General features: G+C 42.1%; 1 protein-coding gene across 22 annotated transcripts; it reads left to right on the top strand.

The window, feature by feature from the left end:
- Positions 1 to 20,815: 20,815 nt before the first annotated feature.
- Positions 20,816 to 45,431, top strand: LOC126356036 (uncharacterized PE-PGRS family protein PE_PGRS20-like). Of its 22 annotated transcripts, none has more exons than XM_050006703.1 (5): positions 20,816 to 20,872; positions 35,772 to 35,885; positions 42,941 to 44,101; positions 44,201 to 44,218; positions 44,327 to 45,431. In XM_050006703.1, exons 1-5 carry the CDS (start codon positions 20,866 to 20,868, stop codon positions 45,175 to 45,177), a joined length of 2,151 nt encoding a protein of 716 aa, XP_049862660.1. In that variant the 5' UTR covers positions 20,816 to 20,865; the 3' UTR covers positions 45,178 to 45,431. The 22 variants fall into 22 exon arrangements, with proteins under 22 accessions (XP_049862660.1, XP_049862669.1, XP_049862653.1 ...); XM_050006712.1 differs by having other exon boundaries at positions 42,941 to 44,254; positions 44,561 to 44,596; positions 44,642 to 45,431; XM_050006696.1 differs by having other exon boundaries at positions 42,941 to 43,786; positions 43,850 to 45,431.
- The last annotated feature ends 26,658 nt before the right edge of the window (positions 45,432 to 72,089 follow it).

Genomic DNA, 72,089 nt, shown 5'->3' with positions numbered 1-72,089 from the left:
CCTGATAACCCTACTCGCATGGTTGGGCGATACAAGCGTAGCAATTCACAAAAATATTGATGACAATGTCTCACATTGTTCTGAAAATTTCAACCAGAACCAATACAAGAACCCTAAAATTGCGTTAAGCCAGAGGTAATCAACGCATTAACCAGCATGTGGCATTTTCAAAGTGATGAAAAGTTAATCACATGACCTACTTCATAATTACCAAAGCACCGCCGGCCGCTGGTGGCCGAGCGGGTCTGGCGCTACAGTCTGGAACCGCGCGACCGCTACGGTCGCAGGTTCGAATCCTGCCTCGGGGATGGATGTGTGTGTTGTCCTTAGGTTAGTTAGGTTTAAGTAGTTCTAAGTTCTAGGGGACTTATGACCTCAGCAGTTGAGTCCCATAGTGCTCAGAGCCATTTTTTGAACCATAGCACCAACAAAAATCTGAAGTTGATTACAGTCCGTTTCAGTTGACGAACAACTCAGAAGACTACGAAATGATACACGTGCTATGGAATAGGAACATGTGAACATTCTGTCCAGTGTCGCACCAGTGATAGTAGGTTCAACAATTAATTAAGTCCGTAAGGGTCCTAAGGTGTGGACCGTTTTACTGTTGTATGATTACCAAATAAGTGTTGTTATCTGATTCTGTTCGGCATTGCGTTAGCTCTAACTGGTTGCAGCTAAATATTCCAAAATTTCCTCCTATTTTCGAGAGACAATTTTATTGTGTGTGTGTGTGTGTGTGTGTGTGTGTGTGTGTGTGTATTTCTAAGGGACCAAACTGCTGAGGTCATAGGTACCTAGACTTACACACTGCTTAAACTGACTTACGCTAGCAACAACACACACACACACACACACACACACACACACACACACACACGCAAACACACACACACACACATGCCCGAGGGAGGACTAGAATCTTCGGCGGGACGGGTACGCAGTCTGTGACATGGCGCCTCAAACCGTGCGACCACTCCGAACGCTACAGTTTTATTCTCTGTGACTGTTCAACGCAATTGGTATGTCAAGAGGAGGGAATGTTTGAATATGAAACCCATTTGCAAATAGGAAACGTAGTTTCGTCTGGAGAAAATGACTTGCAGGTGCTGAAAAGTTTATAGATAGTAGTGACGAGGACAGAACCACTGTGATAAGATGGAGTGGTAAATTATTTCCTCGTTACAACATTTCCGACAGGTGACAAAGATTGTTTCTTATGCAGTAGCTGTAATGTACAACCAGTCATTTAGTTGTCAGTCAGATCAAAACGTAACATTATGCAATCCCTGCCAGGTAGGAGACACAAGCACCTATGCAAGTTATGCAGAGCTTTTCGAAAGCGGCGCTGTTTTATCTTTTTTGTGTCAGATTCTTGTATGTTTGCAGTACCTGAGAACATGAGTTATCTACAAGAAGAATCAAAGTACAGTACTTGTATCCGCTTGTCTTATCGCCTGATCGGAATCATCCTTTTCACATCATGTCCATACAAAGGTCTTGATTAATAAAAGATCTGTAGCTGGAAAAAACAATGACGTCAATAATTATTATTCGAGAGTTACGTTATCTTTTGAATTGCTGCTTTCAAAAGAAAATGAGAGAAAAAATAAGATTTTTCCTCGAACTGGGCAACTTTACTTTTAGGCATCTAGCGAGATAACGCATCCGTTAAGGCAGTGGCTTCTGATCTGAAACTTCATGGTTCACATAGCGGCTCGAACATCCAAACGTGGACTTTGCTTAGGTTTCCTTAAATCGCTTGAAAATCCGTAAATTCTGTTGAAGCAATAGGAAGAGGACTCTCCTGCAGAAACTTTTATGGAAACGTCGTGTTTAAAGGAAAAACTACTAATTCAATATTTTCATACTTGCAAAGGATTTCAAATCAGAAAGTCGGGTTACTACTTTTTGTGTCTTTGAAGGTACAAGCAATTCTTTGGCTTGGAAATTGGTTCGGCAACTAGATGCTTGTGTTCACCGGAAAATGAGTTTCATTGACAAAAAACCCAGAAAGGAATTACATTCCGCTAACTCATAAGCCTGAAAGATTAAAGGAGCCTTTTTTCAACTAAATGCAGGTTAGTATGAGTTGGTTTCACCACTACAAGAAAAGTCTTTTATGGATGTGGTTATTAACTCCTATTTTGTATTTTAGTACAGGGCATACTGGACATTATGAAAGAATGTTATCTTGAATTTTATGTTAATCAACTAGATACGTGTTTAAGTAAAAGATAGATACAAAGTTAATAAATATATAGTTTACAGAACTTCAGACGAGCATAAAACATACAGGGTGTTACAAAAAGGTAAGGCCAAACTTTCAGGAAACATTCCGCACACACAAAGGAAAATATCTTTCCTTTTTTGTGTGTGAGGAATGTTTCCTGAAAGTTTGGCCGTACCTTTTTGTAACACCCTGTATATCGTCAGTTCGGGATTGTATCTGTCTATGGCTTCACGATGTAAGTATCCTACTCTTCAAGAGGAAGTAACACTGCGCACCCGGTATTTAAGAGCCCCATAAAATAACACAAGATGATGGATAAACATTGCAACATTTCGAGGAGTAAGGACTAAGTAAAATTTTTGAACGATTGTATTCCACTTGTGGGGCACGAATGTACTTACAATTAGATGCGCTGGAACACATAAGACACAGCAACAGCGTACGAGATCACAATCCAAACATGTGCTCGAAAGCATCCCAGCAGTAATTTTATGTAGAAATTTTCTTAGTGTATGGTACGAGGCTCTGCTCGAATTCCTTGGTGATGCGAATAACTGCGAGCATTCTAGTTACGTAGCCGATGCCGGTGAGTTAGAGTTCTCTGAATCATGAAGGCTGGCAGACACTAAGAAGCTGGAAGAGGCATACCGGATAGTTTGCAGCAGAAATTCACTTTACAGCAGTACTATACTTTCTGAGCATATAACAACTAAACACAAATAATAGATCTCTATTCTTGGCTTTGTGAGAGACTTAACAACATCACAGATCGAAAAAACTGCTGCTATGCAAGAATGTTAAGCAAATGTTTGTAAGCAGTGTAGTATATCTGTGCAAACAGATGACATTACCGCTTATGAAACTTGTCTCTTAGGTTTGTTAACAACTGGTGCGCTTTCCATTTACAAACTGAAGGGTTGCTTTGTCTGGTACACAAGCCAGCCTGAGTGCGGTGTTCTGGTACCTTTTCACGCTCGTTAAAACGCATATCACACACCAACAGTTAAACTACAAAAGCTTACACGATCCATACACATATGGTGCACAAGACATTCTTCTGTTAGGGTAGCGACTACAGCGACAGGGAGCGTATTCGATTCGTAAATTAAAAATAAAATAAAATTTGTGCAATCACGAAAATTTGTGCAGTCACGAAAAACAATGGATACCATACGACGGCTTGAACGCTAAGACGGAGGGAGGGTGGGAGGGAGATCGAGGAGTGTTAGACAATTGGCAACATTACCACACGCAGTATATATGTTCCTGGTAAAAGCATATTGACATGACCTCTCAGTCAGTCAAAAACGAGATCGTCACTGGTTACTCACTTTCTGTATAGTCTCTCCAAAGTAGGCAGATATTTCGCACCACCTATTTACGGAAGTAAAAACCTACCCACCGTACGTAGCCATACGATATTCTTACTTCCATGCAAATAGCCAATTACTTGAGTATAGATACTTGATCTGTGTACAAGATGTGTCTGAGAAGTTCTGTGAACGATCTCAGAAAAATAGGAAACAGAATTACAAATACCTTTACTGTCCTTAAAAGTAGTCACCATTGGCTACAACACACTTCTGATATGGGTTGTAAAGATGTTGGAAATTGTCAGCAGCAAACGCTTCGTGTGCAATCGCTCGACGCACCTTCGACAGCACGTTGTTGGATATCAGTAACGTCTGCGAAGCGTTAGCTTTTCAGAGCTAATTTAAGTCGGGAAACAAAAAAAGTCTACTGGCGCCCAATCTGGAGAATAAGGATGGCGATGAACAGCATTCACTGGTTCGTGAACAATAACGCTTCCACTGTCTTTGCTTATCTTCAACTCTTATGCTGTCATTGTCAAGGATAGCTGCTGATCATTCGTTAGCATCCGTCGAACACGTTCGTTGTTGTCTGGGATGGTGCTTGTTGATCACCGATCTGAACGCAACTCAGAAACTCGTCTTCGACACCTTCCTTTCCATCTCCAAAGCGTTTGAATAACTCAGACATACACTTTTTACTCAGAGCTCCAGCACTGTACACTTCCACTAAATTTCCCAGAACCTCCTCGCCTTTTTCCCTAATTGGAAGCAGAATATAGTGTTGACATGTTACTCTATGTTGCAATGACACGAATTCTCACACTGACTCCATCTGCTTGGTCGCGACATGCACCAGTGCTTCGCTTCGCTGATTGCACGACAGGGGACGCTTGTCGACATCCTTCTCAATGTGAAAATGCGGAGGCCACATCCGAACCAGCACGGTTTTCAACGTATGGGGCCATGTACCGAACGTTTCAGAGGCAGTCTGTACTTGTCCCTGCGACAATAACTTCATCCAACCACCCTTTCAACTCCACCTCTATGGTGAGAAAGGTCTTCGCAACTATCCTCTCCCGGCGAGTTCATAAACACTTGAACCATCACATATTGTTTTCTGTTAACCAGCGTGGCTATCATTCCAACGTCTGTTCTTTCGTACCTCTTCCATCTACTATTACACCACCTTAACAATCAAAACTCCAAAAATTTTGCATCCATTGACCGTGAAAATGACTATGACAGTGTATGGTATTTTGGTCTCCTTTCAAAACACCAGATGTAAGCACTTCCAATTCTACATTTACATTTACATCTACGTGTACATCTACGTTTACGTCTACAACCATAGTCTGCAAACCACCGTGCAGTGAATGGTAGGGGCTGCTTCCTATTATATCTGAGATTCGTTGAAATATATTTTCAACATAAATCAGTTTTACATGACAGTTAAAATAGTATCACTGCTGCTATGAGATAACGATGGTGCTGGTGATTTTTGAGAAAGTATTATGTTTGTATTGAAGATGAACTGCAAGAAGCTAATAATTTTGAATGGGGGGCAAGAAGAACGAGGGAGAGAAGAAAGCTTGCGTTAGGATATGACTGTCATAGATCATTGTAGGATATAATTCGTAGGACGGGTATGTAACGCGATGGATTTCATTGTTGTGAAGTGGAAACTAATTGTGGATGGACAAGGCACGAATGTACATGGGAATTAAAATATTGTCGTAACAACGCGGCATTTCGAGATAATAACGTAGGATATAGGGTGCTTGAGTTGGAACTTCCACTTTCTATTCTGGGTAAGAAGTTGCTCTAGGAAGAGAAAATGGGGTGGGAACAGGATGTGTTGGTATAGGATGTGAGTTGGGGGAGACAGACAAATGCGGAAACAGTGGTGGAGATACCGTCGCTCCATGACTGAAGGGATTAGTAAAACTTTTGATTGGCGCAGATCTAGGTGATTACGGAAATAAGACAGGGCATATTACGTCATATAGATGAGGTGGATGACAGAACGACGTCGATTTTAATTCGTTTTGGGTGTTTTGTTGAATGGCAAAGAGGTTAGCTTCCACGACTTTGTAATTACTCCAACGGTATAGATAGTACACCAAAATATTTCAGCAAGCAGAAAGAATGGCTCTAATGAATTCACAGTCTGAGGTTGTCTAGATACAGCTCCAAATGATTGAAGTTGCAGAGATATTGCTTAGCCTTGATCGGAAATATGCATGTAAGCCGAGTCATTTACTGCTTTGGGGCGACAGCTCAATTGACCACAACAGACCTTGAAACTTCGTCCACTGAAGCTGCATCAATCGTCAAAAATCCTAAAAGCCTTAGAAATGGATTAGCTGGAATAGTCTGCAGCTTAAAATTCTTATCTTGGTGTGATTTAACGACAGAGTAAATCCTTCGAAAGCTACTTTTTAACTGTGGAGAATTCAGATCTGACCTAGAACAAACAGTTTTATTTCCTGATACAATCAGACACATAGTTTGACATTCGTGATTTCAACCTTATCAGACGGTCAACTTGTGGTAAGTATATAACGTTAAATATAAACGTGATTTTGACAGGAGATAAAAAATTGCAATCTATGCTCAATGAAGACAGGCCACGAACAAGAAAACGATGACATCGATGTCACCTTCTCCGAAGAGTTTAGCCTGTGTTTATGGGATGAAAAGGGATCATTTTAATTGAATACCTTGCAAAAGACGCAACAGTAACTTATGATTAAAGCCCAAGTCTTCTGGACCAACCAGAGCATTAAAACATAGATTGCAAAAGGAGGAAAAAAATGCTTTCATCAAAACTACTCACCTCCTCACAAAGGTACTTCGGCAATGGGAGACGTGGTGGATTAGAAGCACGAATTGATGAGATATCCACCCAGGTCGCAAGATTTGGCACTCTCTGATATCCACTTACATTCTCATCAAAAGGAATTTGCGGTAATTATAATCTGTAAGATGACGCATTTTGGCGTAGTGCGTTTCCGTACAGAGGTGCTGATAACTACAGGTGCCAGATAAAATAAATAATAGCAAAATATACCAACATGAAGTGAGTAAAACCACAGAATTACTTACGACAACGCCTTTACTCTGAAACAATTACTTTAGAAGTTATGCTTATGACGTGCGCTGGCACATATATCATTTATATATCTATTAACATAAATCAGATTGTAACAAACAAGCTGTTGTTGATTAGATCTTATTGAGGGCAATCAATTTAGCTGAGCAGCTTTTACACGGGGTACCTGAAAAAGATGCGATATCGCGATGTAGTAGAATAGTACAGTTAATTGGTTTAATGGAACTTAGAGATAAGATACAGATTGACAGAAAGCACCAAGCCATTCTGGAACAGTATAACTCAAGATCAAAAGATGCAACTAACTCACATTTACCTAGATAAATTGACGATGAATTACGATATAATTAAATAATCGAAGTAGAAAATGATATTGAATAAAACAAATCCGAACACATTATGAGAATGAGAGGAAAAATTCCTTTAAGAACAACGTCCAGTATTACGTTTGTAGTGTAATTTATAAGTTCAAGAACATTTTTTAATTGCGTGTATCTCAGGTACTAATCATCATAGAAATTACCATTTAGGATTAATTTCCTTTTTTCACTAGTGAACATGGGACGTTATGGACTATGTTAATGAACTCAGAAAAATTTAAATAACTGTCATTTTACTTGCAAGACCCCTTCTCACGTCTATAGAAGAAAAGGAAGACATGTGTGCATTTGGATAACCTTTCACAAGACTTTGTGCACAAAAGACGTCATTTTACGTCACACGTACATGTCTATGGCTGTAGGAAATGCTATTGACTCTCGTTAACTTTCGATGCTGTGTGCTTGGAAAACACCATATTGGGTTCCGTAATTTCGTATCGTAACTTGCGTGTTACGAAAGTTTGTGTCCCGCCCTATTAAAAATTTCGTTTTTTACCTTTACATTTCTAAAAGGTTCTGGGACTATCTTAATAAGCTAATAGAAGTATGTTCTGCAATATCCGATGTTATGTAGAGAGTGATCTCTCTCCCTCTCTGTCTGTCTGTCTCTGTCTGTCTGTCTGTGTCTCACTCTCTCTCTCTCTCTAACACAAAAATGTCTTCAGTTACATTACATGTTTATCCACCAATATGACGTTTTACGTAATTTTGTTGCAACACATTTTATCAATAAAGAGGGGTTTCGAGAGATCTTCAGTGGTCTGAAACAGCATTTATTAATTGGACATAAGATAAATGATATTCTGCTCTAATTCGTCTGCTGGAATGGCTACCCAGCCTTTACAATTACAGAACAACTCCTGAGATTAGTTGTCAGAGTTTCTAAAACTAAGCCTATTTTATCGAGGCACCTTTATAAACAGTGTTGAATTTATACTTTAATGGATACAATGCTAACTCGCTTCAGTTTTATTGTTTTAAATCAGCAAGGTATCTCAGATTCGATGGTGACGAAGTCATATTAGGAAAAATAGTCCAAATTGTTCAATAAGTATCGGTGTTAATTCTTGCCAACACTTTAATTTCTCCCTTACGCATAGTCCAGTTCACATGAATGCAGGACCTTACATATCCAGCTCACAGCATCCTGCAGGAAAATGAAACCGTAAACTCCACAGCTTTCTACGTGGGATGAACGTTACTTTGAGCGTCATGTTCGCCTAGCGGGTTGTGAACCTAACGATGACGAAAGTCGATAGACAGCTCTTTTCGCTTTTGATACAGCGTGTGACGTTACAATGACGTCACGTTTGTACAACGTCCTGTGAACTGTAGATTACCCGACACAGGCAATACTAGTCAGCTGGACTGTGAGCGTGGCAGCACGGTGCTGACCGCAAATGCAGTGGTTCGGTTTGGCGGAAGCGGTGATGAGATTTCGTGTGGCAGCGACAGCCACAGTAACTCGAGCGGCGGGTCGGCCGGGTTAATCAGTAGCGCAGTGCAGAAATATAGAGAAATTCAGCGTCATTGTGGAATTACAGCGGTTCATTAAATGATTCGTGCCGGTTTTGCGGTGCCCCTGCTCTGATATAACTCAAGATGAACGCATAATTACGCTGAACTCAAGACATATGATTACTATTATTTGAACTAGTCCACATTCATCGAAATTTCAGGGAATATTAGTAGAACACTGCAGACTAACACTTAAAGCAGATAGATAATTACGGCTGTACGCAAATAACCTTAAGAGCCACAGTAATCAGCGTAGTTAACTGTTCCGCTGGAATTTTCGTGATTTTGCTACTTCACCCGTTGCGTCAGCTCGTAAATTCGTGTGACTATTTCACTGTTCTTCCAAAATTGTAATTTAAGCAAGGAACCTGCTCGCTGGAGAAACAATGAACAACGTTCACTGACCCAAAAGGGGGATAGCAGCGAAACGTAAGCGCAATTCTTAGCTAAGAGAATCATTTCCAATGCAAGGCTGAGGTTGAGTTACATTCATCTCTAACGGCAAGTAAACTCTCAAATCATCTCTTGCAATTGTGTTCTGTCGTCTTCACAGTGAGTCTGTATGATTATTCGACTGTGATCAATGTACCTTTCAGCTGCTGTATTTATTTACTTGCCCGGCTTAAAAATATTGGTGCCTTAGTTTGTATGGAACGTCACATACATTCGAGTTTTATCAGTACGATCAAATAGTTATAGGATTTAAGCTCAGGTGCGACTGTGTACTGAGGCATGACAATTATCCTGACATAAACCTTCAGTGGTTAAAAAATGAACACTTCGCGTCCGGTAGCGCTATGTATGAAAACCACTGACTGTGCTGTGTGCAGTCTGTGGCTGGTTGGACTAATTGTTGGAATATTCGCTTGTGTACTGTTGGGCAGTTGGATGTGAACAGCGCGTAGCGTTGCGCAGTTGGATGTGAGCCGCCAGCAGTGGTGGATGTGGAGAGAGACATGCCATTATTTTGAGAGGTCCGCCAGAAAAAGGAAATTTGTAAAGATAGTTGTCATGAATTGATAGATATATACATGATGACTTTTGAACATTATTAAGGTAAATACATTTGCTATATTATTCGCAAGACTCTTCGATTGTGATTTTGCACCCGTAGAGTTGCAATGGACGGCTGCTGGACATCTCTGCAAGGACTGCAGTGGGTCTGCACCTTTGGTGGCCCACTAATACCATTATCTCTATAAGAAATACAGTGGGTCTACTCTTTGATAACCTACCTACCAATATTCTTCAAAACAGCTACTGAGTCTGCTGTTGGTTCGCTCTGTTGTGGCTCCTTACCTGTCTGCATGTCAAGAGTCAGCACTGTCTTTCCGTTGGAAGGACAACACTTCTTCAAGACTGCATGGAAATCCACTACTTCCGTGTGCATTTTCTTTTACAGCTCATACTTTGTTCTACTATGATGAATGATCAGGACTGTCTTCCTTTTGACCAACGGAGTATCAATAATTGTGGACATTTGATATACACTACTGGCCATTAAAATTGCTACACCAAGAAGAAATGATAAATGGGTATTCATTGGAGAAATATATTATACTAGAACTGACATGTGATTACATTTTCACGCAATTTGGGTGTATAGATCCTGAGAAATCAGTACCCAGAACAACCGCCTCTGGCTGTAATAGCGGCCTTGATACGCCTGGGAATTGAGTCAGAGCTTCGATGGCGTGTACAGGTACAGCTGCCCATGCAGCTTCAACACGATACCACAGCTCATCAAGAGTAGTGACTGGCGTATTGTGACGAGGCAGTTCCTCGGCCACCATTGACCAGACGTTTTCAATTAGTGAGAGATCTGCAGGATGTGCTGGCCAGGGCAGCAGTCGAACATTTTCTGTATCCAGAAAGACCCGTACAGGACTTGCAACATGCGGTCATGGATTATCCTGCTGAATGTAGAGTTTCGCAGGGATCGAATGAAGGGTAAAGCCACGGGTCGTAACACATCTGAAATGTAACGTCCACTGTCCAAAGTGCCGTCAATGCAAAACAACAGGTGACCGACACGTGTAACCAATGGCACCTCGTACCATCACGCCGGGTGATACGCCAGTATGGCGATGACGAATACACGATTCCAATGTGCGTTCACCGCGATGCCACCAAACACGGATGAGAGCATCATGATGCTGTAAACAGAACATAGATTCATCCGAAAAAAAAAGACTTTTTGCCATTCGTGCACCCAGATTCGTCGTTGAGTACACCATCGTAGGCACTCCTGTCTGTGATGCAGTGTCAAAAGTCATCGCAGCCATGGTCTCCGAGGTGATAGTCTGTGCTGCTGCAAACGTCGTCGAACTGTTTGTGCAGACGGTTGTCGTCTTGCAAACGTCCCCATCTGTTGACTTAGGGATCGAGACGTGGGTGCACGATCCGTTACAGCCATGCGGATAAGATGCCTGTCATCTCGACTGCCAGTGATACGAGGTTGTTGGGACCCAGCACGGGGTTCCTTATTACCCTCCTGAACCAACCGATTCCATATTCTGCTAACAGTCATTGGATCTCGACCAACGCGAGCAGCAGTGTCGCGATACGATAAACCGCAGTCGCGATAGGATACAATCCGACCTTTATCAAAGTCGGAACGTGATGGTACGCATTTCTCCTCCTTACACGAAGCATCACAACATCGTTTCACCAGGCAACGGCGGTCAACTGCTGTTTGTGTGTGAGAAATCGGTTGGAAACATTCCTCATGTCAGCACGTTATAGGTGTCGCCACCGGTGCCAACCTTGTGTGGATGCTCTGAAAAGTTAAACATTTGCGTATCACAGTATCTTCTTCCTGTCGGTTAAATTTCGCGTCTGTAGCACATCTTCGTGGTGTAGCAATTTTAATGGCCAGTAGTGTATTTGTTATCTTTAACATAAAAAATTGGCAAATATGTGTTGACCACTGCCCATAACAATTTGTAAAATTTTTTGTGGGGAGCATGGGAGCTATGTAAGTAGGCTGTTTAGGTTTTTATGTTGGTAACGCCACGTAGCGCTATGTATGAAAATCACTGACTGTGGTGCGTGCAGTCTGTGGCTGGTTGGGCTCATTGTTGGAATATTCGCTATTGTAGTGTTGGGCAGTTGGGTGTGAACAGCGCGTAGCGTTGGGCAGTTGGGAGGAGAGCCGCCAACAGTGATGGATGTGGAGAGACATGCCAGAGTTGTGAGAGGTTACTATAAGCGAACGATATAGACGTGTGTACGCCACAAAAAGGAAATTTGTAAAGATGGTTGTCATGAATTGATAAATATGTATGATGATTTTTGAACATTATTACGGTAAATACATTATTGTTTCTCTATCAAAATCTTTAATTTGATAACTATGCCTATCAGTAGTTAGTGCCTTCAGTAGTTACAGTCTTTTATTTAGCTGGCAGTATTGGCGCTCGCTGTATTGCTGTAGTTCGAGTAACGAAGATTTTTGTGAGGTAAGTGATTCATGAAAGGTATAGGTTATTGTAAGTCAGGACCATTCTTTTGCAGGGATTATTGAAAGTCAGACTGCGTTGCGCTAAAAATATTGTGTCAGTCTAGTGATGATCAGGACAAGTAAAGAGAAAACTGAGTACGCTGAGTTTTGCTCAGCTGTTTGAAAGTTCTTTCATAATTTTTCAATGGGAATGTTTCAAGCTGAACATAACGTCGTCATGGCCGGTGATGAAGTCATCTGCCTTTATTATTCAGAGTTGCCAAAGGACTTGTCCCCAACTTTGTGTCTCAATTACTGCCAGTTCCCCTTGCCTTCGCACATTCCATCAGTGCTATAGTTGAGTAGGCATAAGTTGAGCCATGACAGCTGCAGAGGATCGGGCACGACAATTTCGCTGGCTACCGAAACCAGTAACGTAAAGCTAATTTCTAAATGTTTCTACAGCAACGCTCCAGTGTTGTCACAACACTGTAGACCACCACTGCTGTCGCCTGCAGCCGTTAGCATTTCGCATCTGAACGCTGGCAACAGTGCTGCGTACCTCGCTAAAGGATGCCGTCGTCAGACTGCGCCGTTTCTGCTTCTTCATTACAGCTTGGATCGAGGTGACTATACACTACGCGGCGCTCTGCCTTCTGCAACACATCACTCTTTGCGTGCGCCAGACACAGGTTGTGACACACGGTATGAATCGGATCTGATTCTCTCCCTTCCGCGACACGTAATAACTTTAACTGAATTTGCTGTGCAGCAGAATAAGAACATATCTGCTTCAACAGACATTTTCATCTGCTCAAGTAGTAAGAGGACAATGACTAAAGTTCATTCTCATACACTGGGTTATTTTTTCAGCCCTGTACAAACTCTAGAGACTGACAGATGAGAGTATACGAAACAAACAAGGTCTAATGAACTCATGTTTGTAAATGCATGGTTTCCACGCTAGAGACCGTTTACTCAATCGTACTTTGTTACAGAGACTGCGGGCTAATACGCGTTGTACCATGCAGCTACAGTTACAGTATGCATGGTTTTTTAGTAGAGGGTGGTACTGTTCCCCATACATCATGCCTTAGCACCGTCTCCTGCGATAGTAATTGGTATTGCTGTGTCCGGTTCACAGTTCTTGCTGACTCAGCTTGCATTGGATGTGATATAGAGTCGCATGCAACGGTTCCGTATCCGAATCGAGAGCTTGCCGACATGTTGTTTACGTACCAAAAGGCAAATGTCAATGGGCAGCAAGGTTGTATCATGAGACCTATCCCCGCCGACAACACCCACAGCATTCAATGTTTACAACAATGTTTCGCCGATTGTCAGAGACAGGGTCGGTTCAAGAAGGAAAATCATGGAGAACACACCCAAAATGTTCGGACACCAGATTTGTAGCAAGATCGGACTAACACTGTTAAAGGCGACAGCCATGTCAGTACCAGACAGTTGTCCCTCCAGTACAGGGTAAATCAGACTACCTTGTGGAATATTCTCCATGACAATTGTTACTACCCTTGTCACTTACAACATGAAACAATACAACAAGAAACAGCTTCATTTTTCAAGGAACTCTTTGACAGAATAGAATGAGTGACCCATGAGAAAACTCTTCAGTTTATATTTGAAAGCGCGTGGGTTACTGCTAAGAATATTGAATTCTAGTGGTAGCTTATTGAAAATGGATGCAGCAGTATACTGCACACCTTTCTGCACAAGAGTTAAAGAAGACTCATCCAAATGCAGGTTTGATTTCTGACGAGTATTAACTGAGTGAAAGCTGCTTGTTCTTGGGAATGATCTAACATTGTTAACAAGAAATGACAGCAAGGTATATATATATATATATATATATATATATATATATATATATATATATATATATATATATATATATTACTGGCCATTAGAATTGCTATACCACGAAGATGACGTGCTACAGTCGCAAAATTTAACCAACGGGATGAAGATGCTGTGATATGCAAATGATTAGCTTTTCAGAGCATTCATACAAGGTTAGCGCCGGTGGCGATACCTACAACGTGTTGACATGAGGAAAGTTTCCAACCGATTTCTCATACACCAACAGCAGCTGACCGCCGTTGCCTGATTTAAAGTTATTGTGATGCCCTGTGTAAGGAGGAGAAATGCGTACCATCAAGTTTCTGACTTTGATAAAGGACGGATTGTAGCCTATCGCAATTGCTGTTTATCGTATTGCGACATAGCTCCTCGCGTTAGTCGAGATCCAATGACTGTTAGCAGAATAAGGAATCGGTGGGTTCCTTTTTATAAAGTGGCTTTACTACTGAGTACTTTAACCTTTCAGGAAACTAACCATTTCTAAAGGAAAAATTACAAATATGGCTAAATACAAGGCTAACATGTGCAGCACAGTACTTTGGTATTCTGCTAGACACTCCATCACAACCAGGAGAGTCCTTAGTTTTCAGTGACGTAACTATTGACTCAATCTACCAGTTGTCTGTATCACAGAGGAGTATTTCAGACACCAATCTCGGAAAGGCACTTGCCAAGAGAATTATATGATTCCCTGTAGAAACTAAATTTTTATTTAATTCACCAGCAATGCTCAGAAGATGATTGTTAAATACTGTACATGTATTTGATTTATCAGTAACAGAATATGTAACTGACTTTGTATCGTCAAACTTGTGCTGCTGACCAGACACTTCCTTCAAAACTGACCATACAGTTTTAATTTTAGCCTGTGAATTAGCTATTCTGTTTGCATACTACATACTCCTTGCCTTCCTAATAACATTTTAAGCATCTTACAGTACTGTTTGTAATGGGCTACTGTAGCTTGATTGTGACTACTTCTAACATTTTGATATAATTCCCACTTTGTTTTACATGATATCCTTATCCTACAAGTCAGCCACTTGGGCCGCCTTTTACTGCTAGTACCCCGTTTAGAACATTCTAATGGGAAGCAACTCTCAAAGAGCATGAGAAATGATTTAAGGAAAGCATTATATTTGTCATCTATGATATCAGCGCTGTAAATATCGTGCCCCTCTCGTTCCTTGACGAGGTTTAAAAAGCTCATAGTTTGTAATTATATGTGATGTTTTTTTGAATACAAATGTGTTAAAATTTGAGCATCATGGTCTGTAAGTCCATTTACCCTTTTACTAACGAAATGCCTGTCTATTAATGAACAATGAATAAAAATATTGTCTATAGCTGTGGTACTATTCCCCTGCACCCTAGTTGGAAAATACAGTGTCTGAACCAGATTGTATGAATTTAGGAGATATACCAACATCCTTTTCCTTGCACCATCATCATATACAAAATTTATATTGAAGTCAACACATATTTTTTTAAACTAATTTCTGGTACTCCCTCTAAAGTGAATGAAGATACCTCTCTAGCTTGAGTAGAAATGCTCTGAAGTCAGCGTCAGAGATCTATAAAGAACAACAATTAGAAGTTTAGTTTCACTAAATTCCACTGCCCCTGCACAACATTCAAATATCTCTTCAGTGCAGTGCCGTGATATGTCTATGGACTCAACTGGAATACTGTTTTCTACGTACATGGCCACTCCCCCACACCGCAAGGAACTCCTCGAAAAACAGGCAGCTAATTTGCATCCTGGTAAAGGAAGCCTCTGAATTGTCATATTATTTAAGTGGTCCGCCGATATACCAATAATTTCAGAGTCAACATCAATAAGCAGTTCACTAACTTTATCTCTAATACCCCTTATATTTTGATGAAATATGCTAATTACTTCTCTACTTGGAAACATGATGTCCTCTGAAGGTGAGCCCTTAGAGGGACTTCCTTTAAGTGGGTATACCTATCAGCTGACTTTAATCTAAAAAAGGTGCAGTTGTAACACCAACTAGTACAGGAATTTTTCCATGACTGATCCCATCACCACCCGCTACATTGTCACCTAAAAGCTTTGCCAGCCTCCCATTCCCAGTGAGGTGCAGGCCATGCCTAGTGAAACCCGGTCTACTGATAGACCCAACTGGCACCACTGAAATGTGACCCAAGCCCTGTGCCATCAGTGCCTTCACCAGCCCCATGTTGACTCGCCTAACAGCCGCATTAAGATGAGACCGATCATGACGCTGAAACGAAATGCACATTATTACCACCAGTTTGAATAGCTTTCTTTACCAGGTCACCACCTACATCATATTCTCCGCGCCTATCAAGACTGTCCCCTGCTCCACCCACTAACATTACCTGATGCTCCTTCGTAAAATTCCTACATAACTCCCCTATGCTGTCAGTCATCTGAGCCAACGATGCACTGGGCTTCACAATGCTGGTGACCTGGTACTCATTCCCCAAAACTTCCTGCAACTGCTGGCCCACACCTCTACCGTGCGAACTACTACATCTACAGCTACAAGAGGCTCCTCTCCACTCAACTCTGACAGTTGGTCAAACTATAGCATATAGGCAAAGTATAACTGTCTGAATACCTCCTCGTCCTAGCTGCCTACTTGCCAACTGCCAGTTCCCATTCCGCAGCAGACTTCACCCTCATCAACCTATCTATTTCCTCCTTTGCGTGTTGTAAATGCACCTGAAAGGCACAGATCTTGCGCTCCTACTCCTCTATCAACTTATTTCTACTACAGACTCTGCATCCCCAGGAGAGGGTCTCGCTAGAATTCCCACTGGCTTCCCCACTGCATTTCCCCAAATGAAAATACTTTGAACAAATCCCACACCATAGCCCACTACTCATGGTAAAATTTTACAGTTATTGAAAGAATCTATAGGTCTACGTTATCTAAGTACAGTTACACCAGTGGAATTACTTATAGAACTAACAATTCTCTCTACTAAGAAAGCAACTACTTGTTTTAATACTACTAAACCACAACTAATGCCAATACCAATAAAGCTTCATAAAATTATTAGCTAAATCGAAAAATTCAAGCGGTCAGAGGAACACTCATGAAAATGAAACAATGAATGAAAATTGTACTGAAGTAGTTCTCTAGAAACGCCGGCCGCTGTGGCCGAGCGGCTCTAGGTGCTTCAGTACGGAACCACGCTGCTGCTACGGTCGCAGGTTCGAATCCAACCTCGGCCATGGATGTGTGTGATGTCCTTAGGTTAGTTAGGTTTAAGTAGTTCTAAGTCTAGGGGACTGATAACCTCGGATGTTAAGTCCCATAGTGCTTAGAGCCATTTGAACCATTTTCTCACGAGAAACAATAAGATACGTCAGCTGAAAACTAAAGCAGACATTTACCAAGCGACTTCAACGCACAGAAAACCTTAAAAAGCACAGCGAACGAAAGTTTCTAATAGTTTATTAAATCATTATTTCGCCACAAACAGCACGAAACACTGCTGAAAACTATTAAATTTAATAACTGTATAGCAGTGCGCAAATAACTTTGTCAGTACTTAGCTTGCGGGTGACTTTGCCCCCGTTGCTGGAAGAAGTGGCATTGATGATTTGAAGTGTTACGTGGCTGCTACATGATCGTCCTCCAGCTCACTTCGCCGTTAACGTCCAGAAGCATCTCAGTTGTGTCTTCGCTGGTCGATGGATTGAACGGGGACGTCAAGTTGCGTAGTCTGCTCGTTCACCAGATCTCAACCGAGAGATTTCTGATTATGGACCCATTTCAAAAGTATCGTGTATGCAGAGCCCATTCCAGATGTGGAGCCACTGGAATAGCATATTCATGCTGCCCTTGACGTTACTCGGATGCGCATGACGGATGCGAGCGTGTGAGACACAGCATACTACCTCGCGTACACGCATGCGTTGAGGCACATGGAGACTATTTTCAACACGTACTGTAACTGCGACTGTATGGTACAGTGCGTATTACAACTTAGTCTCTGTAACAATGTATGACTGAATAAATGGTTTCTAAGATGGAAACCATGCCTTTCCGGACATAAGTTGATTAGACCTTTTTCGTTCCGTATCCTCTCATCGATCAATCCCCAGATTTGTGCACGGTGGAAAAAAATCACCCTGTACACAGTCACCTTTCACTAAGCTGATTAAACAATTGCAACTGTTTCTATTCTCACCCCTTTTTGGGACAATTTTAACTTTTGGGCGTAACTGATGTTAATGTCTAAACATTCCAAAAGAACAAGTTTTCGATTCTGATAAAGACATGAGACAGTGAGTGGGAGACTTACCGCCTTCCTCTTCTGTTGCTCACTCTCTTTGTCGTTCTTCATAGCACTTGTCCTGGTTATAATGCATACAGCTGATCAGAACAGGATGAATGAATCAGAGGGATATTGCAAAACAAGTTATAGAAACCAATGACTTTTGATTAATAACCTATAAAGAGCAGGCTATAGGTAAGCTTACCCCCTGCTGACAGAATCACTGAATTATTTTAGTACTGTAAGCATAAAAAATATTTGCCGTAAATATGTTTATAGTATCATATAATTCACAACAGTTGCTGCTTTACCACTGTAATCCACCCTAGATAGCGAGAAAACGGCGCTCTAACATATAGAAGGTAACTAACTTTCTGTCAGTGGACAGAGCAGCAAAGCACATATATGAAATTGATGCACGTGAAAAAATTGACTGGCAGTACAAAATTAGGATCTAAGATTCTTCGACAGAACTATTAGCATCGGCAAAAACAACCACTATGTCATGCTACAAGCATATTTTAAGGATTCCATCTGTGGGGTATACTTTTTATTGAGATAATTTATTATCAGGCGTAGTTATTGAAATATATTAGAATGTTCAGTAATTGTGAAATAACGCCAGTCTCTTACTGATATGAAACAGTGCCGTAGTAAACGTAACTGGCGCTGGGCCACAACACTTTATTGGCGCCTCCCTCTACCTCCCCCGCCCCCCCCCCCCCCTCATCCCTACGCTCAGGGTACGGAACTACAGTTCACTGTCGCCCCACCCTCCTCCAGAAACACATAGACTAATAAAGTATATAGAATTTACTGTAATAATAATATATTTTCCGGAAAATCTTATTTGTCTCTGCAACCATTTGGCGCCCCTCTTCAAGTGGCACCCGAGACATTATGGACCTTATTGCCACCCCCCCCCCCCCCCCTCCCCGTTTTCCCCACTATACGCCATTGATATGAAAACATCATATTTGAGACACATTTTTGGGCCCGACCACTACGTACCAAGGTAAATATGCACGGCCGACGCAGCCTTAGTTGGTTAAAATCGTAGTGGAGACAGGAAATGTCAGTTGGAGGTGTGCGATGTTGCCAATTTATCGATGCTGGTTTAGATTTCATCATAGATGCCTAAACATCGATGGCTGATAACGATCTACCGCAAAACAATGATGCTAAATGAATACCTGTTTAGCTAGACGAAAAAAGCAACACACGGATACATCAATTTCATATTTATTAATCAAGCGTGATCCAAGTATGAACTGATTCTTACAGGTCACAACAGATTCATTGTAACATTGAATTTTTCTCCATTTTCAGTGCGTTTGGTAACAACGTAAATGTTAAAATAGCAAAAAATGAAGTAGTAACAACTGCTGACATGACTCGTCAGCGAATATTACCTTTTCTATGATCCTTGGGAGAATACAACGTTCCTTCATTGCTGCATCATTTTGTAATCTTCTTTAATGTTAACACAGACCACGTGAAAATGAAGATGTGTTGAAAGTATTTTTTGTTCATAATTATTATCTATCATAATAGCAGATATAAAATGTAAAATTATTCGAGAACTAATACAACACAAACATCTAAAAAACTTAATTGTGGATGCTTTGGCTTCCTTTATAGAAATACTTGTATTTATAGAGATCAAATCTAATCTTATGTGCTTTTTGTCATTAAAAATATTTCAAAAAGAAACAGCGCACACTATATACCACGAAAGCATTACCTGAAACAACATTGAAAGGAAATTTCCACGCTTAGCTCTAACAACAGCCCATGTTCTTGCTTTAGTTAATTCAGAACTGTTGCTAGCCCACTCTCCTCTTCAGGCCAGCGATTAAGAAATCACAACTTCCAAGATCGATTTTTTATCCTTAACGTCAATGTTTCATTGTGTCAAAGACATCATTATCGATTTTCTAACTTCGAGTTTTAAACTCTAATTTTTAAACATCGATTATCATCGGAGATCCCTAATGTCAACACCTGAATAAGTATGGAAATATAAGAGAGGCGACAGTTAATAGTTCCTAACCATCAGATAGCAGCCGACGTCATGAATTAAATTCCGAACCATAGTGCAAAACACGAACCCAGCGTTATTCTCCACAAACGCTTCTTAGTGTATCGGTGGTGGAGTCCACAAGGTCTAATATCGATAAAACAATACTGCTTATTAGAATACTCACATTATACACTGACGACACCGACGCGCCATACCGACATTATGAGGGAACCCATGGCAAAAATCTTCTGCACGATTTGTCATCATGTCCTGGCACGAAATACAAATAGAATTTTTAATGGTCATAACACATAAGGCAGGAAAAAGTTTTCGGTAAGGAAGCAATCATTCAGAAAGTAAGAGGCGGAAGGTGTCGGCGATGACACTCAGATAGCGTTATCAGTGCTGTTTTCTGGACTAGCCAGAGAGCAGACGTGTATCGTCCTGAAGGAGGCGGAAGATAAAATGCCGATAATTGCAAAATTAAATTTTTATCTCACCGACGCATAACAGTTTTCATTTTTTGCGCATCATTTCATGAATGCCACGTAACACGAGAGGCGCTGTTTCACGTCGAGATAAGTCCGTGAAGTATATAATCACTACCGGATGACAAACGAATGCACAGTGTTGTCACAAGATCAGCACATCGGTAACTATTACGGCAAGACCACTGCACACTTGTAAAATGAGAGGTAGGTATCAGTGTTTCTCACAGTTGATTAACTTGGAAGTTAAATGGCTATGTATCCCCTCAGGTGCTGTCTAAATGTATGATAGACACAGAACTATTCAGTGTCAGAATAAATCGATTATATGCGGGGAAAGTATTGATACTAGATTGTTGATAACTTTCGCTGCGAATGTTATGTTGAAAGGAAACAAACAAGATCGATAAAATTTTACATTAGACTAGAAATTACTCGAAGAGTGGAACAACTACTTAGGGACAAAAGGACTGTTAGCTTGTACCTTCGTCTGTACATCCCACTGTCATAAATCACAATTTCAGACAGCCGGCCGTTCTGCACACGACAAACTGAATAGTGTTGCAATAAAGTCTGAGACAATGTCACGAACTGCTAGATTAATGGCGATTTTTTCGAGTCTCCTAAGCTCCAAGAATAAAAATAAAATGGGTTTCGTATCACATGGCTGTGTTATCAATTAAATATGCCTACAGCTGCAAGGCTCAGTAAATTCATCCCTCCTACGATATTTTATTATAAATATTTTTATAATTTATTACTTTTTTCTTTTTGTGTTGAATTCGCTCAACTATGGATCACGTACAATAATGACAACTATTTCTTACTTCTGGATGTGTTTCTTTGCTCTTTAATTCCAATATTTTTTCATTCATTCACTCCGCTTTCTTTCTCAGGCAAGATTCTTGCTCGCTTGCTTTTATCTTGGCGTTTAACTCCCCCTATTTTATCAATTTTGGTTTTGGATTTTTCGCAGTTTTAGAATCTCCCTCAGAAACATTCATTTCTTCTAGACCTTCCTGCTCTTCATCTATGCAATTAATTTTTGCACTTTTTGTTATTGAAGTACTGAAATATTTATTTAGCTAGTAGGCTTTCCTCCATGCATTTTATGCGTGCAAGGAAAATGGCGCTTTTTTTCCTAATTGTTTGCGTATAGATTTCTTTTTCGCTCACTATAATGTTTCTGTGGAATAATTTTGCTGGTGTTGGATGTTCCTTTGTGGTTTGTCAGCGTCTGCGAATTAAATTTCTGCTTTCAAACTCCGCTTTGTCTATTTACACAAACATGTTTCGACATCTATGTGAAAAACAGGTGTGAAAAAGAAAGTGTGTACTTGCAATCCAAAAACATACCAAAGGAAAGGTACACAAGAGAACGGAAATCCTAAGTACATGACATAAGCTACAACTACTCTCCAAAGAGTATTTCCAAATTAATAATTCTTTAAGCAAATTCTTCCGACTGTTCTGCAGATGACATACTGTCAAACCATAGAAAAGCAAGCCAACCCGTACATATCCCCTTTCGCAATTAATTTTCTTCATTGGGTCAGGCAGTCCGCTTGGAAACGATACAGCGAAAACGACACGATTTTACCTAATTTCAGAGCTATCATGGTCTCCATAATATAAAAATGCTCGCTGCTTACTGTAGTCTCATAATTACACCGAATGCTGCTGGTCGAATAGTCCATATCGCACACACAAATGTTTGAGCGTTGCTGCTACAGAGTGCTGATCATGGTGAAGGACGAAATCAGAATGCCTTTGTACTTCAGTAGCATGTGCAATCTTTGAAAGGAGCTCGCAACAAAGTGATCATGATTTAACTGCTGTAATAATTTGTTATATAAGTAGATATAAAGTCAGCGTTCGCAGTTATTCCAGCAAGTGTAATTCCACAGTTCTAATTCCAGAAAGAACGTCAGCGAGCTTACTATTGGGTATCGAGAACACAAAGCCAAAGTGCTATGCAGTATTACAAATTCTTACGTGAGCTAAATGAAAAGTGGAGGACACATTCACTAAAAACAATAAAATAACACTTTTAAAGAATAATTCAGACCGGAAAGAGAGTTATGTAAACATGAAGAACAGTTCCAATTTGCATTTATCAGGGGAGAAATGAAAGAAATACAAGAAAACAGTAATGGGTCACAGGGAACGATGAATATGTGACATAAATATAGGGCAAATCAGCTGCGCCTACACATGGGTGTTATGAAATTTGCAGCACCTTCAGATACCACGCACAAGATTTTTTACCCTCTTGATCGCTATGCGGAAATTATTAGTCCTACAGAAAAAAAAATAAACAAGACGTTTCTACAGGAAATTTAATGTATTTAGATTTTGTACTGGGGTACATTTCAGCTACAGGCCGTACTTTTCGACTATTCACGAAAAATGTGCAAAAATTACCCTCAACCGCGTTTTTCTTGTATAACTCGAAAACTCTAGTGTCCAGTGGAGACGCATCCCAGTACAACATTTAATTACGTTAAAAAGGTCCTGTTCATTTTCTGTGTAGGACTAATAGTCTGTGTGCAGCGAGCGAGAAAATATGAAAATCTCGAACGTGGGTTTGGAGGGTGTTGTGGATTTGCATAAAACCCATAGAATCATACTGTACGGTACAGCAGAGACGCAGATACCAGCACTTGAAAGTTTGTGGCCAAGCTCGCTGGTAACCTATATGAGGGGCAATTATCACGATTTAACCATCGCCTGAAAAAATAAACTTGCGTAACTAATTGTTTCGCTTATTTCCAAGCATATGTCCGCGACCGAAGAAGTTATCTGGATTTGATCTGACACGGCTGCAACATTTCCACTGCTGCCGAAAATGAATTACCGCACGATACTCCGCTTTATCAAAGGACTGCGACATTTTCTATTGTCTCTTTTAGCGGCTTGCTACGGTACTGTGACGCGATGTTTTCATCCTTTCACCCTTTCGAGGTGATAATTAAAACCTTATGACTACACCTCGTATAATGATATGGTATGCGCCACTAAATTTTTTTGAGCTGGCATGCTGTCTGTTATTGCGCTGCTTAATCTCTCCTTCTCAGCACTGCATTCTCTTTACCTACAACACTACCAAAGTGTCCACGTGTTCGGAGAAAGGAGAGCAGACCGCACCACTTCTCTGGACCACCAGCACGAATTTCGACTGATTTCTTCTGAACTACTTAGACTGAAGACACTGAGATTTCTGACATTTTCTGGTAAAGTATTTGTATTTTGATGCGAGTCCAACTGATAATCGCTGCTACACTCGGAAGTAATGGTTTCGCAGTTGTCAGTTCTGCAGAAAGGACCTTTCGGGGCACGGACAATGTAAAGTCGAAAGAAGGACAACATGATAAGACATAATGGTGCATTTTTCTACTATTTCTATAAAATTGGTAAAAATAATTTAGTCTAAAGAAAGGAAAATAACAGATATCAAAAAAGTGAGAGATACTAATAATCAAAATTTTAAGAACAAATGTTGTTAAGAGTGGTTCATACCACTTCTTGGTAGGTGCAAAGATGGTAGTAACGTCTTAGGGACAGAGAAAAATTAAAGATGCAGATATTCCTACGAAGAAAGAAGATACGATCAGGTAAACTTAGATAGTCTTAGAGAAAGAGTCTGTACCATCTCTTTATAAATTACGGTCACCAAACAAATTGAGACACATAGAATTAGAAACAGCGAAGGGTATGTACCCAGGAATTGAAAAGTGCACAACTGAAGCAGTATTTGAAGCGCTGGGACACCAGGAAGAGGAAAGTTAAACACGATAAAGTTGTTGTGTAGTAATTGGTTGAGAATAAGAGACAAACAGGATAGATCTTTGTTTATTAAAATCAATAAAGAAATAAAAAAGACATCTGTTAAAGGGAAAATGAAATCTGGGAGGTTAAATGCGAGAAAGTCCATCGATGCTTGGGGGGCACAAAAATGGCAGCGGGATGGGAAATAGTTGTACTATCGAGAAAACAGATAAAAGAAAGTGTAAGCCTGCCGATTTTCAGTCTGGTAGAGTAAACACAGTTAGAGCTTTAGAAATGGACCACTTGGCAGGAGCATGTACAATTTCCTGTGTATTAAATGAGGAAATAAGAGAAAGAGCGCAGACTCCTTGTAGCATTATGGATAGAAAAGAAGGAAGACAGCTAGGATGGTTGGGGTATGTCAAAAGAATGGAAACAGACAGATGGCCAAAGAGAGTTCTTTCATTGCAACCTGCTGGAATGAAAAGAAGAGAAAGAAGACCACGAAATGGCTGGCTAAGGGGATACAAGAAGCGATGGAGAGAACAGGAACAGAAGAGGATGAGGAAGAATAGCGATATCGAGGCGTCTGTGGGCAGAGATGTGGGATGCGCTGACAACTGTAGGACACTAGTGGTAATAATTACAAAAACATATGATGATGAGAACCAGCAGATCTGCCATTCCTGTAGCTTTCTTCAATAAGAACATGTGAGCAGGAGTACGTCTTTCTCAAATGGCACCAAAAAGTTTTATTCCGTAATAGACTTCGTCTCCTCAAAACGTGTACAAAGACGTATCACAAACCGTAACACAAAACTGACTTTTGACTCTCCTGTATTAGCACGCAGCTGATGTAGTTGGCAGTAAACAAATGGAAAGAAAAGGGAAAATGTACACCAGTCGTAATTTTTCTGCTAACTTACATTCTCCATGGATGATTAAAAGTTCTAGATTATCTTCGTTCTTGAAAATGTACTCACACAGATCTTCAACTGAAGTCGATTGACTAAGTGACCAGTGTACATTTTCCTTGTGTTTCCACCTTTTCACTGTCAACTTCAGCAAGTGGAGGAGTTACGCTTCCTCAGGTGCCTCAGTTGTGTTCTGGTGCACGATACTCTGACTACATTTTGTGTTACGGTTTTAATGACATCATCCTTACGTGAAGGTTACGCTGTGATACGGTTTTGAATAAACTTTGAAGGGATGAGGTGAATTACCGAATTAAATAAACAGCGTGCTATTTAAGAAAGACGTATTCCCGCTCATGTATTCGTAATGAACGAAGTTAAGGAATTGCAATCATGCCGGTAATGACTCCCTAGTAGTTAAACAACATTTGCTTTTTTTTCCCTGGTCACCGCTAAACTTTATCTCTTCCTGTAACTAGCTAGATAGAGTAGTTCAAAAATCGGAGGAAGGCAATGTCACATAAAACAACACGGGTGACTGTCAGACAACCGATCTAAAGTTCTGGTGTTCGATTCCCAGTCGTTCCTAGGACTTTAAAGTCAGTTACCGTTTATTTCACCGCTGCTAGCGGTTTTTGAATGTGACAAATACCATCTCAAGAAAAAAAATTGTGCCAGAATTCCTCCCTTGCGATCTGTCTAAAGTAAACGTAAGAATGTCTTTGCGGAGTACAAATCGCTACAAACATTGAGCGTTCGTCTTTATCATTTCAGGTCGGTTTTGGCTACCAAGGACGGTTATAAAGCATTTTATTCTGTGTGATTCAACCATGAATAATTTAAAGAACAACCGGACAGCGTCTGGGAATACCCTGTTTATGTTGCGTAATCTAGGGACCCATCCAAAACCCAAGCGTTACTGGTTAGTCATTCTAACCTCAGTAGGCCGAAAGATCGGCAGTCCGTACGGCATTTAACCCTAAACGGGACAGACATCAACTCCTCTCCTTCAGGAAAGTGTCTAGGAGTGATAACAAATAAAAATGTAAATTGGACTGTGCATCTAACTGCAGCGTAAAAGGAGGCATCAGCATCTCTCCTTGCCGTACAAAAATAAAAAAAAAAGCTCTTCCACTTGACCTTAAAAAGAAACTTGTACAGACACTTATACTTCCAATTATTCATTACAGTGATGTTACCCTGCAAGTCCTTTTTCAGGAAAGCTTACGGCATCTGGAACAAGTTAAGAATGCTTGTTTTCGTTATATTTGTAATGTTTGACTCTTCGATCACATTCCACCATCTTAAGCACATCTGTCCTGGTTGTGTGCACACAAGCGCAGATATTTCCATACCCTCTGCCTTCTCTACTGTCTCTTCAATGACCACTGCCCCTTATATCTCTCCTAGACCTTACAGCTCTTGTCTGAGCAACATTGACAGAAAAAATCGCTCCCATCCGAGCAAAATCCTTCTGTCCCGCTCCATCGTTCAGCCACTTTCTTGAAATCCTTCTCAGTAGCAGGTACCCGACTGTGGAATAACCTCTCGCATTATATCAGAGAACTGAATAACATCTCCAGGCTCACAAGACAGTTAATGACTTATCTACTAAAGCAACAGTAAGAATTACCATGGTACCTGCACCTACTCGTTACCCTGAACTTCCTCATTTCCCAGTATTCTTAATCTATGCAGTCTCCTTAACTTTTCTTTCCCCATAACTCGCTGTATCAGGAAACGTCTATTTTGTACACTTATAAAATATTCTTTCAACTACTACTGTCGTTGTTGTTATTATTGCCATTATTATTGTTATTATTATTATTTTACTATTATTAATATCATAATTATTAGCGGCTGTAGCTGCAGTAACACAAGTACTGCCAGCATTACCTTTATTAGTTAATAGCCTGCACAATTTACTCACACTGTCACTTCTGACAATCAAATCATTTTAATACTAGTTGTCATATAAAAATAATGATTTCTTAGGTAAAAAAGGTACTATATGTGTGAAACTCTCGTCGTATATGAGAGAGGGCCTGATGCCCCTTATCAAATGAGGTGAAATAAATAAATAAAATATATACCACATGCAGAAATGTGATAACATACTGAAATTTCTTATCAAATCTGGAAAAGTATGGAACTTAAAGAAAATTGCACAGTAAGTTCGCTCAGAACTTTTGTGAGAAATACGTAGAACCATTTTGACTAAGCTGTTTCTTGCATACGACAAAAAAGAAAAAAAATTAGACATGCCATCCTGAGAATGTACTGACAGTGAGTTTATAGTCTGCGCACTGCTTCCAGCGTAATTCTAGGGAGTGGAGAAAGCCAGACCCAGCACGGACGCGTGCTTAGGCAAGAGGAACCGTAGCCGCCATAGCCATGAGTTTTTCTGCTTACCCACTGAAGATGGCGCGCTTTCTGCTCCTAGTAGGAGCGCACCACCATTACTCGTTTTATCACGAAAACCCTGAAGACACACAGAGAAGTGAAACAGAACGGATGCTGAGCAAACAGTGTATGTTTGATAGCTTACGTTAACAAACACTCAAAAAACATTTAGTGACCTGAAATCTTGCAATTTTCACCGGATGAAAAATTTATTTGTTTGTAAGTTTTTAATCTATTTGACCTGATGAGATGAGGGACAAACTTTCATACACACAAAACTTTTTGTGCCATATTTTACATCTACAGAGTGAGTCACCTAACATTACCGCTGGATATATTTTGTAAACCACAACAAATACTGACGAATCGATTCCACAGACCGAATGTGAGGAGAGGGCTAGTGTAATTGGTTAATGCAAACCATAAAAAAACGCACGGAAGTATGTTTTTTAACACAAACCTACGTTTTTTTAATGGAACCACGTCAGTTTTGTTAGTACATCTGAACATATAAACAAATACGTAATCAGTGCCGTTTGTTGCATTGTAAAATGTTAATTACATCCGGAGATATTGTAACCTAAAGTTGAGGCTTGAGTACCACTCCTCCGCTGTTCGATCGTGTGTATCGGAGAGCACCGAATTACGTAGGGATCCAAAGGGAACGGTGATGGACCTTAGGTACAGAAGAGACTGGAACAGCACATTACGTCCACATGCTAACACATTTTTATTGATCTTTTACACTGACGCACATGTACATTACCTTGAGGGGTGAGGAACACGTACACACGTGGTTTCCGTTTTCAATTACGGAGTGGAATAGAGTGTGTCCCGCCATGTCAGGCCAATAGATGTTCAATGTGGTGGCCATCATTTGCTGCACACAATTGCAATCTATGGCGTAATGAATGTCGTACACGCCGCAGTACATCTGGTGTAATGTCGCCGCAGGCTGCCACAATAAGTTGTTTCATATCGTCTGGGGTTGTAGGCACATCACGGTACACATTCTCCTTTAACGTACCCCACAGAAAGAAGTCCAGAGGTGTAAGATGAGGAGAATGGGCTGGCCAATTTATGCGTCCTCCACGTCCTATGAAACGCCCGTCGAAGATCCTGTCAAGGGTCAGCCTAGTGTTAATTGCGGAATGTGCAGGTGCACCATCATGCTGATACCACATATGTCGACGCGTTTCCAGTGGGACATTTTCGAGCAACGGTGGCAGATCATTCTGTTGAAACGCGATGTTTGTTGCAGCTGCTTGGCCCCTGCAATGAAGTGAGGACCAATGAGGTGGTCGCCAATGATGCCCCACCATACATTTACAGTCCACGGTCGCTGTCGCTCTACCTGCCTGAGCCAGCGACGATTGTCCACGGACCAGTAATGCACGTTCCGTAGATTCGCTGCCCCGTGGTTTGTGAAACCCAACTTCATCGGTAAACAGGTAGAACTGCAACGCATTGCCATTGACAGAACCCATTGACAGAATTGCACTCGATGATTAAAGTCATCACCATGCAATTGATCATGTAGCGACACATGAAACAGGTGAAAGCGGTGACGATGCAGTATGCGCATGACACTACTTTGATTCAGTCCACCGGCTCTCGCAATGTCCCGTGTACTCATGTGTGGGTTCATGGCAACAGCACCTAACACACCAACTGCACCCGCTTCTCCTGTGACGGGCCTGTTACGGACCCGTTAGCGTGCTACGACCATACCTGTTGCATACAGTTGGCGGTAGATGTTTTGCAATGTGCGGCACGTAGGACGCTCTCTGTCCGGGTACTGTTCTGCATACACCCTGCAGGCTTCAGCCGCATTTCGGCGACACTCGCCGTAGATGAGTATCATCGAATACACCATGATCACAGATTTTAAAACACTACACTATGACAGACGTATGGTAACACGGTGTACTACAGTTGGTCTGCGTGCGGAGACGAATGCAGAATAACAATAGCAGCTAGAGCTACATGCGGACACTGCGACATCTAGACCAAACCACAACAGTGCACTACAGCCACACTCGTAAACACGGTCGTCATCGTAAACATGTCCCTGCAGATGTTGCTCGTCGACCGTGGCCCGTGTTTGTTGCAACACGCAACTGAACGTCGGAGGTTTCAAGCGTGAACTTTAGGTTACAATATCACCGGATGTAATTAACATTCTACAATGCAACAAACGACAGTGATTACGTATTTGTTTATATGTTCAGATGTACTAACAAAGCTAACGTGGTTCCATTTTAAAAAAACGTAGGTTTGTGTTAAAAAATATACTTCCTTGCATTTTTGTATGGTTTGTACTAAACAATTACACTAGCCCCTCTTCTCACGTTCGGTCTGTGGAATCGGTTCGTCAGTGTTTGATGTGGTTTACGAAATATATCCAGCGGTAACGTTAGGTGACTCACCCTGCATAATGATAATACTTACATTATAAATAGCCCAAATGGTAGTAACAGTGGTAGGATGATTTGAAAAAAAGAAAAATTAAAAAAAAAGAATTTACATAGGAGTAGGGCCCTATGGTAGAACATTACTGGCTGTACACGACGATAGCAATACTACTAGCGCTAGTAATGATAATAACAATAACAAAATAATAATAATAAGAAGAATAAGAATATCGACGCTAGAACACACAGACATATTTACAGGCTTACAAATGTGAAGCATTAAGACACAATGAGTTCTAACAAGGGGAACTTCCCATCGCAACCCCATCACATTTAGGGGTAAGAGGGCCCAGTGGACACCCCGTCAAAAACGGAACACACATCAAGCATGAAAACTGGAAGAAGCTGGACTGGGCTGCGAAAAAAAAGTAAAACAGAAAAAAATGAACGGTCGAAGAACAACAAATGAAATACAGAGCAGCTGATAAGGTCAATCACGTCGTGGTGGTTCAGTGGTTACGCCGGCATGGTAGCTCAGCGTGTTACGTCAGAGGGGTGGCTCCTCTCTGTAAGGGGAAAAAAAAACTGAGTGATTGGCTCAAGAATCAACTTGAACGGGTGTCTCATGGGATGTCCGCTCCGAACAAATGCAACGAACAAATTGAGATTTAAAAGAAAAGTGGTTGCCATGGTAAATTATCACGCGGACGAATCGTGTTCGCACATTACTGGTGCCTTTTTTTCCGCTTTATTCAAAATTGTGTCTGTGCCGAGGTGTAACGACCGTTTGCAAAAGCGAGGTGTAAGGTAAGGACGTATAATGACAGTTGATTCTTCACAAGTACTCTATTAGCAGCCGAAAGCAAGTAGCTTTAGAATGGTAACGTAAACTTTGATGACAAAGCGATGAATCAACAGACTTCTTCACCGGAAAACACGTCTGATGTGTCATACACGGCATTAGTGACAGTACGTGTGTCATACGATAGGAATCTCTTATCGACGCACCTAATTTGTACGACTGGTAAGTGAGTGAGGTATGCCTCCCTGCCCTGTATAGGTGTTCGATCGGCCGCTGTGCCGAGCGGTTTTAGGCGCTTCAGTCTGAAACCGCGCGGCTGCTATGGTCGCAGGTTCGAATCCTGCCTCGGGTATGGTTTGTGATGTCCTAAGGATAGTTTGGTTTACGTAGTTCTAAGTCTAGGGAACTGATGACCTCAGGTGATAAGTCCCATAGTGCTTAGAGCGATAGGATTTTGTATGAATGGGAGTGTGATCACTCCCAAGGAAATGATGGAAACATAATAGTTTGTCACATAAGATGCCATAAATGAACTCAGCAGTTTCACACTAACACAGTTTCTCTGTGCTCTGTTGAAACATACGTTTTTAACGTTTTTGAAGTTGCGTTCCGTTTTGGAATACTCTTGAATTCCTTTGCTGTAACATAGGTCACACCCGTTTATTTGTTGTTTTCATTTCTGTCTATGTGGAATCTCGCCTGCTGTCACTGTTCATCACATTTACTTGCTACGCTAAAGTATTCTTACCACATGACTCACAGTCTATAAGCAATGTATAGTATGCCAGCTGCTAAGGAAGAGAACAAACATTTCATTGATCGGACGGCTAGTTCATAATGTTGTGAAAAAGTTTTGACAACGCGTAACCAGGTTGGTAGTCTAAGACCATTACCACGTACAGACGAGGCCGTTGCTGTGTGAGATTGCTATTTATTGTACTTCTTATTCTTGGACCCTTTACTATTTACATTTTGCTTTTTTCACAGTTTAGTAGACCTTCGTCCTGTTTTCATGCTTGACCTGTGTGCAGTTTATGACGGGCTATCCAGTGGGCCCTTTTACCGCTAAATCAGAGAGGGGTGCGATGGGGAGATTCCTTTGTAAGAAAGGATTTCTAATAGGCTGAAGTAGCTAATGAAGTTGGTAAATGGGGAGTTCTGTTGGGATGGACCGATATTAATTGTCTCGGAGTAAGGGATGCGTTTGAAAACAGGAGAATACTTTATTGTCATTTTACAAGGTTGGTCGTTAGCTTTCTTCTGAAGTTGGGGATGAGATTAATTACTCTAATATGCCGACGGAGACCGCTCCAGCGTAGGGTTCTTTCTACTACAAATGATTTAGGGAAAGACATTCGTTTCATGGAAAGGGGCAAAACGGATTTTGCGCTGATGGAAACTAATGATTTTGATGTGCCCTACAGATTAGATGGTTGAGGCCGCGGAGGGGTGTGAGGGGTGTATACGTTGATTAAACAATAAATCAGGTAGAATTTGTGGAAATATCTGTGTTCGTCTACACGTACCCAGGAAAGATGCTCGTGAGATGGGGAAATATGTCCAAAAATGACTAACTTCACAGTTATATCCCAAGAAAGCGTTCGCAACCAGTTACAAGCATCTTATAAAGAAGAGAAAAATCACTGGATAACATCGCTGAAGTCTACTACTCAAAATACAATTTGCAGGCAAGAAACCGAGGGAAAATCCTGCCTCGGGCATGGATGTGTGTGATGTCCTTAGGTTAGTTAGGTTTAAGTAGTTCTAAGTTCTAGGGGACTAATGACCACAGCAGTTGAGTCCCATAGTGCTCAGAGCCATTTGAACCATTTTTTTAACCTAGGGAAGTGTTTTGTGACCCTTGCTGTTCATGTTCTATATTAACCAACTAGCACCTAATATTAATAGCAACGTAAATGGTTTTACAAATGATCGAGTTTTGTGTAAAAAGTGCTGCATAAATATTGAATCAGAACTTGATGAGATTTCAAAGTGGTGTAAAGATTGGCAAGTCGTTTTAAATGTTCTGAAATGTAAATTCTTGCACTTCACAAAACGAGAAATCGTAGTCTCTTATGAAATACCAACGAGTCGTAGTTGGAATGAGTCAATTAATATAAATACGTGGGTGTAAGAGTTTGGATTGATATGAAATGGAACGATTACATTGGCTGAACCGTAGGTAAAGCAGATGGCAGACTGCAGTTCATTGGTTGTATACTAGCAAAACGCCGAGCTGGATTGGCCGAAGAGTCTAAGGGGCTGCAGTCATGGACAGTGCGGCTGGTCCCGGCGGAGGTTCGAGTCCTCCCTCGGGCATGGGTGTGTGTGTTTGTCCTTAGGATAATTTAGAGTACGTAGTGTGTAAGACTGATGACCTTAGCTGTTAAGTCCCATAAGATTTCACACACATTTGAACAACTAGCAAAACGGAATCAGTCTACAACGTAGGTTCCTTACAAACATTCGTTTGCCCCTTAATACAATATTAGTCAAATGTGTCGACCCATATCAAACAGGACTAAGACGACGTATGAACGTATACAAAGATGGGCAACGAGAATGGTCAGAGGTTTGTTCGGTCCATGGGTGAGCGTCATTGAGAGCTTGAAACATCTCTATTGGCTGACTCTTGAAGACAGACAAACTATCGCGTGAGAGCGTACATACAATATATCAGTAATCTGCTTTAAGTGAGACATCTAGTAATATACTAAAGCCGTTTCATTCCACTCCGTTGGTATCACGAAGACAAGCTGACTAATTATAGCAGAGATAGAGGTGTTTAAGCAGTCATTCTTCCCGTGCTCTGTGTGTAAATGGAACGGAAGGGACCCCTAATAAATGGTTCAATGGCAAATACCGTCTGCCTCGCCATTCAAACCGGTTTGCGGAGTATATTGATTGTACTGCAGATGTACACTACTGCCATTAAAATTGCTACACCAAGAAGAAGAAATGTAGATGATAAACGGTTATTCATTGGACAAATATATTGTACTAGAAATGATATATGATTACATTTTCACGCAGTTTGGGTGCATAGATGCTTAGAAATCAGTACCCAGAACAACCACCTCTGGCCGTAATATCGGCCTTGATACACCTGGGCATTGAGTCAAATAGAGCTTGGATGAAGTGTACAGGTGCAGCTGCCCATGCAGCTTTAACATGATACCACAGTTCAATAAGAGTAGTGACTGGCGTATTGTGACGAGCCAGTTGCTTGGCCACCATTGACCAGACGTTTGCAATTGTTGAGAGATCTAGAGACTGTGCTGGCCCGGGCAACAGTCGAACATTTTCTGTATTCAGAAAAGGCCGTACAGGACCTGCAACATGACGCCGTCAATTATCCTGCTGAAATGTAGGGTTTCGCAGGGATCGAATGAAGGGTAGAGCCACGGGTCCTAACACATCTGAATGTAACGTCCACTGTTCAAAGTGCCGTCAGTACGAACAAGAGGTGACCGAGACGTGTAACCAGTGACACCCTATACCGTCACGCCTGGTGAGACGCCAGTATGGCGATGAGGAATACACGCATCCAAAGCGCGTTCATCGCTATGCCGCCAAACACGGACCGTCGTGATTCTGTAAACAGAACCTGGATTCATCCGAGAAAATCATGTTTTGCCATTCGTACACCCAGGTTCGTCGTGTAGTAAGCGCTCCTGTCTGTGATGCAGCGTCAAGGGTATCCGCAGCCATGGTCTCCGAGCTGATAGTCCATACTGCTGGAAGCGTCGTCGAACTGTTCATGCAGATGGTTGTTGTCTTGCAAACGTCCCATCTGTTGACTGAGGGATCGAGACGTGTCTGCACGATCCGTTACAGCCATGCTGACAAGATGCGTGTCATCTCGACTGCTAGCAACGCGAGGCCGTTGGGATCCATCACTGTGTTCGTATTACCTTCCTGAACCCACCAATTACGTATTCTGCTAAGAGTCATTGGATCTCGACCAACGCTAGCAGCAATGTCGCGATACGATAAACCGTAATCGCGATAGGCTCCAATCCAACCTTTGTCAAAGTGATGGTACGCATTTCTCCTCCTTACACGAGGCATCACAACAACGTTTCACCAGACAGCAGCGGTCAACTACGGTTTATGCATGAGAAATCATTTGGAAACTTTCCTCATGTCAGCACGTTGTAGGTGCTATGGTCATCAGTCCCCTAGAACTTAGAACTACTTAAACCTAACTAACCTAAGGACATTCACACAACACCCAGCCATCACGAGGCAGAGAAAATCTCTGACCCCGCCGGGAATCGAACCCGGGAACCCGGGCGTGGGAAGCGAGAACGCTACCGCACGACCACGAGATGAGGACGGTGTCGCCATCGGTGCCAGCCTTGTGTGAATGCTCTGAAGAACTAATCATTTGCATATCACAGCATCTTCTTCCTGTAAGTTAAATTTAGCGTCTGTAGCACATCTTTGTGGTGTAGCAATTTTAATGGCCAGTAGTGTAGAAAGTGTCCGCTGTCATGTATGTTTGTGAAGCACGCTGAGGAGCCTCTTTGAACAAAAGAACAAAATGCTTTTGTGTGTTAGCCCACATCGTTATGAAACACTACAACAACTATAAACTGACGTTTCGATTATCCTTAGGGCAGTAGTCTTCAGGGCAACAAAATTTCTCACAGTCATCCTGAAGAGAACCGCTTCAAAAGACGACTTTGTAGACTAGTGTTTCATTACGAAGGCCCAACACGCAAAAGAATTTTATTCAAACTGGCGCTGACAGTGGAAGTCTACGGACAGATGCGAATGAGGCTGTGTTGTTTGTCCGGCAGCGGCTGCGGTTGCGGTGGCGCTGCTGTTGCTGCAGGTGGCGGCGGTCGCAGCAGCACCCAGGAACGCCGGCTGCCTGTCCTCCGGAGATCCTCGCTGTTGGCGCTCACACACAGGTAAGCTCGAAGATAAACTATCTACCGACTTGACACAAAATCCTATTAAGTTTCGTGTTCAATCAGTAGACGGATCAAAGCAAACTGCCAATATACTCGGAGCCCATTCTGGGGGACTACGGTACTAGAAGGTATCAGATAGATTGTATAATGGTAAAACAGAGATTTAGAAACCAGGTTTTAAATTGTAAGACATTTGCAGTGGGAGATGTGGACTTTGATCAAATCCATTGTTTATGAACTGTAGATTAAAACTGAAGAAACTGCAAAAAGGTGGGAATATAAGGAGATGGGACCTGGGTAAACTGACTAAACCAGAGGTTGTGCAGAGTTTCAGGGAACGCGTAAGGGAACAATTGACAAGAATGGGGGAAAGAAATACAGTAGAAGAAGAATGGGTAGCCCTGAGGATCAAGTAGGTAAAAAGACGAGGGCTAGTAGAAATCCTTGGGTATTGATTTTAATAGATGAAAGTAGAAAATATAAATATGCAGTAAATGAAGCAGGCAAAAAGGAATACAAACGTTTCAAAAATTAGATCGACAGGAAGTGCAAAATGGCTAAGCAGGGATGACTAGAGGACAAATGTAAGGATGTAAAGGCTTATCTCACTAGGGGTAAGATAGATACTGCCTACGGGAAAATTAAAGAGACCTTTGGAGAAAAGAGAGCCACTTGTATGAATATCAAGAGCTCAGATGGTAACCCAGTTCTAAGCAAAGAAGGGAAAGCAGAAAGGTGGAAGGAGAATATAGAGGTTCTGTACAAGGGCGATGTACTTGAGGACAATATTATGGAAATGGAAGAGGATGTAGATGAAGATGAAATGGGAGATACGATACTGCGTGAAGAGTTTCACAGAGCACTGAAAGACCTGAGTCGCAACAAGGCCCCCGGAGTAGACAACATTCCATTAGAACTACTGACAGTCTTGGGAGAGCCAGTCCTGACAAAACTCTACCATCTGGTGAGCAAGATATATGGGACATGCGAAATAGCCTCAGACTTCAAGAAGAATATAATAATTCCAATCCCAAAGAAAGCAGGTGTTGACAGATGTGGAAGTTACCGAACTATCAATTTAATAAGTCACAGCTGCAAAATACTAACGCTAATTCTTTAAAAAAAGCATGCAAAAACTGGTAGAAGCCGACCTAGGGGAAGATCAGTTTGGATTCCGTAGATATGTTGGAACACGTGAGACAATACTGACCTTACAACTTATCTTAGAAGAAAGATTAAGCAAAGGCAAACCTACTTTTCTAGCATTTGGAGACTTAGAAAAAGCATTTGACAATGTTGACTGGAATACTCTCTTTCGAATTCTAAATGTGGCAGGGGTAAATACAATGAGCGAAAGGCTATTTACAATTTGTAGAGATACCAGATGGAAGTCGTAAGAGTCGAGGGGCATGAAAGGGAAGAAGTGGTTGGGAAGGGAGTGAGACAGGGTTGTAGCCTCTCTCCGATGTTATTCAATCTGCATATTGAGCAAGCAGTAAAGGAAACAAAAGAAAAATTCGGAGTTGGTATTAAAATCTAATGAGAAGACAGAAAAACTTTGAGGTTCGCCGATGACAGTAATTCTGTCAGAGACAGCAAAGGACTTGGAAGAGCACTTGAACGGAATGGACAGTGTGTTGAAAGGCGGATATAAGATGAACATCAACAAAAGCAAAACGAGGATAATGGAATGTAGTCGAATTAAGTCGGGTGATGCTGAGGGAATTAGATTAGGAAATGACACACTTAAAGTAGTAAAAGACCTTTACTATTTGGGAAGCAAAATAGCTGATGATGGTCAAAGTAGAGAGGATACAAAATGTAGACTGTCAATGGCAAGGAAATCGTTTCTGAAGAAGAGTAATTTGTTAACGTCGAGTATAGATTTGTCAGGAAGTCGTTTCTGAAAGTATTTGTTTGGAGTGTAGCCATGTATGGAAGTGAAACGTGGACGATAAATAGTTTACACAAGAAGAGAATAGGAGCTTTCGAAATGTGATGCTACAGAAGAATGCTGAAGATTAGGTGGGTAGATCACATAACTAATGAGGAAGTACTGAATATAATTGGGGAGGAGTTGACACAACTTGACAAGAAGAAGGGACCGGTTGGTGGGACAGGTTCTGAGGCATCAAGGGATCACCAATTTAGTATTGGAGGGCAGCGTGGACGCTAAAAATCGTAGAGGGAGACCAAGAGATGAATACACCAAGCAGATTCAGAAGGATGTAAGTTGCAGTAAGTACTGGGAGATGAAGAAGCTTGCTCAGGATAGAGTAGCATGGAGAGCTGCATCAAACCACTCTGAAGACTGAAGACCACAACAACAGCAACACGTTTCAAATCCTCTTGCGGCCATACAGATTTTCGTTTCCTGTGCTTACTGTAAATCGTTTAAGACAATTAGTATGTAGGTTTCTTTGAAAAGCGCAATCCTGATTTCCTTACCCAATATTCCTACTCAAAGCTTCTGCTCCATCTTTGACGTCCTCGTTTTTAATGGAGAATGACCCAGACAAGATCGAAATACTAAATTTCCCTTTCCAAAATTGTTTGACAGGAGAAGACGGTGATGTTGTTCCTTATTATAATTGTCGCACGAACTTCAAAATAACAAATATCGACATAAGTGACCACGGGACAGAGAGGCAACTGCAACTGCTCAACAGAGGAAAGGCCACAGGACATGATGGGAACCATAAAATTCTATAGAATGCGGAAATAGCTCTTCTTCTAGCAACAGCGTGCTGTACGTCGCAGGAGGGAAGAAGCTATCCTAGTGACCAGAATAATTGATTTCGCTTCTCAAAAAGGGTCAGCAAATAGACTCGCAAAACTATAGGCCTGTAACATCGACGACGTCCTGTTATAGAATTTTGGAGCTTGTTTTGGAACATTCTCACATAACATGACATTTCTGAAGTTCGAAAATCTCCTCTGTAGGAATCAATGTGCCTTCCGTAAACAACGATCTGTGAAACCGAGCTCATTCTCTGTTCGTGCACGAGACGCATAAAGCACAGAGCACAGATTAATGTCATGTTTCTTCATATCTGGAAGGTGTTTAATAAAATTCCACACTGCCACCTGAAGAGCAAAATACAATGCTACGGAATAACAGACCAGCGGTGTGACTGGAGTGAAGGGTTTCTAGTACACATAAAACAATCTGTCACACTTAGCAGAGAGAAATAGTCAGATGTGTTAGTAACTTCAGGCCTACAGTGATTCAGTATTAACGCACCATTACTTCCCTCAGCATACGAGTATAAGTGACGTAGTGGATAAAATCGAAGTTGCATTATTCTTTTCGCGAATAATTCCGATATGCACAGAAACGTCGCGCCGCTAGAAAATTCTAACGAAATTTAGGAAGATCTGCAGGGGTCGACACTTGCTGCAGACATTGGTAGTTGATCCTCGACATAAACAGATGTAACGTATTGCGCATCGATAGAAAGACCCATTATTATATAGTTAGGCGGGTGTAAAAAAATCACTAGGGGTCTGTAAAACACGGTATCAGTTAAGCCGTCGATGTCAGAGTGCGGCTGAATCGTCACGCCTTGGGCATGGATGAGGCACACCTCGATGGCAGATAACATGCTCGGCGTTCGAAGGAACTTGCAAAAGGTCATTAACAAACAAGCACTTTAAGTCCAAAATACATTGTTGTCTTCATTATTGGCTGCGAGCAGTAGCGGCGGGCAGTAGGGCGCTAGCCACGCGGGAATTCGCTGACGCCGGCCGCGGTGGCCGTGCGGTTCTGGGCGCTCAGTACGGGACCGCGTGACTGCTACGGTCGCAGGTTCGAATCCTGCCTCGGGCATGGGTGAGTGTGATGTCCTTAGGTTAGTTAGGTTTAAGCAGTTCTAAGTTCTAGGGGACTGATGACCACAGATGTTGAGTCGCATAGTGCTCAGAGCCATTTGAACCATTTTGAATTCGCTGACACAGGCACGCTCCGCGCCGTCTCATCCCCTTTAGCGGCGGAAGCACGTCCTCAGCACCCTGCGACATCGGGGCATGTTGGCTACAGCTTATCCGGCGTTATCCGTGGTGCCACTGGTGTTAGTAGCTAAGGGTAGTGGTTTACCAGAGCACTCTCATACACAGCGCTCTGACATGCACTCACTGGCTCTACACCGAGTGTGCATCGTAGGGCTGAGTCACACTGCAGCTCCCAACAAGAGTTAGGCCCGCAGCATTGGAGTGCATCCACAGTGACATCACCGCACTCTGGCTGCAGCTCGTTCGGTGTTGTCCGCATTGTCAGCAAAAAAATGGTTCAAATGGCTCTGAGCACTTTAGGATCTAACATCTGAGGTCATCAGTCCCCTAGAACTTATAACTACTTAAACGAATCCAACCTAAGGACATCACACATATCCATGCCCGAGGCAGGATTCGAACCTGCGACCGTAGCGGTCGCGCGGTTCCAGACTGAAGCGCCTAGAACCGCTCGGTCACTCCGGCCGTCCATTGTCAGCACCTCGGAGCAGTGGGTCACAACAGCACTGTCAATGGCATCGTATGCATCACTACGGAAAGCAACCGTAGGCTCCTCCCTGAATGTGCGAAGGGTCACACTACGGCCTCCGTCAGGTGTAAGGTCCGCAGCATCTGAGTACGCCTGCAGCAACAGAAGGCTGGCAGCGCCTGTGGCATGCCCCTGTGCCATGACGATTGTTAAGTGATACGTAGCCCACCAACTAGGCCTGTGAAAGGCCTGGCGGTGACTGTCATTCACAGCTTCCCATCAGTCTCGACACGAACGCAGGACTGTAGCCTGGAGTGGCGAAATGTCCTTGGCAGAACTCGCTGCTCCAACAGAAGACTTAGACTGACATAGGTCCAACTTGCTGGTTGGCTGGAAACTGAGTACAAGTAGATCCAGTCACTAAATATGAGTGACATTTACAAAGGAACTGTTTGACTTGCAGTGCTATTGCAAGGCGATGGTAACTCCCTTTTCTCGACTGGTCAGCTTTCTGCACCTGGCTGTAGCTGAAAGGTATCTTAGCTTCGCCTTTCAGAAGCAGTAGTGGACATATTCTGCAGCGTCAGTTCTCTGATAACCGTTCTTACATCTGTGTTATGCCTTCGTAATTCACTCTGCATTGTCAACAAGAGGATGACATTCTTCTCTCTTTCTATGATGCCATTTTTCCGCCTTGCCATCTTTCGCACCCTCTTCTTAATGCGTGTAGCAATTAACTCTGCCACACGGCTGTATTACATGTAACAACAGCTCTGCTTCCTTGCTGGCATTCCACCCATCTGTTGCACACTGACCTGCCTTGTTCGCCTCTTGCGTTACCGGGGGAAGACTTGTAAAATACTACTTAACTCTAACTGTATGATTGCGTGGCTCTTCATTATCTAGGAGTATGTGTAGGAAGCTGCTTAAAGTGAACGTACACACACAATTAGCAGGTAAGGGATATCCATTAGAAACACCCCCAGGAAGTTAAGCCATCCACGAAGGAATAGCTTACAAAACCACCGTTTGACCAATATCTAAAATATTCCTAGTTAGCTAGGAAATCGTAACAGAAGAAGATCCAGAGAAGATCAGTGTGTTTCGTTACAGGTTCAGTTACTAAGCGTTGAGGCTTTACAGAGATGCTCAATTGACACCAGTGGCAGACGCTACATAAGAGGCGTTCTGCATCGCAGCGTAGTTGACTGGTAAAAGTTCCGAAAGCTTACGTTCCTAGCATATCATTTCAGGAGTAAATGGGCTTAAAGTAGCCTATGATATGCGGTTACAAAATCTCCTGTTCGATTTAGGCTGACAACCACACAAAGAGAAAACGGTGGAGCTTAGTGAATTAAGCGGTAAAACTCTTTTTTCCAGTGAGGTACCCTGTAACTGATCTTATAATATACAGTTTTATTCACACTCACCTGTGCTACGTCTTTATGTAGTTAGGCGTAAATCTGCCTTCAGTGAAGAAAGATGATATATGCTGCACATAAGCAACTAAAATTCGCTTATGTGTAAACATAGCAATGACAGCTGAAAAAAACTGTATAAAAGAATGTAGAACATGTTTCTGTTGTAGAGTCAGGAGCTTCTATTACCGAAATAAAGCTCGATCCTTCACAGTATTTACTAGTATGTATTGTGTTACATGTTATGAATAATTTGTCTGAGGATGGGAGAGATAACAATAGTTCAGTTTAACGCACTATCACGTTTAATAGTAGATAGATTAACAGAAAATTATAAAGTACTGAAAAGTTAGTAACTGACACACAAGTCAAATTCATTCACAATGCGATTTCATAATCTACGAATATTTTGTTGACATACATACAAACATACTTTGTTTAACTAGCTTCATGAGAAAAATAAACATCAGGCCAAATTTTCTGCACCAATGAAAACATGACACAAATTGCCTTATTATACCGCGTCATAGTGTATGAAACTACTGCTCCTGGGTCTAGACTCAGAAGAAGGCCGCTGCAGCCGTGGCCGAAGCGTTGGTTTTCCTCCAGCAGCAGTAATTTTATACATTATGACGCGGTACCACGCCCAGAAAACGTTAATGTTGACTGACTCTGGCCGCGGAAGCCTACGCAATTTTGTCTTATTATATTTTATATTTAACGTTATTTAATATTATTCTGTACGTTAAGAGAGAGTGATGTCATCCCACAACTGGAAAGCTCGCTGACTGATTTGCAGAAAATCTTAGACTTCGTTTAATCACCAATCAGTACTTCCCCTTCCATCACTGAGGTATATGTGATAAGCTACAACTTTCGCTATGTTCTGTAATTCTTGTGTAAATATTTGATATTTCTAGATCAAGGAAAGGCAAGACCATCATTTCCTATAAACTCATTCTTATTACTACAATGAGGTGCTAAAAACGCTTTGATGATCACTTGTCACTTACTGTACATGAACGAATTCCAACATACATTGTAATCAGACCACAAAAAATTCAAATACGATTGAAATTCTTGTAAAACAATCATATCATACATACGCGTAGCACAATGTATTTATTTTTTCTTTATTCATTTGACTGCAACAGGTACCGATGAGCAGCATCACGCTCTTGGGACACCAGACACTCAGAAATCGTCGCTTACTCAGTCAAAGGTTGAGAATGACAACTCATGGCTGCATTCTGAACAAGAGGATGCTGAACATGGAAGAAGTGAGCAACACTCAGTACAAAATGTAAAGAAGAAACCTTTATATGGTTGGTCTAGTCTCATAAAAGCCATAATTCAAGAGAAAGAAAACAGAAGCAGAAGCGAAGAAGATGACAGCAGCGACAGCAGTAGTAATGACAGCAATGACAGCAGCGGAAGTGACAATGAAAATTCTAGTGGTCATAACAGCGACAGCAATGAAAGTGATGGAGATGATAGTAACAGCAGTAGTAGTCATGAGGAAAATACTAGTGGAAATAACAGTGGCAGTAATGACAGTGATGAAGATGACAGTAGTAATGATGATGAAAATACTAGTGGTAATAACAGTGGTAACAATGAGAATGATGAAGACGACAGTGACAGTAGCAACAGCAGTAACGATGATGAAAACAACAGTGGTAATCACAGTGGCAGTAATGACAGTGATGAAGATCACAGTGGTAATGATGATGAAAATACTAGTAGTAATAACAGTGGCAGCAATGAGAGTGATGAAGATGACAGTGGCAATAGCAACAGCAGTAGTAACGATGATGAAAACAACAGTGGTAACAACAGTCAGAGTAATGAGGATGACAGTGACAGTGGAAATGGTGGTGGAGGCGATAGTGGAGATGGAGGCAATGGTGGAAATGGAGGAGATGGTGGAGACGGAGGCAATGGTGGAGATGGAGGTGATGGTGGAGACGGAGGCGATGGTGGAGACGGTGGCGATGGAGGTGATGGCGGAGATGGAGGCAATGGAGGAGATGGAGGCGACGGTGGAGACGGTGGCGATGGAGGCGATGGTGGAGACGGTGGTGATGGAGGTGATGGCGGAGATGGAGGCAATGGAGGAGACGGAGGAGATGGAGGCGATGGTGGAGATGGTGGCGATGCTGGTGATGGAGGTGATGGTGGAAATGGAGGTGATGGTGGAGACGGAGGTGATGGTGGAGAAGGAGGCGATGGTGGAGATGGAGGCGATGGTGGAGATGGTGGTGATGGTGGAAACGGAGGTAATGGTGGAGACGGAGGCGATGGTGGAGACGGAGGTGATGGTGGAGATGGTGGTAATGGAGGTGATGCTGGAGATGGAGGCAATGGTGGAGACGGAGGCAATGGAGGAGACGGAGGCGATGGAGGAGATGGAGGCGATGCTGGAGATGGAGGTGATGGTGGAGACGGAGGTGATGGTGGAGATGGAGGTGATGGTGGAGACGGAGGTGATGGTGGAGATGGAGGCGATGGTGGAGATGGAGGCGATGCTGAAGATGGAGGTGATGGTGGAAACGGAGGTAATGGTGGAGATGGAGGTGGTGGTGGAGACGGAGGTGATGGTGGAGAAGGTGGTGATGCTGGAGATGGAGGCAATGGTGGAGATGGAGGTAATGGAGGAGACGGAGGCGATGGAGGAGACGGAGGCAATGGTGGAGACGGAGGTGATGGTGGAGACGGAGGCAATGGTGGAGATGGAGGTGATGGTGGAGACGGAGGCGATGGTGGAGATGGAGGCGATGGTGGAGATGGAGGTGATGGTGGAGACGGAGGTGATGGTGAAGACGGAGGTGATGGTGGAGATGGTGGTGATGGAGGTGATGCTGGAGATGGAGGCGATGGTGGAGATGGAGGCAATGGTGGAGATGGAGGCAATGGTGGAGATGATGGTGGAGATGGAGGTGATGGTGGAGATGGAGGCAATGGTGGAGATGGAGGCGATGGTGGAGATGGAGGCAATGGTGGAGATGGAGGTGATGGTAGTGATGGAGCTGATGGAAATGATGAAGGCAGTGGTGGTAATGATGACAATGGTCAGTCTGATAATGAAAATGGCAATGATAATGGAGGCAGTACTACAGAAGGTAATATTGGTGATTGCCCTGCTGTGGGAAGTTGCCCATTACATGAAGATGCCGGATCAGATGTTACTTTGCTGCCACATGCAACTGACTGTGGAAAGTACTGTGTATGTGAGCATGGTATTCCAGTAACCATGCCTTGTCCTGCTGGACTCTACTTCAACCCAGAACTGAGAGTCTGTGATTGGCCTTGGGCTGCAGGCTGTAAGGCACCTACCCACCTTGACGGTATACCATACTTCTTGGCACAAATCTTACGCCGAAATCATTAATTGATTCCACTATGTGTATCAACATAATCTGATGCATATATACTATTACAGGAGAATGTAGCAGGATGTAGCAGCTGTAACTATTATATTGTTTTACAGTTAATATTTATTGTACTTTGAGCACAAATAATTTTTTTATTCAGTGAACAGACTTATTTGTTTGTTCGAATTGGAAATAAAATATCCTTTGCGCAGCTTGAAATAACTCTCCAAACTTTTATCTATTCAATAAATCCATTTTTCTACCATGTGTGGATGATTTGTTTCCTTTCTTCAGTATAACGTCATTACTATCGTGCTGGCTTCAACGCCTTTGCCATCATCCCATTATCTCATCCTTGTCTTTTCTCCATTACAGATACACTGAATTCCCAAAGAAACTGCTACACCAGCTTAATATTGTATAGGGTCCCCAACGAGCACACAAAAATCCAGTAACACGACGTGGCCTGAACTAAACTAATGTCTGAAGTAATGCTGGAGAGAGTTGACAACATGAATCCTGCAGGGATATCCATAAATACGTAAGAGTACGAGTGGTGGACATCTCTTTTGAACAGCACATTGCAAGGCATTCCAGTTATGCTCAATAATATTCGTGTCTGGAGAGTTTGGTGGCCAGCGGAAGCGGTCAGAAGAGTGTTTCTGGAGCCACTCTGCAGCAATTTCGGACGTGTGGGGTGTCACATTGTCCTGCTATAACTGCCCAAGTCCGTCGGAATGCGTAATGGACGTGAATGGATTCAGGTGATGAGACAGGACGCTTACGTACGTGTCACCTGTCAGAGTCGTATCAAGGCGTATCAGGTGTCCCATATGACTCCAACTGCACACTCCCCACATCATTACAGAGCCTCCATCAGCTTGAACATTCCCCCATTGACATTCAGGGTCAGTGGATTCATGAGGTTGTCTCCATACCCGTATCCGTACACATCCATCCGCTCGATACAATTAGAAGAGGGTCGGCCGACCAGGCAACATGTTTCTAGTCATCAACAGTCCAATGCCGGTGTTGACGGGCCTAGGCGAGGCCTGAAGCTTTCTGTCAACAAGGGACCACGAGTGGGCCTTCGGCTCCGAAAGTTTGTGTCGATGATGTTTCGTTGAAAGGTCCGCACGCTGACATTTGTTGATGGCCCAGCGTTGAAATCTGCAGCAATTTTGGAAGGGTTGCACTTCTGTGACGTTGAATGATTCTCTTCAGTTGGTCCCGTTCTTGCAGGATCTTTTTCCGGCCGCAGCGACGTCGGAAATTTTATGTTTTACCGGATTCCTGATATTCACGGCACACCCGTGAAATGATCGTAAGGTAAAATCCTTACTTCATCGCTACCTCGGAGGTACTGTGTCTCATAGCTCGTGCACCGACTATAACACCACGTTCAGACTCACTTAAATCTTGATAACCTGCCTTTGTATCAGCAGTAACCGATCTAACAACTGCGCCAGAGACTTGCGACCGCAGCGCCGTATTCTGCCTATTTACGTATCTCTGTATTTGAATACACATGCCTAAGTCAGTTTCTTTGGCCCTTCAGTGTGGTAGGGGTTTATGACAGAGATGATAATCATATTTGATGATGGGCGCAAAGAGGCACAGTAAGGGAGAGTGTGAAGTACCTAGCATTTTTATATTTGTGCAATTTTCCATTGGTGATTTTTAAGACATGGGAATGACATTTTGTGAATGGTATTGCGAGTATATTTTATTTAATAGTTTCACATCAAAGAGAGTGTAAGGTGTCAGGCAAATCCAACACCTTACATGAAAACCCTGACATAATAAGCAAATCTACTAGTATGTCACATAGCTCCGAATAAATCGTGACATTCAATTAACCAAAGTAATACAAGTAACGAGTGAGCAAATGGAATACCACAGACTAACACAAGAATGCCTAAATGCATGTCGTACCTTCCCACCGTGAGGCAGACGCAGTTCCGAGGGGAGAAACGAGGACAGAAGCCGAGAGCAGAACCGTGTTAAGCTAGAAGGCCCTACGATAAGGGACGGACACCCACGTCGGCAGCCTATCTGTAAGACAACCACCCGCACGTTTTAGCGTGAGACTTTTTCGCGTCCCTGTTACGTCAAGGACCACTCCCCAGCCCATGTTAAAAGCTAGAGCCCTCCAGAAAAACAGTATAGATCTGAAGATAACACAAAAAGGGCCACTACCGCCTGCAAGTTTTAGCTTGAGACTTTCTCGCGTCTCAGGTACGTCAAGGACCACCCCCCAGCTCATGTTAAAAGATAGAGCCCTGCAGAAGAACAGTATAGATCTTACGATAACGCTAAAAGGACCACACCAGCTGCAGGTTTTAGCGTGAGACTTTTTAGCGTCTCTGTTACGTTGCAAACTTTAAAAACATTGCCCCACCACGAAAAGTATAACGTTTCTCATTGGATAGACAGAATTTTTGTAGGCGGAGCTTAAGGTTACCATTGAGACCCTGATTTGTCAGATGAAAACACAGCCAGATTATTTTTTTAAACCAACTTCGGTAAATTGTAGTAACGAGAAGTTAGAGGAGAGTTAGTTCCGAGACGGCGAGCTGGATGGCTGGTGCGCCGGCCGCTGTCGCCCTGACGCTGCCTAAACACCGACAAGGTAATGAACGAACGCGATGCCGCATTTTTGAGTGCATAAGGCTTCACTCAGAACTGCAATAGACTCATCTGTTACACCCCTTTTTTGCGTAATACTAGTGTCGATCGTTAATTAAAACTCATGGCGTTCACATTTGCCACTTGGAGAACAGATCTGAAACGCGATGATTTTTCTTTAATATAGTTACTGAGAAGCCACATCAGCCACTGTAATTTACGACAAGTTAGATAAGTAATTAAAGATAACTGAGGGTCACTGTAGACCATTTTGATAGTTTTTTCTTTTGTGAAACTTAAATTTAACCTATATTATAGATGTGATATGGCATAGGTCATCCTTCGATCGATTGTAGAACTTGGAAACCCATTCAGGGAATATTAGTTCACATTTTTGTTGAACGCAGTTGGTTTTTACCATCCTGTATTAAAACATTTCATTTTATCAATAGTGCAATTTATAAACGATGTTTTGTGAGTAGAATAAAATTTCCAATGGTAAACTTAACTGCTTTTTCGACGTTATTTTACCAGCTAACTAAAAATAACTCTGCTGTTAAGCAGAGTTATTGGTTCTCATAAACTTGCATTCTCGAGAAAATATTTCAAAAAGCATGTCACGATTGTTAAGATAACATTATGCTGAAATAGGAGAGATAGGTGTCATTTGCGTAGTAACATGGGAGCCAGTGCATGAAGCTTAACGTCTGGGGCTTTTTACTGAGTAATTTGCATTGAGAAAAGACTGCTCTGGAGAGAGAAAAGCCCAACGTTCGAGTCATTCTGTACCGTCTCCCAGCATGTTGTTGTTGTTGTCTTCAGTCCTGAGACTGGTTTGATGCAGCTCTCCATGCTACTCTATCCTGTGCAAGCTTCTTCATCTCCCTGTAACTACTGCAACCTACATCCTTCTGAATCTGCTGAGTGTACTCATCTCTCGGTCTCCCTCTACGATTTTTACCCTCCACGCTGCCCTCCAATGCTAAATTTGTGATCCCTTGATGCCTCAAAACATGTCCTACCAACCGATCCATTCTTCTAGTGAAGTTGTGCCACAAACTTCTCCCCAATCCTATTCAATACCTCCTTATTAGTTACGTGATCTATCCACCTTATCTTTAGTATTCTTCTGTAGCACCACATTTCGAAAGCTTATATTCTCTTCTTGTCCAAACTAGTTATCGTCCATGTTTCACTTCCATACATGGCTACACTCCAAACAAATACTTTCAGAAACGACTTCCTGATACATAAATCTATATTCGATGTTAACAAATTTCTCTTCTTCAGAAACGCTTTCCTTGCCATTGCCAGTCTACATTTTATATCCTCTCTACTTCGACCATCATCAGTTATTTTACTTCCTAAATAGCAAAACTCCTTTACTACTTTAAGTGTCTCATTTCCTAATCTAATTCCCTCAGCATCACCCGATTTAATTTGACTACATTCCATTATCCTCGATTTGCTTTTGTTGATGTTAATCTTATATCCTCCTTTCAAGACACTGTCCATTCCGTTCAACTGCTATTCCAAGTCCTTTGCCGTCTCTGACAGAATTACAATGTCATCGGCGAACCTCAAAGTTTTTACTTCTTCTCCATGAATTTTAATACCTACTCAAATTTTTCTTTTGTTTCCTTTACTGCTTGCGCAATATACAGATTGAATAACATCGGGAAGAGGCTACAACCCTGTCTCACTCCTTTCCCAACCACTTCTTCCCTTTCATGCACCTCGACTCTTATGACTGCCATCTGGTTTTTGTACAAATTGTAAATAGTCTTTCGCTACCTGTATTTTACCCATGCCACCTTTAGAATTTGAAAGAGAGTACTCCAATCAACATTGTCAAAAGCTTTCTCTAAGTCTACAAATGCTAGAAACGTAGGTTTGCCTTTTCTTAATCTTTCTTCTAAGATAAGTCGTAAGGTCAGTATTGCTTCACGTGTTCCAACATTTCTACGGAATCCAAAATGATCCTCCCCAAGGTCCGCATCTACCAGTTTTTCCATTCGTCTGTAAAGAATTCGCGTTAGTATTTTGCAGCTGCGACTTATTAAACTGATAGTTCGGTAATATTCACATCTGTCAGCACCTGCTTTCTTTGGGATTGGAATTATTATATTCCTCTTGAAGTCTGAGGATATTTCGCCTGTCGCATACATCTTGCTCACCAGCTGGTAGAGTTTTGTCATGACTGGCTCTCCCAAGGCCGTCAGTAGTTCTAATGGAATGTTGTCTACTCCGGGGGCCTTGTTGCGACTCAGGTCTTTCAGTGCTCTGTCAAACTCTTCACGCAGTATCGTATCTCCCAATTCGTCTTCATCTACATCCTCTTCTATTTCCATAATATTGTCCTCAAGTACATCGCCCTTGTATAAACTTTCTATATACTCCTTCCACCTTTCTGCCTTCCCTTCTTTGCTTAGAACTGGGTTGCCATCTGAGCTCTTGATATTCATACACGTGGTTCTCTTCTCTCCAAAGGTCTCTTTAATTTTCCTTTAGGCAGTATCTATCTGACCCCTAGTGAGATAAGCTTCTACATCCTTACATTTGTCCTCTAGTCATCCCTGCTTAGCCATTTTGCACTTCATGTCGATCTCATTTTTGAGTCGTTTGTATTCCTTTTTGCCTGCTTCATTTACTGCATTTTTATATTTTCTCCTTTCATCAATTAAATTCAATATTTCTTGTGTTACCCAAGGATTTCTAGCAGCCCTCGTCTTTTTACCTACTTTATCCTCTGCTGCCTTCACTTCCTCATCCCTCAGAGCTACCCATTCTTCTTCTACTGTATTTCTTTCCCCTATTCCTGTCAATTGTTCCCTTATGCTCTCCTTGAAACTCTGTACAACCTCTGGTCCTTTCAGTTTATCTAGGTCCCATCTCCTTAATTTCCCACGTTTTTGCAGTTTCTTCAGTTTTAATCTACAGGTCATAACCAATAGATTGTGGTCAGAGTCCACATCTGCCCCTGGGAATGTCTTACAACTTAAAACCTGGTTCCTCAATCTCTGTCTTACGATTATATAATCTATCTGATACCTTTCAGTATCTCCAGGGTTCTTCCATGTATACAACCTTCTTTCATGATTCTTAAACCAAGTGTTAGCTATGATTAAGTTGTGCTCTGTGCAAAATTCTACTAGGCGGCTTCCTCTTTCATTTCTTAGCCCCAATCCATATTCACCTACTATGTTTCCTTCTCTCCCTTTTCCTACACTCGAATTCCAGTCACCCATTACTATTAAATTTTCGTCTCCCTTCACTATCTGAATAATTTCTTTTATTTCATCGTACATTTCTTCAATTTCTTCGTCATCTGCAGACCTAGTTGGCATATAAACTTGTACTACTGTAGTAGGTGTGGGCTTCGTATCTATCTTGGCCACAATAATGCGTTCACTATGCTGTTTGTAGTAGCTTACCGCATTCCTGTTTTCCTATTCATTATTAAACCTACTCCTGCATTACCCCTATTTGATTTTGTGTTTATAACCCTGTAGTCACCTGACCAGAAGTCTTGTTCCTCCTGCCACCTAACTTCACTAATTCCCACTATATCTAACTTTAACCTATCCATTTCCCTTTTTAAATTTTCTAATCTACCTGCCCGATTAAGGGATCTGACATTCCACGCTCCGATCTTTTCTTTCTCCTGATAACGACATCCTCTTAAGTAGTCCCCGCCCGGAGATCCGAATGGGGGACTACTTTACCTTCGGAATATTTTACCCAAGAGGACGCCATCATCATTTAATCATACAGTAAAGCTGCATGTCCTCGGGAAAAATTACGGCTGTAGTTTCCCCTTGCTTTCAGCCGTTCGCAGTACCAGCACAGCAAGGCCGTTTTGGTTAATGTTGCAAGGCCAGATCAGTCAATCATCCAGACTGTTGCCCCTGCAACTACTGAAAAGGCTGCTGCCCCTCTTCAGGAACCACACGTTTGTCTGGCCTCTCAACAGATACCCCTCCGTTGTGGTTGCACCTACGGTACGGCCATCTGTATCGCTGAGTCACGCAAGCCTCCCCACCAACGGCAAGGTCCATGGTTCATGGGGTGGAGGGGTCTCCCAGCATAGAGACCTGAAAAATCTCTTCTTGACCCTGCCGCTTTTTCACTCCTGTATGCCGCTGCTCGCGTACCAAGAAAAGGATGACCCAAAAACCCGTTTCGCCCCTGATCTGAGAGTGAGCTTCTACAGTAAGTACGTGGCGGCTCACGTCGGGTTACTACAATACTGTCTTTTTATCCTCCAATTTGTCTTGTGTGTATTTTGTAGATTTTGTTTCACACATGACAACGACTGCTTCAGATAGGGCTAACATCTTTTTGTGATCGGTCATCAGTCATTTTTTCTAATAACGCCTTTCCAGCCGGCGCAGTTCAACTTCTTAGCCAGTGCCTCTGTCCTTATGAGCAAAAGTATTTCAACACTTTAGGAATATAGAGAACAGTTAAAACTCCAACAACTGCATATAATTCTTGATTATCATCGATCTACGCAGAATAAAATGTCAATAAATGGTGAATGATCGTCTGTGCCTCGTTTGGCTAATAGCAGTTTGGAAGAGACACGCATCAGCGTCGCAGTAGACCATGGTAAGTAATGGTGTTATGAGACACAATACACAACAATACAAAAATATTATTTTATCGTAGCAATTCTTTATACGATATTCTGAAATATTTACTATATTGTTCATATGTATTGGAACACGTATAGAGATCTCGTGGTAAATGGCGTCAGTTTTTTTGTTTACGATATAATATTATAATCGCACCAATCCTTCCACCTTCAAAACAAGAAGATCGATGACAGTTTAGAAGAAATATGTCTGGTAGCCTCAGTAAGTCTAATGTCACTAGCTGCTTGAGGATTCAAGAACTGGTCATCTGGCAGCGCAGCTACTGAGCAGCTAGCTGCCTACTCCTCATCGAGGGATAGTGGGTAGAGGCAATGGTGTCCATTGGAAGACTTCTCTTATGCGTCTACTAAAGAGATAACACCGCAGAAATAAGAAGATGAGAAAACACCATACATAACGTACTCTATTGACTCGTTTATGTTTCACACTGTTTGACGATCTGAGAGTGGACGGCAGTATATTTAGCAGTTAATATTCAAATCTCAAAATCGCCGTTTTGGAAGGTACTTGGCTAAATAAAAGAAGCGTAACAGGAATCAACAGATCTAAACAAATAGTTTTCAGTAGACGAAAAATTGGTCTCCACAGTGAGTTAAATCATGGTATACTCGTCACACATTCCCACAATCCATCTTTTGCAATAATCTAAAATGTTGAAAAAAATTTAATAACAAAAGTAAATAGTAGTAAATCAGGCAAGTAAAATCACGCAAATAAGCATTCAAAAGTTTTCTGGCGTATAGGTTGTTCACCGAAATTTCAGGAGAACTGTCAGTCCTCAGTGACTTGCAGTCACAATATTTCGCGCATTGAGTCTTCTGGCCATCTTCAGGTGTATACTGCTGAAAGTAAATAAGCAATGAATACCGCGATTAGCAAGGATAGTTCATTGAAATCTGAATTCGAGAGTCCTCAGAAAGCAATGAAAATTTACGAAACTAGATCTCGATATGGCGGGTGGTATCATTCTCCTGTTAGCTATCCTAACTCACTCGGCTATAATGTAAAAAATGAAAAAAAACTAGAGCAAATATGAAGTAGTTACTGAGGTTTTACGAGTATTACTAGCTTTATGCTAATGTAGTAAAAGTATCATGAAACTCATTTGGAACATTCTTGTCGCTCAATGGTTCCTCCTTAATGTCTTGAAAATCTGCTGTAGCATGAAACAACGGTATTTAATTGTTACAAATACAGTGACATCACCTTGAAGTAATTCTCCCAAAATTATGAAGTTTATTTAAGGGGTTCGGTAAAGGTCCAAATTCATGAAATGTTCAATTTTTATTTTTTTGCATTTTAAAAGTCTACACACTTTCCCTTTGAACTGATATGTAATTTGTTCAGATCGGAAGACTATAACTATTTTTAAAATATTTTTGAAATATGTGCTCCATAGGTATGAGCCACTATAGCGCTATTAAATTGCTGTCAAATGTTGTACTCATGAGTCTACAAGCTCAACGTGTACATTTTAGTGATGTAAGTGAAAATAAGTGTTACAATATAAGTGTTTTGGCTAACCTGTGATAGTTCGATAAATATCGCTCAATCAACTGTCGTGTGTTTCATGTTTATTTACTCTTTTTTGATCCAGAAAATATTCATTGCAGGAATCTGAATGTATTGGACACGTACAGAAACGAATGGGATCAAGACTTCGGCGACTGTAAGTTTCATACAAAAAACAAAAACTCAGTGATGGTAAAGAGTTGGATGGGTAGGGAAGGTTAACTGACAGTGCAACTGAAAAAAACCAGAACTATTATGGAATGACTATTAGGCAGAACACACACAGTGTCGATGAAATGAAGAAGGCTGTTTGGGCTCTTTTTTCATGCTTTTTTAACCGATGAAAGTTCTCATCATTACTTGTGACCCAAAGGAGAAAACAGTTGGTGTAAATACAACAAGGGATTGCTAACTGGTGAAGTGTACACTCATAAACACAGTCTGCCTGATGCGAGAATGGAGGGGATAAAACCTATTTTTAGAGACTTAGTAGCACTTGAACTGTTGAAAAAGTGTGTTCATGGAAAAATTCAAAGCCCCAATGAAAGTGTAAATAGTGTTTACGGTCAAGAATCTCAAAGACTGTGTTTGTTGGAATGGAAACACTTCGCTCCGGTGTTCAAGATGCCTCTGCTACTTTCAGTGATGGCAACGTTGTAAGGTGCAAGGTATTTCGAAATATGGGAATGAAGATAGGTTTCAACATGGTAGTTGCTTCAGACAAGCAACGCCTTCGTGGTGCTGACAGGGCTGTAAATAGCTTAAATATACAAGCTACAGTAAACAGAAGGAGGACAAAGAGGAAGCTAAAGGAGGAATTTGCAGGAAGATATGCTTTATATGCACGAAAAAAGGTAATCCAAACATTGTCGCTCGATTCCAAAGAGTTTTATTTTTTCGTACATGTTTCTCAGGATCTACCAAACCACTTTGCTTCAGATTGCTCTGAATTTTTCCAGAGTCTCTAAAAATGCTGAAGCAAGAATCTACTTTCTCGGAATTGGGAGAGTATGCTTCAATCGTGGCAGGTTTCCTTTCAACCAAAAAACTTGGAGAGATCTGAGATACTAATACATTACTTGAAAAATACAACACAGTCTTCGTAAACCTTCGGACAAGGACATGCTCCTTTGGCTCTGACTGCTACGTTTCGCACTCGTCCATAAGCACGCTGTTGATCTGTTCTCCGTCCTCTCATATCATTCCACTACGTTCTGTGCCCCTGACTGTACTTTTGTGTGCCATAATTCCGTCCCGTATGTTCATGGTGATAATCGTGCCTTCTTCACAAACTTTTCCCAGATGCGGTTTCTCTTCTCTCCCATGGTTTCATTTCGCTTTCGATTTTCACAAATATTCTTCGCCCGGCTCTACAATTTGATTATTATGCAAATCATCTGACTACGAACTTCGTGCAGCAGGCTTTTCGTGCCGACATACTAAGTGGCGTTCCCTGTACGGGAGTTCCAGATAGTGACAGAATGAGGGCTTTCAAGACCGGATGTCATTGCTGCTGGTAAACATTGAGGGGTATAAGGTCGTGGTCCACGAAACCCTTCTGCAAGACTGAGGAGAGGAGGAAGATGTCCAGCGCAGCTCTGAACGAAACGTTAGGAACAGAAGAGCTTCGCGGGCCCCATCCTTACATTCCGAAAGGTTTAGCAGTAGCAGTTCCAGGTAGTGACTTCTCTAAAAAAAAATTTCAATAACTTGGAGTATGTTCCGTTATACATCTGGTTGTGTGATCGGCTGATGACGATATTTAGACTCTAATCTTATGAGCTTTTAGACCAGTATTTTGCCAGGAACGTCGTCTCATGAGAAACCCTCTTTTTCTTTTTTCAGAAATAACTTAGTTCCAACTTTTTTGCCTTAACGAATCGTATCTATTTTTTTTAACGGTCGACTTCAGTTCCTCTCTAACAATAACCTTCACATTGCGGCGGGGTGGGTAATAATTCTCTTTCTTCATACTGTTCACTGCAAAAGTTCCACCTACCTCAGTACGGCGTCAGTTCACCATCCCGTTTCTCTGCATACGTATGTATTGTTCAGACGGCGTAAAAGCAGCGTTGATGAAAACGTCGCCGATACTTACATAGCAAAGTCCGCATAAACTCTAGTAGCCAGCTATCCTGTAAACTCGTCAAAATAATTTTCTGGCAGAAGGTGGTTGCTTCTTTCCTTCAGTAAAATGTCACAGTTCTAATACAAGCCTTTTTATTTCCTTTAGCTCAAACGAAAAAACCTGCCATCAAGCCCGCATGTAATTAACTAATGAAACTACTACTCACAGTTCACAGTTCATGCAATCCAGATCAAACGCAAAGCAGCCAGAAATGTACTTAAGTCCGACCCGAATAATTACGCGATCTCACAGTCAATACTGCGCTACTGTAGATGAGTTTCACACTCGATCCTTTTCAGTGGATTTCTGGTAAAGACATTGCCCCCCAAAATTATTACGTATATGTATACGAAACAAGCCACGTGGAATTTACACACAGACCGAAAGTTCACACGCGGTTATCTTTTCAACAAACCAATTCCAAAACTTCCAACTTTCACCAATCTGTTCGTAAATGCAACTGCCTTCACGGAAACACAATCTGGACGCGAGAAACCAATTACTTCTTCATTTTACACATAGTGAAGACTGAACCGTTCAAAATTACCTGCACGGCCATTAGCTGACCACCGACCGCCTGAATGCTGCTGCTACAACAGCATACGTATCTAGCAGTGCGCGGGAAATGCTTAGCTCTGATTGGACGATCATTTTGGCTGGCCAATCACAATAATTGTTGGCCTGCTACAATCAATATTGACAGGTGCATTTATGCCATTCCCACATGCAAATACTAATATAATGTTTAACAAAACTAAACGAAGAGAAAATTAATCTTGAAATAAACTTAGGAAACTACCTACACTTTAAACCGATATTCTGGTTGGCTCCTTACAAATGCAAGTACACTTAGACATAAGTCATCAGCAAAGTGGACACAAATATCTTTCCCACTATATGATTACGTAATGTATTATACAAAATTAATCTTGAAATTTAACATATGTCCCACATACACACTCTCACTCACTCTCATTTATTCCCACAACAATATAAGACACAAATAATTTTTTTTCTGATTTTAATATTATAGTTTTGTAATTAAATCTTAATTAAATAATTCGATACACTGAGAGTTCTGGTTATGTTTTCAAATGATACCAAAAGATAAACTGTTATAGTTCCTAACTGAATGTAATTCCCTAGGTGTCGTTTTCGACTTCTCCGAAACTATGACAGATAGAAGGCTGAAATGTTTACACAATCTTCTAGTGAATAACAAAAACTAGCGTACCGATTTTGAGCGAGATCGAATTATATTTAGTATAGTTTATTTAGATTCATAGGAGGTTTGAATATAAGCTCCTGATAAAGTGACACACTGGCGCGTTCACACGCTGCAGTAGCAACAGGTGCACATGACTCATTGTTAGGACACAACCCGCTACCTCCTTCACAGCCTCCGGCTCCAATACTGCAATAATTGTTATCGCGCAAAAGTCGCGACGTCACGACATGCTTTGCTTGAACCTTCCGCTTAAAGTCTGTTCATCGTCCACTGACAACACATGTGAATCTGTACTTATTGGGCACATGCTACTGCTCTCGTTGTCTGAGATTGCGCAAGCAGGCATTCGGCATGACTTGCTAAGGTCGTACGTAGATCTTTCAACTAGCGAGTCTGAATCTGACGTTGGTTTCAGCTGTGGTTCCATTGGTATTGAACATTCGGTAAGAAGAATGGGCGTGTTTTGCTTCTCGTTACGCATGGCTTTATGTTTCTTTTTGTAACTCTCTTTAAATAACTTCGTGATTCCCTCTCTACCCTTTCCAATGCTGGTTTTATTTCCCTCTCGAATTCCTCTTCATCTCTCTTAAATTCTTTCAGAATTTCCTCTCGACATTCCTTTATCAAACTGATTAGCGTCACTATACCCAATGTTAGTTTCATGTCTATTGATTATCCCTCAGCTACATCACCAAATCCGGAATCTTTGAATTATTTTGTCTCCTTTAAGACACAAAGGAGTTACAGACGTTGGCTGTGAGTGGGCACTGGTTTAAATCCATGAAGAAAGTTGCATATTGTGCCGGACAGGGATTTGAACCCGAGTCTCCTGCTTACTAATCAGATGCTCTGGCCAGTAAGCCATCTGGACACTGCACGTACTACCGTAGACCCTGGTGCACCTCCCGTCAGACCAAAATTTTCAACTTATCCACACACTACGATTCAGGGCCCCATGTTCATTATCCTTATAACTCGGGCTATTTCGACGATTTCGTATGATTTCGAGCGTGGTCTGCATCTGCACTGAATCGATCATTGGCCGTCTCACCTTAATCATATACTGAGTCTGTTCTTCTGGGATCTGACGGGAGGCGCTCTAGAAACGCGCGTGCAGTTGCGGTGACCACTGTGTTCGGATGGCTCAGTGCACGCCGACACTCGGATCAGAAGGCTGTCGGCCCTCGGCAATAAAAAAGCTGAGTAAACGAACTAACGATGAACTTTAGCGGCTGTCAAGGACGTCCTCCCATATCAAATGCAACGAACAATCACGAACAATTTTTTTAAGTGGTTAGAATATCTGTCTTAGTAAGCACGAGATCCGAATACGCATCTCGGTGTGGCACAAATTTTCAACTTCCATTGATTTAAATCAGTACCAACTCGCAATCAAGTTATGTGATTCCTTTGTATTTGAGTTCATAGTGGCTGCTGGATCAAGATGGTGACTGCTCTTTCTCACTTGTACGAAAGAACAGACACTATACAGGGTGAGTCACCCAACATTACCGCTGGATATATTTCGTAAACCACATCAAATACTGAAGAATCGATTCCACAGACCGAACGTGAGCAGAGGGGCTAGTGTAATTCGTTAATACAAACCATAAAAAATGCACGGAAGTATGTTTTTTAACACAAATCTACGTTGTTTTTTTTAAATGGAACCCCGTTAGTTTTGTTAGCACATCTGAACATATAAACAAATACGTAATCAGTGCCGTTTGCTGCATTGTAAAATGTTAATTACATCCGAACATATTGTAACCTAAAGTTGACGCTTGAGTACCACTCTTCCGCTGTTCGATCGTGTGTATCGGAGAGCACCGAATTACGTAGGGATCCAAAGGGAACGGTGATGGACCATAGGTACAGAAGAGACTGGAACAGCACATTACATCCACATGCTAACACCTTTTTATTGGTCTTTTTCACTGACGCACATGTACATTACCATTAGGGGCGAGGTATACGTACACACGTAGTTTCCGTTTTCAATTACGGAGTGGAAGAGAGTGTGTCCCGACATGTCAGGCCAATAGATGTTCAATGTGGTGGCCATCATTTACTGCACACAATTGCAATCTCAGGCGTAATGAATGTCGTACACGCTGCAGTACATCTGGTTTAATGTCGCCGCAGGCTGCCACAATACGTTGTTTCGTATCCTCTGGAGTTGTAGGCACATCACGGTACACATTCTCCTTTAACGTACCCCACAGAAAGAAATCCAGAGGTGTAAGATCAGGAGAACGAGCTGGCCAATTTATGCGTCCTCAACGTCCTATGAAACGCCCGTCGAACATCCTGTCAAGGGTCAGCCTAGTGTTAAATGCGGAATTTGCAGGTGCACCATCATGCTGATACCACATATGTCGACGCGTTTCCAGTGGGACATTTTCGAGCAACGGTGGCAGATCATTCTGTAGAAACGCGATGTATGTTGCAGCTGTTTGGGCCGCTGCAATGAAGTGAGGACAATGAGGTGGTCGCCAATGATGCCCCATCATACATTTACAGTCCACGGTTGCTGTCGCTCTACCTGTCTGAGCCAGCGAGGATTGTCCACGGACCAGTAATGCACGTTCCGTAGATTCACTGCCCCGTGGTTTGTGAAACCCGTTTCATCGGTAAACAGATAGAACTGCAACGCATTCTCTGTTAATGCCCATTGACAGAATTGCCCTCGATGATCAAAGTCATGACCATGTAATTGCTGATGTAGCGACACATGAAACGGGTGAAAGCGGTGACGATGCAGTATGCGCATGACACTACTTTGACTCAGTCCACCATCTCTCGCAATATCCCGTGTACTCATGTGTGGGTTCATGACAACAGCAGCTAAGACACCAACTGCACCCGCTTCTCCTGTGACGGGCCTGTTACGGACCCGTTAGCGTGCTACGACCATACCTGTTGCATACAGTTGGCGGTAGATGTTTTGCAATGTGCGGCACGTTGGACGCTCTCTGTCCGGGTACCGTTCTGCATACACCCTGCAGGCTTCAGCTGCATTTCGTCGACACTCGCCATGGATGAGTATCATCGAATACACCATGATCACAGATTTTAAAACACTACACTATCACAGACGTCTGGTAACACGGTGTACTACAGTTGGTCTGCGTGCGGAGACGAATGCAGAATAACAATAACAGCAAGCGCTACATGCGGACACTGCGATAGCTAGACCAAACCACAACAGTGCACTACAGCCACACTCGTAAACACGGTCGTCATCGTAAACATGTCCCTGCAGATGCTGCTCGTAGCCCGTGTTTGTTACAACACGCAACTGAACGTCGGAGATTTCAAGTGTCAACTTTAGGTTATAATATCTCCGGATGTAGTTAACATTTTGCAGTGCAACAAACGGCACTGATTACGTATTTGTTTATATGTTCAAAAATGGCTCTGAGCACTATGGGACTCAACTGCTGTGGTCATTAGTCCCCTAGAACTTAGAACTACTTAAACCTAACTAACCTAAGGACATCACACACATCCATGCCCGAGGCAGGATTCGAACCTGCGACCGTAGCAGTCGCACGGTTCCGGACTGCGCGCCTAGAACCGCGAGACCACCGAGGCCGGCTTATATGTTCAGATGTGCTAACAAAACTAACGTGGTTCCAATTAAAAAAAAAACGTAGGTTCGTGTTAAAAAAAATATACTTCCGTGCATTTTTGTATGATTTGTATTAAACAATTACACTAGCCCTTCTCCTCACGTTCGGTCTGTGGAATAGGTTCGCCAGTACTTGATGTGGTTTACGAAATACACTCCTGGAAATGGAAAAAAGAACACAGTGACACCCGGTGTGTCAGACCCACCATACTTGCTGCGGACACTGGCACGGCACAGCGGACACACCAGGAACCGCGGTGTTGGCCGTCGAATGGCGCTAGCTGCGCAGCATTTGTGCACCGCCGCCATCAGTGTCAGCCAGTTTGCCGTGGCATACGGAGCTCCATCGCAGTCTTTAACACTGGTAGCATGCCGCGACAGCGTGGACGTGAACCGTATGTGCAGTTGACGGACTTTGAGCGAGGGCGTATAGTGGGCATGTGGGAGGCCGGGTGGACGTACCGCCGAATTGCTCAACACGTGGGGCGTGAGGTCTCCACAGTACATCGATGTTGTCGCCAGTGGTCGGCGGAAGGTGCACGTGCCCGTCGACCTGGGACCGGAATTCAGCGACGCACGGATGCACGCCAAGACCGTAGGATCCTACGCAGTGCCGTAGGGGACCGCACCGCCACTTCCCAGCAAATTAGGGACACTGTTGCTCCTGGGGTATCGGCGAGGACCATTCGCAACCGTCTCCATGAAGCTGGGCTACGGTCCCGCACACCGCTAGGCCGTCTTCCGCTCACGCCCCAACATCGTGCAGCCCACCTCCAGTGGTGTCGCGACAGGCGTGAATGGAGGGACGAATGGAGACCTGTCGTCTTCAGCGATGAGAGTCGCTTCTGCCTTGGTGCCAATGATGGTCGTATGCGTGTTTGGCGCCGTGCAGGTGAGCGCCACAATCTGGACTTCATACGACCGAGGCACACAGGGCCAACACCCGGCATCATGGTGTGGGGAGAGATCTCCTACACTGGCCGTACACCTCTGGTGATCGTCGAGGGGAAACTGAATAGTGCACGGTACATCCAAACCGTCATCGAACCCATCGTTCTACCATTCCTAGACCGGCAAGGGAACTTGCTGTTCCAACAGGACAATGCACGTCCGCATGTATCCCGTGCCACCCAACGTGCTCTAGAAGGTGTAAGTCAACTACCCTGGCCAGCAAGATCTCCGGATCTGTCCCCCATTGATTATGTTTGGGACTGGATGAAGCGCCGTCTCACGCGGTCTGCACGTCCAGCACGAACGCTGGTCCAACTGAGGCGCCAGGTGGAAATGGCATGGCAAGCCGTTCCACAGGACTACATCCAGCACCTCTACGATCGTCTCCATGGGAGAATAGCAGCCTGCATTGCTGCGAAAGGTGGATATACACTGTACTAGTGCCGACATTGTGCATGCTCTGTTGCCTGTGTCTATGTGCCTGTGGTTCTGTCAGTGTGATCATGTGATGTATCTGACCCCAGGAATGTGTCAATAAAGTTTCCCCTTCCTGGGACAATGAATTCACGGTGTTCTTATTTCAATTTCCAGGAGTGTATATCCAACGGTAACGTTAGGTGACTCACCCTGTATATGTATTGCATTCTCCCTCTCTGCTGAGCCGAGTTTCCCCAATATTGTCTGCTGGTAGTTACTCTTTTACCAACGGCATTTTTACACTTGAAAATCAAAGAACTCAAGCCTAACTGTCTTCTTACATACAGACTTAGTCACACGCAAAATGGTTCAAAACTTTCGCTTCGAGTGGTGAAATCAAACCTTACGTCATTTTATGACATTAATGTATTTTTCTGCGACTGTTGGTTGTTGTGTTGTGACGTAGTGCCGAAAATGAGCAGGTCTCTATACATCGTAGCACGGGTAGGCCTGAACTGCTGTAATCCAAAATATTGTAGGTTGCCATCTCTCACATCGACTCTTAGGCTATCGTACTTTTTAATCTCTCTCCACATGGCCCCTTCACTCTATTGTTCGTATCTGTTCCCCAGGACTCGCATCTCGTGGTCGTGTGGTAGCGTTCTCGCTCCCCGCACCCGGGTTCCCGGGTTCGATTCTTGGCGGGATCAGGGATTTTCTCTGCCTCGTGATGGCTGGGTGTTGTGTGTTGTCCTTAGGTTAGTTAGGTTTAAGTAGTTCTAAGTTCTAGGGGACTGATGACCATAGATGTTAAGTCCCATAGTGCTCAGAGCCATTTGAACCATTTTTTTGTTCCCCTGGCTGACTGCTTCGACTGTTCTTCAACGAAAAGCATTTACTTTCACGGTCAGATAACCGTAATCCTCTCTTCACGCATATTATAGTTTGAATTTGCGGCGATTGGAAATGAGTAAGGGATAGCTGAAAGAGATAACATGCTTCTTTGTTAAATAAATTTGACTATGTTGCCTAATATGGAAACGTGTATCTTTACCCTACCACAACGATTCCTAAACTTTTAAAGTAACGGGATACTCAACAAAGCCCTTTTATCTTACTGAATCCCACATCAAATTATTATATATGGAGTACACTGGAATTTAAAATAAGAATAAAAACATTTATTAGAAATATTTTCTTAGTGATACAGTTCCATTCTTTACAGTTTACTGTAACCTTTAATCTGAAGAATGGTAGTTCTGCTGTTTTATTAACATTTCTTTTAAAGTTAGGTATCATAGCTGACAGTTATATGCACATGTCCAGGACAGCATTTGTTCTCGACGTGTTTCATAACAAGTCGTTGTAACGAAACATAGCAAAGTTAAGATAACTTTTTGGCGTCTTCAGGGTATTCATTCTCAAGACTAACCCAGTGCTCGTTCACAGACTCAAACGTCTGTTTTAATGCGGTTGAACTCTGATGATTAATGAATTCTTCGTAGTCCAGGACGGTTAGCATCAGGTTGCCTGTTAATGGTAAATGGTTTTTGTACCCAATCGATGTCAGTATCCGTTTCTGGAAAGTAATCCGACAAAGATTCCAGCATGTTTAACAAATGACCAGTATTCATACTTCTCATTTCACTTGGTAAGTACAACGTGTTTTCCTGCAGAATATTATATAAAAGTGGAAAACATTTAATATTGTCCTTTGCTACGCAGTTAAACAACAACTTAGACCTCTTTTTAAAGGCTGGTAGTTTGTCTCTCGCGATAAATATGGTTGTTGATTTTCCCTGCAAATATGTAGTAATTTCGTTGCCTATCCAAAAACTTCGGCGAGATAGGCTAACTTTGTAAGTCATTATTCATCATGCAATACATCGGAAATGTTACGGACACTGACATGTTTTGCCCCATTTGGAAAACCTTCAGCTCGTCACGAAGTTCACATAGCCTGTCTAAAAGATTTGCCTCTGGAAAGCCATCGGATTTCAGTACGCAGGAGGAGTGTCTCGTTCGGACTACACATTTCTTACCAAACGTTTTTGAGTAATCGTGACTGGAGAGAACGTCTTTTCATGTAATTAACGATTTTCACAGCGTCATCAAGAACTTTCTGTAAGTCTGATGGCATTTTCTTTACTACAAGAGCATAACGACGCATAATGTAATGGCTAGTGTTACATCCCGGCACAATATTTTTAAGTTATGTTACGCTGCCCTTTATTTTTCCTACCACTGCAGCAGCCCCGTCGCTATATATGTCAACACATTTTTTCCAGTCAATGCTGTGTTTAGTCATATAACAAGCTATGACTTCAAATATTTTTCCCCAGTCGTATTGGCTTCCAAAGGTGTGCAGAACAGTATATTTTCTTCGATAGATGTACCGAAGATATATCTCACGAATACAGTTAATACTGATAGACTAGCTACATTAGTACTTTCATAAAGTTGCATTGCTAACAAATCAGATGCATTGGATCTGTGTTTTAGTTAATCTTCGATATTATCGGATATTTAGTGAATGCGATCAGACACAGTGTTGTTTAAACATTGTACTGCTGCAACTTTCTTTGCCGCGTCTTCTCCAAGTATACCCTTAACTTTTTCTAACATGCCGTTTAATTAAGTTCACTGCAATTTCATGTGCTTTTCCAGACCGAGCTATCTGTAAATTAGGAAAAAAGAGGCTCCAGTAACATTTTCGTGATCGGTTTCTGCAAATTTATGCAATTTGGAAATTGCTGATGAATACTTCTCCTCGTGTTTTTGGAAAAAAACTGATTCATTTTCCTTGAGATTTTCGTGTTTTGTGTCAAAGTATCTGCCACCAGATAACTATTTACTAACACCTTTTTAGAAATAAAGCATAATCGATAGAATTCTTTGATAGCCCAAAAGGTAAAAATCCAAAGGACAAAGAAGTGCCATCTTATTTTCTTTCTTTCGTTGACTTTGCTCCTTCATTTTCTCTTCTATCTCTTGTTGATTTTGATGCCATTTTTTTCGCATTGTAAAATTAATGAACTAATAATTTACTAAAACAATTATTTTCATCGAGAATAGAAGTTTGCAGCGAATGAACTAAAGAGCAAAAAATAAATTTTGAATATACGGCTTAAGTTCAGCTACAGTTGGAAGTCCCTCAGCTCAATAGTCATAATTGATTATCAATAGCTAATTGTAAAGGTCAAATTAATAACAATAATAATAATACTCACACATACTTCCACATCGTAATTAATAATGTGTAACTTCATTTTAAAAAATATATCTAGTTGAGGGATTTCTTACTGCTGTTGAGTAAAGGCATTACATTTAATTTATTTTTTGTTCACATCGTTATACAATAGTATATTTCTTAATTTTCTAAACTTTATTTCTAATTTGTAAAAGTAATGAGGAGACTCGACGCTTAGCATTTTGTATGTGATAATAAATACACAATCATTTAATTCATATTTTTCAGGGTGTATGTACGGACAATAAAAAAATGCCAGGAATTTTCCCTGGTTTCCCAGTAAAAATATACTTTTTCGGGGCGAAACTACACTTTTTCCATGGCAAAAATACATCTTTCCGTGTTAAGTAACAATATATTCTCCCTTGGAGATGTAAAACTTATCAAACTTTAAATGGTAAAAGTTTTATACGTCGGCGTAGAACTTCCCTGCGTTTTAGGAAACGAAAAAAGGAGTTCTGAAAGATCCTTGATGCACTGTAACGTGTACATTGCATATTTCCATAGAAAATACAAATACGTTTGAAACTGTTCCAGAAACTATCTCGCACTGTTTCCTGAGGATAATTATACTTCTTGCCATATTTACTGCATGCATAATTTGTAATCTATGAAAGAACTAAAATAAATATGAGAATAATCTTTTAGTTTGGTCTTCTTTAGCGTCTGTTACTCTTTAAAAGATGTATTAAACACCAATGTGCCACTAAAATTTTAAGTAATGGCATGAACGGCTGATCTCCCTGAGCCATAAAGTTTTCCAAATGGCTGGTCATCAAAGTGTTAAGTTATGAATTAGAGTCAAACCCTCTGTGATTTAAGAAATTTATCTCACATTCTCACACATGAGACAGTTCATCTTGTGTAAAAGAAAATTTACTTTGGAAATAAAGGTTCTCAAACCACATTCGAAATGTTTTGCCGCGACCTTCTAAGCCGTGTACACAATAAGTTTGAAACATCTTTTGGAAATATGTTTCTGGCTGCTTGATATGGATATCGTTTGCTAACATGTTTCGAAATACGGAAATATATATCCGTACCAGTGCCGCCACAGATAAAATAAGTTCGCTTCTCTTAATTCTTTCGAAATGTGACGTAAATGCGCAAGACTCTGAAATGAATTTACTGTTGTCAAAAAAGGAAGAGTAACAGCATTTTTTTTTTTTTTTGGTTGATTGTAAATGTATTCCCGGGTTCGATTCACGGCGGGGTCAGTGATTTTCTCTGCCTCGTGATGGCTGGGTGTTGTGTGATGTCCTTAGGTTAGTTAGGTTTAAGTAGTTCTAAGTTCTAGGGGACTGATGACCATCAATGTTAAGTCCCATAGTGCTCAGAGCCATTTGAACCATTTTTTTGTAAATGCATTTCTGAAATTTCTGTCTTTTCTTGAAACACATGATGTTCCTATATTTGCCAGAAATTCAAAATCGATGGATGACATCCGAGTGAAACTGCGGAAACGAGAGCGATCTTCAATATTCAGCTAGCGAAGCTTATTATCCCCACCTGTTCTGTGGTACCTTTTAGTGCAGCAACGACGACGACGCCTTTCAGTGTGCTAGCGCAAACCTTTTAGTATCAATAATATTGAACCACATATCATTAAAATTTCCTCGTCTCTAGACATAACGTTGCAGACTCTATGAAAACAATCCGACAAATGGTCTTGCAAACGATGTTTTTCATCATTCGTATGAGACTGGGTACCGTTTTTTTATTTCTTTATTTTGGCCTTCGGTTACAAGGACCATACAGCCAATAACGGTTATAAAGTCCCCAAGAAACATAATCACAAAAGCAGAATAGCACAAAATTACGAAGTTAGCATACAGACAGACTCTCGGCCGCGCGGGATTAGCCGAGCGGTCTCAGACGCTGCAGTAATGGACTGTACGGCTGGTCCCGGCGGAGGTTCGAGTCCTCCCTTGGGCATGGGTGTGTGTGTTTGTCCTTAGGATAATTTAGGTTAAGTAGTGTGTAAGCCTAGGGACTGGTGACCTTAGCAGTTAAGTCCCATAAGATTTCACACACATTTGAACACAGACTCTCAAAGTAAAATTAGACAAACACTAGACAGCGGGCTGCTGCGATGACAATGACATTGGAGCGGAATGAGAAACATCACTATACAGCAACATCGTGACAAATATGCATATGCTTTTATAGTAAAAGACTAAACATAAAAGGGCAAACACCGTACACCATACAATAAATACAACAATAGCTGAAGAACTAAACTAAAATAACATCATATAACAATGTGAGAAATATAGAATACAGGCAGATATACATAAAATAAAAGTAAATACCTAAATGACAAACACAATACAACCAAAGTTGGTGACAGTAGAAAAGTGAGATAAAATGCACAAGAGAGCAATAATGAAAATTTAATGTAGAACTAGAGGTCTGTATGCAAATTAAAACACAAAATTACGCAACCGATTATGAACCGAGCTGATGCCATGTGAAAATCAAGACCTCAGCAACTCCTAAATTAAATTTGGATGCCAGTGGCTTTCAAATACTGTAATCTGTGAGCAAGTTATATTTATCAAAACAGTGGAGAAAAAACATCAACACTGATGGGAAGAGGCTAATAACTCGCAACAGCAGGCTGATTATGCAGTCATGTAGTTGGAACATGCCAGTATGATGGGATTAAGATCCGATAGTGCCGGTGTGTCATCCCAGCGTCCAGACCTGATAATCTTCAACCGATATAGGAGCGCGGGGTAAGACCCGTGTCCCAGTCTCACGCGAATGGCAGAAGTCACATGACGTCTACGAAGCTGCACCGAGGCGAACCATGGTCAAGAAGACATGTTCGCTTGAATGGCCGACAGGTGGCCGCCCTTAGAACGCTATGCCGTTCACAGTTCCAAACACGATAAGCAACCTTCTGTATCGTCAATGTGAGATCCGGAGAAGGCCTTCTGTAATTATCCTCTTGGCAAGGCGGCGAGCAATTTCATTATCAAGAATGCCACGATGTGCTTTAATCCAGAGTAATTGAACGGCAGTTCCCAAGGTTTGCGCGTCTCTTATGCCACCAAGACATCCAGAACATACCTGTTGGTCTGTTTATCAGACGCGAGATGTTGCAATTTCTGCAGCATACTTTGAGGGTCCGTAAGTATCATAACGAACCTGAATGTTCGGGTGCCATAATGAATAGCTTCCCTGATGGCCAGTAGCTCCGCCGTGTAGATGGAATATTCAGGTGAAAACGCGAACATTTGGTAGGCGTCAGTAAAAGATCAAAGGAAGGCGTATCCCACACCCGTCTCAGATTTAGAATCGACTGTGGTGATGTGAACATACTGTGGCATTGTATGATGAGAAGATGCTTCAGGTCGCGAGTGATTTTGGTTTCCTTTGGAAATCGTACGGCAGGTAGGTCACTGAGGTTAGGGTGAAGAATAGACAAGCAGGGAGTTTTGTGTAGTGTAGAACGAGTGGAAAGAGCTGGCGCCGTTTCTCGTAGCAGCGTGCTAATAAAGGACTTCTGGCCATTCGTCGTCCACCAGCTGCCTGTGTGAGTCTCCAGAATCGATCCACCACTTTAAGACAGGCACAATCAAATATCGAAGGTCGACAGAAGAGAAAAATATCAGAAGTCGTCTGCCGTCTTATAGAAAACGGCATGACTGATGCTTCTACCAGCAGGGCGTTGGTTCCCATTGATTTCACGGCTCCGCGGACAAGACGAATCACTCTACTATGGAAGACATCGAGTTTGCGCAAAGTTGATTGTTTTGCAGTGCCGTAGACAGTGCTTCCATAATCTAGGACAGAACGGATCAAAACAGGGCAAGCATACGCAAATTATTCACAGTGTTATCCACCTTGCCGATGAAGAACTCTACATGTCGAATCCGCGTGAGACTGCTGTCGAAATAGACGCCAAGGAACTTAGCATGTGCCCGAACAGGATATGTGTACGGGCCAAGACGAAGTTCGGATAAGAATTTATTACGCCGTTTCCTCTTGAATATAGCAACAATGGATTTATCAGGTGACAAAGTTAGCCCATTTTTGAACTCCCATGCCGCAAACACTTCACATGCGTAGGCAAGCCATAGACGTGTCACCCAAAAGCAAGATGAGTGAGCGTATATTATCGCGAAATATGGGAGAGAGAGTCAGAGAAATGATACAGGATTTGGGCTGGAAATCATTAAAAGAAAGGCGTGTTTCGTTGCGAGGAATCTTCTCATGAAATTCCAATCACCAACTTTCTCCTCCGAATGCGAAAATATTTTGTTGACACAGACCTACATAGCGAGGAACGATCACCATGATAAAATAAGGGAAATCAGAGCTCTTACGGAAAGATATACGATAATGGAAAAATAGAAAATTGTGAAGGTGGTTCGATGAACCCTCTGCCAGGCACTTGGATGTGATTTGCAGAGTATCCATGTAGATGTAGACGTCGTCCGTATACTGAAGAACTTTGACAGGGGAGCTGAACAAAGCCTCTAGGCCGGCCGGCAACATACAGGGCATATAGTAAGGGACTCAGTATCGCGCCCTGATGGTGGCCACGAGACACTAGGTAGGGTTGGGGTTGTTTGGGGAAGGAGACCAGACAGCCAGGTCATCGGTCTCATCGGATAAGGGAAGGATGGGGAAGGAAGTCGGCCGAGCCCTTTGAAAGGAACCATCCCGGCATTTGCCTGGAGCGATTTAGGGAAATCACGGAAAACCTAAATCAGGATGGCCGGGCACGGGATTGAACCGTCGTCCTTCCGAATGCGAGTCCAGTGTCTAACCACTGCGCCGGCCGCGGTGGTCTCGCGGTTCTAGGCGCGCAGTCCGGAACCGTGCGACTGCTACGGTCGCAGGTTCGAATCCTGCCTCGGGCATGGATGTGTGTGATGTCCTTAGGTTAGCTAGGTTTAAGTAGTTCTAAGTTCTAGGGGACTGATGACCACAGCAGTTGAGTCCCATAGTGCTCAGAGCCATTTGAACCATTCTAACCACTGCGCCACCTCGCTCGGTACACACTAGGTAGGATTCGTGCAATATATTGTCCTGATCGTGGATCTATACGGTACGGATACCAAGAAAACTGTATATAATCAGTAAAATCATCACCGGCAGATGCCGCAGCTGCAATTTGTTGGTACGTCCATGTACCAGGACATTATCGTACGCCCTCGAAAAGTCAAGAAACAAGGTTGTTAAATACACGTTAGTGAAGAATGTGTTTTCAATGAGCATCGCAAGAGAAGTAATATTATCATAAGTAGTTCCGCCCTTATGGAAGCCGTTTTGCGTCCGCGGAAGCAAGTTCTCATGTTCCAACCTTCACTCTAAGCGAAACTTTTGGAGTCGTTCGAATGTCTCACATACGCAGGGTGACATTGCAATCGGCTATTACGATGCCGCATGACCACAGTCTTTCTACACTTCACTACGGGCACCAATATATGAGTCTTCCAGTTGAAACGTCCCCTTAGAAAAATTATACAGGACTGTGCTTAAACTGACATACAATATTTTTAGCGCAACGCAATCTGACTTTCAATAATCCCTACAAAAGAATGGCCCTGACTAACATTAAACTATACGTTTCACAAATCAGCTAGCCCACAAAAATCTTCGTTACTCGAACTACTGCAATACAGCGAGCGCCACTACTGCCTGCTAAATAAAAGATTCAAACTACGGAAGGCACTAACTACTGATAGGCATAAAGATTTTAATAGAGAACAAACAATGTATTTACCTTAATAGTCATAATATATATAGCATTTCATGACATCCATTCTTACAAATTTCAAAACTCCGCCATATCTCTCCCCACATCCACTACTGCTGGCGGCTCACCTCCAACTGCCCAACGCTACGTGCTGTTAACATCCAGCTGCCCAACACTACAATGGCGAGTATTACAACAATGCCAACCAGCCACTGACTGCACACAGCACAGCCAGTGATATTTCATACAGAGCGCTATGTGGCGTTACCAATAAAAAAACCTAAACAGCCTACTTACATAGCCCCCATGCTCCCCACAAAAAATTTTACAAATTGTTTTGGGCAGTGGCCAATACAGATTTGAATTTTTTTTTCATAATTACAATAACAAAGAAATGAAATGCACTCACTTATCGATACAATGTTGGTCAAAAACTAAAATTTTCTCACAGTCCATAAAGACAGTCCTGATCGTTCATCACAGTAAAATAGCAGTGTTTTTGCTCAATGTCTGAGCAGTTTGAGAAAATGCACACCGAAGTAGTGGATTTTCACGCAGTCTTGAAGAAGTAGTGTCCTTCCAACGGAAAGACATGCTGACAGGTAATGGGCCACAACAGAGCAAACCCACAGCAGAGTCAGTAAAAGTTTTGAAGAATATTGGAAGGTTGGTCATCACAGAGCAGACCCACTGTAGTCCTAGTAGAGATTATGGTATTGTTGGGCCACCAGAGGTGCAGACCCACTGCAGTCCTTGTAGAAATAATGGTATTGGCAGTCAGTGATTTTTCATACAGAGCGCTATGTGGCG

Source organism: Schistocerca gregaria, chromosome 3 (genome assembly GCF_023897955.1).
Source record: "Schistocerca gregaria isolate iqSchGreg1 chromosome 3, iqSchGreg1.2, whole genome shotgun sequence".
In the NCBI taxonomy this organism is placed as follows: Eukaryota; Metazoa; Arthropoda; class Insecta; order Orthoptera; family Acrididae; genus Schistocerca; species Schistocerca gregaria.
Note: the sequence above shows the minus strand (reverse complement) of the source record. Positions and strands in the feature narration are given on the sequence as shown.

Excerpts from the sequence above, each read along its gene's own strand:
- LOC126356036 (XM_050006692.1), top strand. Across the intron at positions 35,886-42,940 it reads CTGTTGGCGCTCACACACAG|GTACCGATGAGCAGCATCAC; the intron begins GTAAGCTCGAAG and ends TGACTGCAACAG.